The sequence below is a fragment of the Nicrophorus vespilloides genome, unplaced genomic scaffold, assembly GCF_001412225.1.
Source record: "Nicrophorus vespilloides isolate i.1.1-1 unplaced genomic scaffold, Nicve_v1.0, whole genome shotgun sequence".
Lineage (NCBI taxonomy): Eukaryota > Metazoa > Arthropoda > Insecta > Coleoptera > Silphidae > Nicrophorus > Nicrophorus vespilloides.
In genome coordinates, this window is record NW_017098772.1 from 42,942 (window position 1) to 114,152 (window position 71,211).

Here is a 71,211-nt window from a genome sequence, read left to right on the forward strand (position 1 = left end):
TTCATTCTTCATTTCCTTTTATTTATTTTCTATTCAATTATAATTGTATGCATTCCATGCGCTCGGACGTACAACGTAACGAACAATATGAAATAAAAGGTAATAAGGCGACGCTTATGGTTCTTGTAAAGAAAAAAAATGCATGGAAAATATGAACAAATCATGGCGAGAATACCAAGAAAAGTAATTGGTTTTTTATAAGATAATACTTTAAAATATACATTTCATACAAATTCTAGATATTTTATTTATGATTAAATTTATACAAAATGAATATAGTTTGTTTTATATAATTTATTTATAATCTATTGCTAAGATGATACTGAGCTTAAATATTTACCTTTTCTAGTTAATATTTCATTGTTTTGATTAATAATTTAATAATTATTGTTAAGTAGCAAAATGAAATTTGCTGCATTTTGACAAGTAAATAATGAATATAGGTAATTATTCATAAAATTGTGTACTGTAAATTAACAACCTTAATTAATATTACTGATATTAAGAGTTTCATATTTAAACTAAGTTTTTATTTATATTTTCTTTGAATCATATCAGGAAAACATTTTTTTACTAAAACTTCGCTATTTCGTACAGTAATAACTTGGTTAACATTACCTCCGATAACGTAACTTCGAAGAAAATAACATCAAAACAAATAGAATTGAAATTATCGAGAATGCTCAAATCAATAGGTTTTAGAAATTTATTGAATGCAGAAAATGATGGTTTCTCAGTGGAAGATTTAGAAAATATTGTTATCAAAGAAGACAAAAAAAATTAAGACACTATTAAAGAAAAAATGTAAACAATCAATGATGTTTATTAATGTTAGCTTAGATATATCATATATATATATTTATTTTCTTAAATTGCTTATTTTTGTCTACCAATTATTAATGATTATATGAAACGTTATAATTTTCTATGTGTAATAAAACTACATATAGTGTAAATCCACATATCTATTTACAAGATTCAATAAATTTCATGATTGTTATAATTAACTAGTTTCATAGTGGATTTTAACATATACAGATTTTGAAGTATTAATATTTTAGAATTTAAAAAAAATGGGTAAAAAGTAAGATTTTTAAATGTGTTAATATAATATTTCTATTGTAAAGCAGAACATTAAAGATTTGTAGCCTTAATTTCCTGTTATTTGTCCATTTTATTTTATAATTAGAACTTCTCTCTTATTTATGTTGCAAAATTTTTTCATATTCTCATAAGAAGCCTTCAAAATTAGGTTTTTTTAATAGTAATATTATTATATGTACGTTTCTTTCTTTATTTGTTTTTCTTCGATTTTTAAGCAAAGTTTATAGCAAAAGTATAGTCATACATTAATTAAACTATATTAAACTGTAAAACTTGAAACGTTAATGAAAAAGCAAACATATTAAGGAAAATGACCATCGAAATCAATATTGTACATACATATAATGCACATTTTCCATTAGTATACATAAATTATAAGATGCAAACATTCTAAAGTACGGTTACCATTGTATGCTGCAGGTATCACGTAGCATAAATACGCCGCAATCTTCAATAGCAACCCACCCACCTTCATTTGGTATAATTTCCCGTGTTACTTGCAGAAAGTTTATGTGCTTTGGTTGATTAAATGGTAGACACACGGCAGTCGATGAGAATTTCGTTTTTCCTTAAGAATATTTGAATACTGTCACAGACTGTTACGTTTCTTTTTTTTTTCGGTCGTCTTCGTTTTATTTCTTTTTTGTTCTTGCCGATCCTTGGCATATTTGAGCATATTTTGTAGTGAGTCTGGTAAGAAAGACCACGTGTTTGGTAAGTTAATCATCCCGCCATCGGACGCTTTATATTTAACGCGAGGCGGAGCGAACTCTTCGTCGGCTTAATTTATACGAGCAGCGGCTAATGAGCATGTTCGAATTTTTAATTAGTAAGCCGTTCGCCGTTCACTCATTTGCATGCGTGGCATTCGGACATACCACCTCTATGTATATATACCTAACATTATCTATCTACCAGTGGCGCACATCATCTTAAGTTTTTTTTACAACTGTTTAAATATCTTTAGAATTTGAGATCTTTTTGTTGAAATCATAAAAATATAAAGCAAAGTGATTTAATTGCGATAAAGTTGTATATGACAAATTTATAGATAAGAAGAGCAGCAAAGTTCAGAAATATTTAGTTTTTTAAAGTTCAATGAGTAATTTATTTACATAATTTACTAACTGCCATAAAATGATAGCTGCAATCTTCTGTCAAAGCTTCAAAAAAAATATGTTATTAACACGAATGTCACACTATATCAATGGTTATAAAAGGTGTCCCAAGAACAGTGGAAAATCTAAATTTTAATTAAAAAACTGCTTTTTTTTTGAGAAAATATCGAAATTTTGATATAGATATGTGGAATTTATGTATCTTGCATCGATACTTTACGCCATCGATTGTTTCTGCATTCTAAAGAGCGTCTTCGAAGAAAACTGGTACAATGATGCTACCAGACCAAAATCCACACCAGACACTTTGGTTTGCATTTTCTTCTCATGATTACCCAGTTTTATGAGCCTCAGATGGATGGTAGCATAGGGCTATTTGTCACATATCACGTGAAACATTGGCATTATTACTCATGACATTCATTGTTGGTTATGTAATCTCCCAGGCGACTAATAGCCGAATGGTTAAGTCACCCTACCCTACGATTCCGTGGACGTCGGTTCGAATCCTGGTCAAGCCAGGCCATTTGTGAGCCCTCTTGGTGCTTGCAGCAATAAAGCCATCGTTCATCACAAATGGACAGTCAAATGAAAGAGGTTCAATATATGGACCTTTAGCCAAGTCGATGGACTTGGATAACAGTGTTAAGGATAGCATTAGATATACAGACAAAGGTTAACCTACAAGAAGGCAGCCAACCAACAAATTACAGAAAAATATAATGGTAAAAATTTCCATTGGGAAGATTACCAAAAATCAAATGGTTACCACCATTAGATTTAATTAATTATTCGCAGGAATAAAATTGTAAATTAAATATACTGTAACATAATAAAAAATATATATAATCTCCCGATTTAACACCTTTGGACTTCTTTCTCTGGGGTTTATTAAAGTCAATATGTATCTTTGAAATCCAGCCCCAGTTATGAAATTATGTCATCAAAGGAGGGCATTTATCAGATGTGTGGTTTCACAGATAATTCATACGTGTCTACTTTACTATTAAAAATTTCGGTATTTTCTCAAAAAAAATGTATTTCATTTAAAATTTACATTTTGTACTCTTGTTGGGACACCCTTAAGAATGGTATACACAATGGTAATCGAAAATCACTATTATTCATTTAATTAATATACCAACAGTAGGGTATAGCGATTTGAAGTGGATGTAGATAATTAATTGAAATAATATGAAAAAAAAAATTAAATTTGAAAACGCCCGGGGAAAATGTAATAATATCCCATTCATAGAAAATGTAGTCTGGATTATCAGTGTTTGAGTGGACCAAGGTCAAAAATAGGCAATAAGCAACGAGGAATAGTTTTCTATTTTGAACCATTTTGTAACTATGGTAAAATAAGCATACTATAAAGTAATCTTTCTGTAAGATAACTTTTGATTCCTTGAAAATTCTTTGTATGTTAGTATCCAATAAATGTTACTTAAAAAAGATATTAAATAAAATAAAAGTCAAAATTATCTAAATATAGGTTTTATTATTTTTTTTTTTGCTAATTTCAGTTTTTATATTTTAATAATTCTAAAAATATGAAAAATACTAAGAAATATTATTGCATCATTTTAACATTAATAAACTCAAAAAACAGAATGAAACATTGAGTTTCAACATATAAAAAGTATAAAAGGTATTAGATTAGCACCAAAAGTTGGACCTCTTTATGTCAACCTCTTTATGTTCTGATCCAAATTTATATATTTAACAATAAAATGTTTAAATAAGATGAAAAGAGACATAATAATAATAAATGAAGTAAATATTTCAAAAATTAAATTCTTCGAGTTACATACAAAGTCTTTGAAATATAATCAACGTTGTTTATTAATTAGTTTCTTATTCAAAGCTATATTTCTTGATCCGCCACTGCAAACTTACCTTTGTGACCATTGTGTGTTTTGCCGACTCCCACACACATTATTTAACGTTTCGCAACAGGTGCAGGATGTTCGTTTCGATCAAACTTTCCTACGATCGAAACGATAAGATCGGATTGCGATGTGTGAGGAGGACTCGAGGACATTTTCTAATTACTTGGCAGTTAACAAATACTGTCCGAATAACTCAACTCTGGTTACGAGGCAACTCTGCAGCGAAGCGTCTGATTCCATTAGCTGCGAAGCCAAATTGCCTTCAGCTCCGACTCCCTTCATGAAATCTACAAAATAAATTAACGCACATTAAATGGGCCTTAACGCGTCCGCGACATACAATTATTTTAACGGACCTCCTCCCATCTCTACTAAATGTACCACTATATCATCCCGAACCGCATTCTCCTCATATTTTAATATACATACTTCCTTCAACATCATCACGGAACCATATGAAACGTTTAAACTCACTAAACATAACTCTTTCAGATGAATTATTATATATGTATATTGGTACACTGGAACTTTGGTACTTAACTACTGAAGGCTGTTCAAAAACCGAATTTCTGTAAAAAAAAAACTAAAACTGTATAAAGTATCGAATTTTCAGTTTGTCTGATATTTATTGTTACGATATTTCCTAACAAAACGCTTTATGCAAAGAATTTTTGACGAAAAATGATGAAAATTGATTGCAAAATTGATAAAATCGATTTTTTCGGAAAATAATTTGCACATCTTTAAGTAGTAAAATCGTTTTTTCTAAAAATTGTTTCTTAATATTGGATGCATCTTATTCGAGAAATGCGGTACAATAATGATAATATCTCGCATTGTGCGGTTTCGTTCAGTGCGGATTGACTATAGTACAGTTTAAAAATTTAAATTTTGATTGAACAAAATTAAAATAAATCCTTAAAAATATTTATTGTTAGGATATTGAATTTCCTAAATTTTTTTTTTTATAAAAGAATCAATGAATTTTTGACAAAAAAATTAACAAAGTAAATAAAAATTTTCAGAAAATAATTCGCACATCTTTAAGTAGCGAAATCCATGCATTTTATTAGCAAAATGCAGAACTAATACCTTGTGCGGATTCACTGTAGTACGGTTTGAATTGAGCGGTTGCTGTTTATTTTAAAATGGGTTTGATTAGTCCGCTTTGAAACAGTGCTGGATATTGGTGAAACTGATCATTCGCACAATACAAATTATCTTACACTTTTATTAGTATTAAAGATTACAACAATTTTTTGACACTACAAAATAACATTTTCATAATATTAATTTGTATTATTCCAAAAATTATGGAATTGCTTTGTGACAGATTTGGGCAGAATTTTTCCTATATAAATAAGAAATATTCAACTAATTAATGGATCTACTAAATGGAACGTATGGAACAATATATTACGTATAAATATAAGTAATAAATTTCAGTCGGTCAATCAAAATTCCAGCATATCCAAATTTTTATAAATTATTTATTATTATTCATTTGCTAATACGATTTCGCATGAAATGTATATGGATTTGGCATAAATCCGAGACGATTGCTAATTTGAATTTGAAATGAGCTGATGGAGTCGAATGGCAGAAAAATGAAACAATGGAATAAAATAAATTAAATAATTTGGAGATGCCACTTTTTAATTTATTCCACATAAATGAAATACAATAAAAAAAAAATAATCGAAACTCATGAAAATGTTAATGCGAATTTATAAGGGGCGCCCCCATCGCATTTTTGTGTTTATTATGAGTGACTTGATTATAATAATATTTGAATGGGAAGAGAAATGGATGAGGATGCGGAGGCGGCTGCAATATTCGGCTCGTTCCACCCTCGCTCGATCTCCTCCTTCCATCCCTCTAATGAATGGAATTAAAGCGCAATCTGTAATTCAAATAGAGCTGCTGCGTAGGCTCGGTGACTTTGGTGACGGCGCCGGACTTTTGCGAGGGGGTGGTTTTCGGTTTGGCGGTCGAGGGGTTGGTTTCCGTCGACGCCGACGGCAGGCCCCGATGGGACAGTGAGGGCAGGGGCAGGGCTTGCCACACTTAATTGCGGCCACAATGCAATGCTGATGAGTACACAGAAAATCGCTTAACCGCAAGCCTCGCGCCGACACGACCACCGCTCGCCACCCCCTCATCAACAACAACACCCCACCACGGCAACCAACAGCCAACATTCTAAATTACAAATCAAAATAATAAAATCCACTGTATAGATTATATACAGAGAAAAAAATTGTATATGCATAGAATATTTAATGAAATTAATTTACCTTAATCAATCAATTACGATTTACTAATTACTGTTTCATATAACAAATACGCTCATTTCTATTGATTTTACTTTGTATAAACACACAAATATTTTCTTTGTCTAGTTTAGTAATATATAGGAATTATGTATGATTTCTTTTAATGAAAATATATAAAATTTCCTTGATTCCTTAGATAAACTATTATTTTTAAAACTCTTAACTCTACACACAATGTGCCAACTTTTTAATTATATCTTAATTTTCTAAAAAATGAACGAAAGAAAAATTACATCTAATCAGCAAATTCCATAAAGCAGGCATCAATTTTTATTGTTATAATTAAATCATTAATTTATAAAAATGGTAATTTCAGTATTTAATATCTCTTTCTGTCAAACCAGGAAAGGGAAAGTTTTAATTATATACACTTTTAGTTTAACAGGTATAATACTACACAAATAAATAAATTAACAGATGGTTTGACTATATATATTTCAGTGCAATAGATATATCTTTAAGAACCATTGAGCACCTCTTATGACCTGAAGCCATAATTTTGGGCGGTTTATGGTTTTGTCATATAACAGCATTTCATGCCGAAAGCACTTGAGCAAAACTATTATTTCCAATGACAATTATTATTTATGTACTAATTTACTTATGACAATAAAAAAATCATGCTATGAGATTCAGGAACACTCATATTTAAAGTAAAGTTATTAATATAAAATTGTACTTAGAAAATTAAGTTAAGTTAAAACAAAACATATAATATTATAACCAAGTATTTTATTTGATTGTTAAGAGTATTATGTATATGTTACATAGGGGGCATAAGAATTTTAGAAAGGCACAAAAATGGTTGAAAACCACTGATATAACCGCTTCTTAAATTGGTATTTGGTTGACAAAAAATTCACCTAGCGAAAATCGTCTTTGAATGGATTAGGTTCGGTAATCAATACATTAATTATTAAAAAAAAATATATAATATCTGAAAGTGTTTGTTAACTAATCAGAACTAATTATAATAAAATATATAATAACTGGAAAGTGTTCAAATATAATTGATGTATTAAATATTATTAAAGTAAAATAATGGAATTTAAAATTGTTGCTATAAATATATTATAAATTACAGCAAAAAAAATAGTCAAGAATTGAATAAAAAAATATCCGATTCGAAGTTTAGCTTTAGCAAATAATGTATTTTTCCATACTGGGGGAGAGTGTCTTTCACATACGTTACATACCTTTTTTGCCTTTTATGGGGTGATTGAATTTAAGGGTTGAATTAGTCAAAGTGCGCATTTCATTATATAAGTTTATTTAATTTAAGGAATTAAATAAATAGCATTTTAATTGTTTCTTTGACAAAGTCATATATTACAGTAAATAAATAAAACATATAAATATTATATGATAACAAAGCAACATGACTTTTTCTTATTATTGAAATACTCCTTGACTGATTGGAACCTAATCGAGAAATTAAATACAGTGGAACCTCGCTTAACGAGTTTAATCCGTTCCAAAATATCCAGATTTTTACTCGTATAGTGAAATACTCCTATAGTGAAACATATACATACTATGTGCAATTCGGGACTTCTCTTCTCATCATCACTCGTTATTCGAAACGTCGCTCGTTAAGCGAGTCAGGTGCTCGTTAAGTGAGGTTCCACTGTACATAAATAAATTGTTCTGAAGATACTGGACTCTATAAAGAGAGAAACTGATCATTCATGTATAAAATATATAATTTTGTATCTTTAGAAATTTTCAAACCGTACTATAATTTATCGGAATGATCAAACCGCACAATGCGAGGTATCAATTTTTAAATAAATATTATTTTTTTAGTACTATGAATAGAAGTATTATTGAAATAACAAAAATACTCAAATTGAAACAATTATTTGCCTCCCCCAGTCGAGAGAACTGACTTCTGAAAAAAAAAGTCACATCTATTTTTTTTTGTCTTGGTTCTATGTCTGCTTTTTATGGGGTGGTCGAATCGAAGGGTTGAAATTGTCGGCGTGCGCGCATTATTGTTACATGAAAGTTGACGCGACTGAAAATGGTTGGGGGGGTGCGAATGGACGGGGGGTTGGCGTTTTTCGAGGGGTGAGGAGGTGGTATTGCCCATTTACAAAATGCACACATTAATATCTTTAATTTTTGGCCAACAGAGTGTTACTAAATGGTGCTTTTTGTAAGTGCTGCTACGCTCCGGGCCCGATGATTGACAGGTCGCAACAATGGGGCCTGTCAGTGAGCGGGACAAACCAACAATGGCCATGGCTAATGCCGCCATCGGACCGGCACTCATTGCATTAGCGGAATATATCATTGCTCGCCCTACTGTAATTGTTATTCAATTTCATTATTTTATCATGCTAATTTGTCGCTTAAAACTATTGTTAATTCTAACTGCAACAGCAACAACAACAACAAAAACAAGGCCGAAAGTGTATGAGAACTCTCCAAGAGATTATGACATTCTGATCTTTATCAATATCACTTTGTAATCGCAACATTTCGTAAACGATTTAACACAATTGAATTAATTCAGTAAGAACAATTGAAACTAAAATTGTCCATTTCATCTATTAAAAAGAATCTATTGTAATAATATGCTGCAGCAGTTAATTAATTGCAGCGAGTCTAGTGTACATTATTAAAATTAATAAATTCCTTTTAAAAAAACATATGCGGACATCGTATGTAAAAAGAGTTATAAAACTTGAAAGTTTCTTAATTAAATTTGGATAATACTATTAATTCTTCGTTTAAATATTACAGAACATACTTTACAGTTGAAAACAAAAATGAATACAATAGCTAAAAATGAAAGAAAAGAAAGGCTGAAATGCAAATTTTGAATTTATATATATATATTAAATAGAAGTAAAATGAACTTGTTTTATTACAAATTCTTACAGAATAATGAAATAATAAACGAAATTATTACTATGTAGAAATAATAAATTATTTGTATAAATTAATAAATATAATCGCAATTTTTTAAGAAAAAGAAATATAAAAAGTGTCTCAGCTTGGGTATAAAAATTCACGATTTGCTATAGTAAATAATCTTTAAACAAAACAATACATAGTAAATACTTAATTAATATAAAACTAATTAACTCAGCTATACAGGTAGTGCATTCTTTATAGCTGTGATCATTTTGTGGAATTTAGCAGTTTAAGTTATGTGCAAGTATTTCCATAAGATTAATTATGACTCATTAAAGAAATCGATTTGTAGAGTATTATACAGTGGAACCTCGCTTAACGAGCATTTCGCTTAATGAGCAAAATTAATTGTAAGAAAAATGACTGGCTTAACGAGCGACGTTTCGCATAACGAGTGACTATGAGAAGAGAAGTCCCGGATTCCGCGCCTGCTACATCATTTTTAAAACTTGTGTACACATATTATGTGTATTTTTGAATATGTTTCACTATACGAGTAAAAATCCGGAAATTTTGGAACGGATTAAGCGAGGTTACACTGTATATATTTGAGAATAAATAGATGATTATTTATTTATTTGCTTTGTGTGAATGAAAAAATGACATGAAACCAAATTACTGTTCAAATATTATAAAGATATGTTACACATTTAGAAGATCTAATCAATTTGCTTTACTAATTACCAGTGCAATTGCAAATTTGCGCCCCTTCCTCAAGAAAGATACTAAATATTTCATTTGTGCACCATTAAGAAAACACTATTACCTGTGGCCGTCGCCCCAACTTTTGCTGCGGCGCTACTAATTACATAGTAAATTATATATTTTATTGTAAAACCTGGATTATTCAAATATTGTATTTGATTCTCGTTGATATATTTTTTTCTAACCACCACAGAATTTTACAAATATTGAAATCACACCAAAGGAAGTATAAAACATTACTTTCTCGGAATTATTTGAAATTGTCGTAAAACATAATTTTCATTCGATAAATTCTTCACAAGACTGTGATAAAGATCCGAGAATAATATCTGTTTACCATCGACATATTCCTATTCAATGCACACAGGCATATATCTCGTTAAAAATCTATTTACGAGGTTACGGTTTATTGGAAATCATGTTTAATTTATCCATCGTTCTAATATTCTTCTGCATCTATAGTTGATTTTCGAATTTAGTTTACACAGTTCATAACTTAATAGCTAAATTATATTAATATGCATATTAACAATATTTATTATATAATTTATGGCAATAGCTTTGATCATCATAGATGTACTTAATAGTTTTTGAAAAGAGATTTGTACGTTGTAATATTAATAATATTTAGTGCAATAGTTATATAAAAGTATAAATAAACAAAATACAGTTTGCTGAGTCTTTGTCAATCTTGACACTAATAAAAGATAACTAATAATTTTTCATTAGTTATTCCACAATCAAGATGAGAAAAACAATCGTGGATTTGTATCTAAATGATGATGTGAAAAGTTTTAGAAATTTGCTATTAAATAAGCATCTTAGTTTATTGTAACTTGATTAATATCAGTAGTAGGTTTGCAACGCCTGTAGAATTAATGAGCGAAGACAAAGCAAAATGTATATAGAGATGTAAACGTGATCCTATATGAATGATTATTACAGAGTTTTCCGGAGCGTGGGAATCGCGTGTAGTGCGAATAAATTTTGAATAATGTATGTTTCCTTAATGTAAAACTAGAGGAACAAAGTTAACATTTCAGAGCAGCAGCAAATAAATGACATGTAAATATAATAATAGCATTATAATAAGGAATTGTAATTGTAAATTTGCGTTTGCAGTAATATCAGAAGAAGGAATATGAACAGGATAAAAAAAGAGTAGAAAACGGCAAATCGGCGAAAACGGGGTGAACCATTAAAACATCGGACGGAATTTACTTAATCTGTCAGAAATTTGTTGCGGACGCTGCATATTATTATGAAGGTGTAGGAGTATGTATATACGTTGACTGCAGGAAAGTGTGAACTCCTGAAATATGCATGATTGTACAACTATATGTAAAACGGCTCAAATGGGCTGTTTTACATAGAACAGGAAATTGCTGGGGACCTCGAGTCTGAATGCCGAAAACGTGTTTCCTCGCTTTCATCTCTTCCTTCTTCTTTTTCCTCATCCTGCTCCCTTTTTACGTGTGTGGCAAACTCGATGGGACTACTTTTTATGTTTAATGGTCGCTGCTAAGATTTGTCACATTTTCGCGTGAGCGCTCTCCGAGGCGGCTCCCACAAAGTGTGTCCGGTGTTCAACCGTGAAAGACATCGTCGTCTACCATGGAACACATGTGCACACTAACAACCCTGATTTATATGCATGCAGCTACACTTACAAATGAGCCCATTTAAGATCGAGCCGACTACTATTTTCAAATTACAAATTAACACTCCGCACATTGCTTCGCTCTTCAGGCGAAACACCGGCTCACACTTCAACACCCAACAAAGAAATTTACATTTTCTGGGTTTCCTGCATCCTCAGTACTGCAGTATATTACCTTATATTTCATTCTAACCCAGGACTACATAAAGGAAACCGCTGTTTAATGTCACAAAACACAACCACATAAACTAATCAAATTTATCCTCTTGAATATATAAAAATAATTGTTTTATAATTAATTATTTTGAGATATTTATGGAACTAAAAAAGATTATTCAAAAATCAATTTACAATTACTTCTAATTAAATGTTATTTTTAATTACCTTAACATTAGAAATCGATTGAGGTGCGTCCTCAATACCAAGATAGGTTAATTCTGGTACATTTTTGCTGTTTCAATCATAAAGTTTGATAATAAAAAATAATAGTTTTGATGAGTCACCCATCCAACTAAAGACTTTGCTTAACTTACAAAAGTTATCAGAAGACAACCGCCATATTTGCATTAATATTATGTAAGAAATATCCATTTTTTAAATATGTAATGAAAAAAATATATTTATGTACTATTTTATTATTTGAAATATGTTTTATTGCAATATAAAAATGTTCAATATATAAACTATTCTATACTCTTACTATATTATTAAACCGAAATATTCTTACAAACTATATAACTTTCTATAATACAATAACACTTTATTGGTTATATATGGAAATTGTCCACAACTAGAAACTAAATACTAATTAGTAGCATAGAAAATAAATAATATTAACATTAACATCACAATTATACGAAATAGATCTCTATTTTAAATTTCAGTAAACTCTTTAATTACACTTTGTTGTTTTTCGTCATTTCCCTTAACAAAATCATGAGAGTCTCGAATCGCTGTTTGATTTGAGCGATGCTTCGATTCTGCAAGACGTTCGCAATTCTTTGGAATGCCACATCCTTGTCGGTCTCCTTCTGGAACATCTCCAATATAATCTTATCCTCCTCCCTCGCCCATTGTATTTCCGGAAAAGTCGGCGAATTAGGCTCAGATTCTGAACCCATACTATCAGAATTATTATCTTGAGATGTCTCCTCGCAAAAGTCGCTCTCTGATTCTGCGCTCATCTTCAACTCGATTGACTCTATAGATGTGTTACAATCCCACTCGACATTCTCCTCGACAGGTATTTTTATTTCATTTATACTAGAATCGCTAGTATTGCCATTCATTTGTTCCACCTGCGGAACCTCTGCTTGCACATCTTTCTCTTCAACAACTTCCTTTTCTTCTAACACTTGCTTCGAGCATCCCGCTTCGACTTTTGGTGTAATCTTCTTAGGTTTCCTTTTCTTTGGCGTTTTCAGCACTCGTTTCTTATCAGGCTCATCGTCAGAACTGCACTGACTGTCTTTTCCAGGAGATATCTGCTTTACTGGACTCTCCCTTCTTTTCGTTTTTACTTTACAAGCCAAACGAGCTGAATGATCCACATTGTTATCTTCAAATATAACTTTCGCTAATCTAAGACCTCTACTTGTTTGTACATAAACTCTGCCTTGCATAAATTTCGTACCACAAGGTACACAATGCTTTGATCGGGACTTAAATATTTGATCTTCCACGTTATGGCATTGGCAGATGCAAGTTGGACCTCCATACGGATCTTCAACGTCAGGTATCGTGATCATCTCATAATGATCATCATTTGTCATCTCCATCTTTTCCCATGAACCTCTCATTAATCTTTCTGGAGGTTTTTCTGTAGGGAATATTTGCAAGAACCAATCAATTAATAAATTGTTTCCTTTCAACAATGGTAAAATTGTGCTCTTAACATGATCCATTGAAACGTTCTGCATTGCAACCAATTCTGTTAAACATCTATAAATCTTCCTAACTTGTGATGGCTGATCTTTGAAAATCATCTCAAGTTTGTGCAGAAACAAAGCCATATTATTCATTACCAAGTGTGGTATTAATTTTCCAATGCTTTTCGCCTGCAAACTTGTGAAAAACGTAAGGAATTCATCCAGAATATCAGGATGTTTATCGCTAATAATATTTTCAATTTTATTATAAAGATCGGTAACGGAATCATACATTTCATCAAAGTTATTCAATACCTCCATGAATCTATGATATTCGTGCAAATCTAATCTTTCCCGCACTTTATCATAAAAAGCTTGCACAAATCCTAAAATGAGAAAAATAATTATTAGAGAATATTTACACAAATTTAATTAAAAAATATTACTCTCAGTTTTTTCAGCTACAACATCTTCCTCTTCAGGTATTAACATACGTAAGGTTGCATTATAATCTCTTCTTAATTTGGCCCTCTTCTTCTCAGCCCCTGTTGGCTTTCGTCGACCTTCACTAGATTTTATAGTTGTACTTGCCACCATCAATGCATTAATATCATCCAAATTGTCCTACAAATAAATAAATTATTATTATACAAATTAAGGGCAATCCAGAATATGCATACTTTTACTGGTTCCTCCACCTCCACCACTTTCTTATCAGAATCCTGTACATCTTCTTTCAACATAATCTCCAATTTCATATCATTTAACTTTGCATTTTGGAATGAAACTTTGTCATCCAATTTTTCAGAAAACAATTCAGTGAAGACACCTTCATTTTCATCAACAGGCATGATTTTTATAAGTATTGAGCATTTAAATACAACTTCAAGCAAATCACAAGCTAAATAAACATGCTTTATTGATGTATAAACCAATTTGTTGGCACTAGCTTTTTCCATTAACTTGCTTGTATTTAAATTCACATTATTTTTTAGCACGTTTTTAGTAATGCTAAATGAGAATATTGTTGTTGAAAACTTGGCCTTCTCTACTGGTTCCAAAGACGATATCAACACCTCAGATTGTACATAACTATTTTCATCTGTCCGTTTCCTTTTTTGAGGGGATATTAAAGTACTATTTTCAATTTTCCGCTTCTTAAAAAAGTCTTTCGTCGATGGTTCAGGTGATGTAACGAATAGCGGTGAAATAATAAGCTGAAAATAAACAATAATTGTAGATCCCAAAAACTGTAAACAACTGTCACTGTCAAATTACAGGAAAACTTTATATAATTGTTTGAATGTTGGCAACATGATAAATTGGACGCGGCGTATTCAAATAGGATAATACTCACAGCTTTCGTGTGCTTGGATATTTTCGAATGCGGATACAAAAATTCCCTCCACTGATGTGGTAATTGCTCCATACTCCTTTGACATGGCGGTAGAATCATAAATTGATCCAAAGGCGCCACATAATGTAGCGGCGGAGTAGATCTGTTCTTTTCAAAGAATTGCTTTATTGGATTCTTGAATTTACTTTTCTTGTGCACTAATATGTACCGATATATTTTTCGTGCAGATAAGTGAGGCATTAGATATTTGGAAATGTAGTTGCTCGCATCTATCAAACGCACTTCACCTTTCGAATTCAAGTGATTCTTCTGGAATTTCATAAATGGCAAAAACTGTTCCAAGCCATGTGCAATCAGTTCAGCCTCTGATTCTATAATAAATAATCTTCGTCCGAATGTATTCGAAGGTTTGAAAGGTATTCTCGGTAGAAGCATTGGATATAAGAACACATCGCTATTGCATACTGTTTGCAATAAATATCTTGGAAACGTCGGTATGTAAGTAATACCAGATTTCTTAGCTTGCCTCCTAAAATATAACTATAAAGCTAAAGTAAATATGAATAGTTAATCATACATTACGTTTCACAAATGATCCTCATCACATGACTAAAACAAAGATAATTACTTCATCTTAATTATTATTAATAGTCACTCACTCTTTGTACTGAACAACCTCAGCATCATTAGTTTCAAATTTGGCTTCCCATTGTTTAATTAAAGATAGAGCACTTAACAAATTCGTAGAGTTAAAAAACGATTTGTCATTTCCATTACTTGCTTGCAGTAATTCATTCTAAAAACAAATTTAATTAATTGACAATGTTTTACCGTTTACGAAATAAACAAACCAAAGATTCAGTGCAATTGGAAGAAAGTGTATTGAACTCAGGATGTTCATAAGTCAATAGAAAACACTGAGTAAGCATTTGTACATGTTGTCGCATTTGTTGTTGTAAGAGCGGATATTGGTGGTCATCAAAAGCTTCAAAATTTTCAGGTAGAATAGTAACTTTAGCATTAACCAATTCGTCGTTTAAAGACTATAAACAAAGTAATTTAATAACGCGAATAATGTTGATTAGAATAATTCATTTACCGGCCGAACCATAACGATACTCTCCGATTCTGAAATAGAAAGATTTGCAGACTGTTCAATGTACTGCTGTTTACGCTGCTGTTCGATCTCATAGTTATAGGCATAATCGCCGAGTTCGGCAAGTTCGGAAATTAAAGCGTTTAACTCTTTCTTTGAAACCTTCACTCCTTTATCAGCTCTTAACTCTTCTTTATCCACTATAAAAATATCATTCACATTATTATTACAACAATAATTTGCACTGATATTATAATACCTTTATCAATTTCTTCATCTGCCAATACATTATATTCAGGATCATGATCTTCATCTTCTATTTTACTAACTTCATCCAATGGCTTAGTAAATTCTGTCAAAAATTGCGCCCAATATTCATCATCACAATCAACAGGAAGCCAATCTGGTGGTATGTCAGGTGGTACAAATGATTCTGCTAAAAATTCTAACGATTTATCACTTAAAGATAATTTAGATCTTGTTCTCCTAGCAATATTGGCTTCTTCCTCAATTTCTTCTGCTGTCTTCTTATGAGGTACTTTAAAAATACCATCTTCTGACCAAGCTGTTTTAATGCACTTGTTTTTTGGAGAACCAACATCATTACTAGCAACTGAACTTTCCCTATCATCTTCACTCTAAAAAAACATTAGTACATATAACATTTATAAACATGTATCAAACAATACCTCATAAGTTGGAATGTATTCATCCCCAGATGAATCTTCATTTAGTTCTTCGCTTATCAGAACCTGAGTTTCAGAATTTTTAGAGCTCCATACATTTACTGGTTGTGTTTTAAACAGTTTCCTAATGAAAATACATGTTTTAATAGAAATGACCAATTATTTAGATTTAACATACTTTGCAGTTGATCTTGTAAGTTTAGGTTCAAATTGTAATGGTATATTCTCATCCGGATTGTTAGCTTTTCTCACTAATGCTATGACATGCTCATTTGTCACAACATCTTTCAGAATCCTCTTCACATTGAATGTAGTCAATTTATTTTTCTCAGCTTTCTCCTGCAACTTCTCCTCAAATTCAGTTTCAAATTTGGAAAGAATTTCCTTATCCTGTGGGGTAATTTCGTGATGTTGTTTTTTCTTCGGACTATCCTCAACTATTTTTAATGATATATCAGACTTTTCATCATCTGATTGTTCACTTTCCATTGCTACTTTATCCTCATTATCCATGATTTTTAAATCCTATTAGTTCTTCACATATTTAAAATATGAGTAAACAATCACATTTATAGGTTATATAAGTTATATACAAACAATGCGCACTCCTGCGGAAACATTAATAACTAAATTTATTTGCCAATATATATTCGGTTATAATCGTAAGCATTCGTGGAACATTACTAGATAATAAAAATTTAACAACTAAAAGATTACGCTTACAACAATGGTAAGTGAACATTTTATTACATTTCTCAATATAATCGCTGCATTCATTTTCAGATGAAATGGAATGTTTCGAGAGTCTGCAGAAAATTACCGACATTAATTTGTATACCTGTGACTGCGATTTTTAAGAAAAATGTGATAAGTAGGTTCATTACTTTAATTACTATATGTTCCCTCCTATACCTTTCTTCGCTACTGGTTCATTTTCTTTAATAGTTATAACTTTAGTTACAATATATCTAAGCCCATTGATATTTCGTCAAACATAAATATGCAAAATGTCTATTCTTTTTATAATTCTTGTGTCTTTCCTGTTCGAAATTCTCCAAAGATTTCTATGATTGAACCAGTTTCAATGCCTCCACCTAAAAGCCTATCCAATTCCTTTGAGCCAGTTGTCAGTTGTATCATATCAGAGCGCTTTTTTAAAACATGTGATGCAGTGTTGAAGCCCATAGGAATCAACTTTGTTGCAGTGCTGATGATCTTCTCAGCCTTTGCCTCTGATATTCCATTGATAGATACCAAATGTTTTTTGGTCACATATGCAACAGATTCAACAGTGTAAAATCCAGCATCATTTAGTTTTTTAATATCTCCTGCAGTTATGCCAGTTACCTAAAAATTTTATTAACATTAAATATATCTTAAATATATTTATTTTTATTATATAAAAAAACACATGAAGTGTAAATATAGGACACCGAATAATATTCTTCCGTCCAGGATTCAATTTATGATAGGTGAAATCGGAGGAATAACCATAGTATCGGGCTACATCCCCCGAACACTTTAATGTTGAAGGCGCATTGGTCGGATATTCTGACCAAGATTCAATCTCCATTTATCAACATGGGAGTCTTCAACGGACACCACCTGCTATCATAGATCATAGACCGACACAATCTAATTATCATGAATAATGGTAGACCTACCCACTTCACTCACACGAACCCAATATTCTAGATTTATTCATCGCCTCCCCTAGCATTGCTTCAAACTGTGCATCCAAAACCTTAAGCGACAACCTGGGCAGTGACCACTTCCCAATTTTAACGATCATAACTACGGGAAACCCACATGCTACCTCCATGAGAATATGGTCGGCTAAAATAAATCATAAGAAAACCAACTGGAAAAGATATACGGATATTTTGGAATCTAATAACGTTCGAAATCCCGACAATATCAAAATATCGACATCCATAATCCCGACTGTATCAGAATCTCGACAACCATAATCCCGACTATAGCAAAATCTCAACTATAGCAAAATCTCAACCGTATCAAAATCCCGACTATATCGAAAATTTCATTAATAACATTTTTAAAATATTTCGGAGTTGTAATACGATGGAAAAGCTCCATCCAAAAATATATATGCAAGCTAATGGCCAACGCTCCTCCTTCTATTTTGGATCGAGACCTAAAGGTATTCCACACCTAATCAAATTTATATATAATATATAAATATATAAAATTTGATCATATCTTGACGAGATTTTTCAATTTGCTACTGCAAGCCCGCTGGAGGAGACCCGAAAGAAATTACATCAATAAAAAGTACAATTATGTCCCTCTGCACTAACTGCACCAGAATTTCCTATATTTTAAACTAAATCGGTGGGAACACCATATTAAAATCTATACGGAAGAGTCATATGGGTTGTATGTGGAGGATTTAAATGTTGAGAGCGGCCGCCTGGTGAACTTGGCTTCTGTATATTCAGCGGAGCTTTATGCGATATACAGAGCTGAATGTCTGACAGAGGAGTACTATTGGCCCAGAGTATTAATATTATCAGACTCTAAGAGATCGTTGGATGCAATTAGCGTTATATTAAACACCCACAAAGTAAACATCCTCATTTCACAAATTAAAATGATCTTAGATCGGCTCAGATAGAGGAACATAAAGATGGCTTTCAGCTGGATACCAGGTAACTCCAGGTCACTCTGGGCAACTCTGACTCTGGGATTCCAGATAACGTGTGGGCAGACTCCTTGGCAAATCATGGCCATCAAAAAGAACCAAGTGTAACAAGGGAAATAGTTGTGGACCAAGCGAACAGATGGCAGAGGCTCACTTTGAATCTTCTCTGTTTATTTATTCTATTGTATGATATTTATTTGATATTATTTTATATAGCAACCATGGATATATTTGGCTTGACTGACTGCATTACGCAAGGTGCGAGCTAAGTTCCTTACCACCACTATGTGAGTGGAGAGTTTTATATAAAAAGAAGACAAAATATAAAAGTTATCCTGCCTCTAATTTAGAAAGTGGCATTGGTCCACATTGTTCTTGGTCATCTCCATCAATTATTGATGATGTGAAAGCACCTGATACCAATTCACTCATCTTACATAGGAACCATGAAAAATTAAATTCGCACCAATTCACGCTGTTTACCAAAAATCAATTTATGGTGAAGATAGACTACTTTACATACTTGAAAATGATATACTTTCATGTTACAAATATATTAGTATCATACTATATAATATACTATTTCCTCAATAGTTTTAATATGCATTAAGCAATAATATTTGGATGTACAAGAAGCTGCAAAAATAATGAACACAAGACTTTATATACATTTTTTTCCATTTCTTTCAATTTTATCTTTGATCATATTTGAAAATCTGCTAATTTCTTAAATTATGCATTCCTAAATCAAAATTTAATCTCTCTTAGAAAGAACAAATACTTTTTTTCCTAAAACAGTTTTGATGTTATATAATATTATATATTTTAAAGAACGTTCACACAAGGTATAAAAAGGAAACAATTTTTTATTTTATTTATAACAATATATTGTTTACAATACGTATTTTCAATAGTAATATTAAATAAAAGTCGTTTATTCTGCAATGCTTAGAATGTGGCAAATACGAATAAACGAAAACACAAGTGTGAATTTCCATTTTTCCAGCGAACTTATATATCTTTAATAAATTCGGAGGGAACATATAGTAATGAAAGTAATGAACTGACTTATCACATTTTTCTTAAAAATCCCAGTCACAGGAATACAAATCAATGTCGGTAATTTTCTGCAGACTCTCGAAACATTCCATTTCATCTGCAAATGAATTCAGGGATTATATTGAGAAATGACATAAAATGTTCACTTACCATTGTTGTAAGCGACTTTATCGCTTAAAGGTAGAGCAGGTTTAAGTAATTCGCATAGTTGTAAAGTACGTCGACTCAATTTATAGAACGGATGGGTTAGCAAATAATTCGTTGTAGGTCTTTCATAAGGATTCCGCTGTAAGCACAGCATACTAAGTTCGTGCAAATAATCACTAAATTGACGACGAGCCTGCCGATGGTAAGACAATTTCAATCCAGAATCTCCTGAAAGATGAATATTGATAATTTTAACGTTATTTACACTATTGTTTAAATATATACCATGCATTTCACTTTCATCTGGTAGAGTTGTGCAATCAAGTAAAGGTGGTATACAACCTCTTACTTTCTCTGTTAGCATTAATGTAGATGATGTATTTGAGTATGGTTCAGATCCATTTGCCAATTCACATATAAGCATACCAAAACTGTAAATGTCAGATCTTTCATTGTATCCTTAAATAAAGATTATGAGAGTAATTTGTGAGTATATTTTGTGACCTTTTAGTACCTTCTAAATTTTGTTCTAAAACTTCCGGACTGAGCCAATTCAAATTTCTTGCTGTGCTTGCTGGAAATGAGTGGATCTGCTTTTGCCACCTTCCATTATTCACAATTGGACAAGAGTACCTAAACCCTGATAAACAAGTAAGGCCACTTGCTGAGATCAATATATGACTAGCTCTAATTGCTCTAAAATAACAGCATTAAGTATAATGATGGAGAGCAAATGAAAATAACCTGTGAATTATCCCTCGTTTATGTATGTAGTCTAGGGCATCTAAAACGCTCCTTGTAATGAGTGCAATTGCATTCTCGGGCAATCCTAAAATCACAACAATCTTTATGGTAATAATTGTGTATTTGCATGTGACTTACCATCATTAAAATGTGTGTTTATTAAATCTCGACAAGACCCATATCCCATGAGTGGACTAATGACACAAACCTCTGGCCCACTAACAAAGGCAATGTGGTATTTGATTATATTAAGATGTTTCAGTTGTCTAGTCAAAATGATCTCTTGCTAGAATTAATTTAAAAAAATAACATATAATGAAATTGCGTAATACGGATTAGATGCGTACCTCAATTAAATTAATTTCATCCTTTGCTTTATCCATGTTAAATTTCTTGATTGCAACCATTTGGCCACTGGATAAATGCTTAGCTAAATGCACTGTTCCAATACCTTGACAACATTGTGACAAAATGGATATGGTCTTGTAATTTTCATTGTTTGCGTCGTAGTCGTTCAACATTTTTCTTTTCAAAACTAAACAACAAATTCAAAACAAAAAAATTAACTTCCTAAACTAAATAAAAACGTAATCTGTACATTGTGACATTTCCCCCTCACATAACCTACAAATGTCAAACCCTTACATTTTGACACAGGGCAACATCATGATATAATTGTATCATAGGGCAACATAGGGTTAGCAACACATATTGACTAATTTGTAACAATTACATTTTAATTAATTTAAAAAAATCTACAGTATTTGTGTACAATTTACAAAACAAATGTTTGTAGAGTATTATATATAAATATAATAAATGTTATGAATTTGCTTATGTTCATATCAATCAAAAGGTTTATAATTCATCATTAATATAATCTTCAGTTGGCAATGTTTTTGAGCAGTATTTAGTTTCCATTGTGCATATCCTAATATCAATGTTGTCCAAAGCTTCAGCAAAACTCTTAATTATGGCATCTTCATGTTCCTCAACCAGACCTTCACACTGAAATATAAATTTAATTAAAACCAACATCATGAATCAATTAGCTGCAAGACATACATAATATTTCAAACTCTTATTCAAGTCAGAATCCTGTATGATATCCACTTTACTCATATCTTTGCTCATGTTTCCACTTGGATCCATCAACTTAAGTAAAGTGAGTTTACCACTGGTCTTCCAGGTTGCCCTCACATAATCATCCATCTTTTCACATATCTACAACAGATTACCATATTTATTATCATTAAAAACAAACTATTTCCAAAAGAACACCAACCTTGTCCAAGATTTCTGATAGATGAAGCTCAGACCTGGTTTGAGGAACTGTTTTCTTATTAAGATTACCACTGGCATCCAATCTGTAACCACCTGCATCTACATGGATACTTGGATCCAACTTGTTTACAATGTTCTCAACTTCCTCAATTGTTTTCTCACAAACTGCAAAATAATAATGAGTATAATAAGATACTTTTTAGTCACAATTTAGATAATAGATACCTAAGCATTTCAATTCCTGAGGATTTATCTTTGTTTGAGCAAAGATTGTTTGAAATGAGTATAGAACCAGGAGTAAGACAATGGACTTCATTGTTAGGACCAGTTCTGAAACTGCACTAACTTTGCTTTTTCGGAATTCAACTGGTTTTTGACGTTAAAGACACGTGTCTATAAGGGGATTGGTTGAAATCCATTTAATTTGTTTTATTGGTTGCATATAACAAACGCTATTATTTAGTCTCATATTTAATGTATACCTGTTGCTTATTATCGATTACTAATTCCAGATTATTCACCTAAGACTAATTTGTGATCAAAGTCCTTGTGACTTAGAAATAAGATAAAGAGATAAGCATTTGATTCATTATAATACAATTAAAATGCAATCATTTTAGACACATCTAATTTTCGTTTAGTTAATCGATATTGGAAATAGAAAAATAGTAGAAAAATAAAACAATTTTTATAATTACATTATTAACAAAAAAGAACGTCGCTTAAAATTATTATCACATAAATTACGCATAACGTCTAATTAGAAAACTCTTAACAGATATAAAACTTATAAAAACATCTATATATTAGATAATCGTATACAAAGAAAACTAAGTGCGTTTTATTTGTATACATTGATAAATGTAATGATATAGATGTTTGAAATGTAAAATATTTATTTTATTCTAGTTTCTATCTTTAGACTCATACTTTTAAGAATATCTAATAGAAGACAATAATAAAGAAAATGTGGATACATGCAAATTATTTTTCAAAAACAATCTTTAAAATAAAATAGATTTTTTAATAATAATAAAATATATGGTTAGGAATATGTTTAATATAATAATTTAAAAACGGGTCAATAACCCTTTGTAACAGTTAATATTCTGTTTTACTATAATTGTTATTGTGATTGAAAGTGTTTTTGATTGTTACAAATAATGAAAACTTTAGAAACAGAACTAAACTGACGAACAAAAATCTCATAGAAATAATAATAAATACTAATTCAAAGATTTTGTTCTTTTTTTTAAATACCTCCCTATATAACAAATTGGAATTAAAAAAAATATATATAAAATAATTACTGAGAATTTTGTATTATGATCACTTTGTATTAGTTAAAAAAAAAAACTAACAAAAATAACATAACAAAATTTATAATTATTGCAAAAAGATATTATAAGAATAATTTTATTAAGTTAACTTTTAATTATTAATATTTACGTTTAGAATTTGTTAAAGAACACACATAAAAATGATTCTAGTTAGTTTATAATAAAATTCGTAAACAATTTCAATTGTTTATATATATATTTTATTGAATTATATAAAAAAAACAACTTGGATAAGCTTTGTTTATTGATTAAAATTAAGATAAAACTAGTAATCATTTTATTTATTTTATATTAAAAAAAATTGTTCTATTTAATTTTAATTTTCCAATATAAATTATTTTTGTATTGACCTTATATTTATTTATAAATTAGCTAAGTTTATACTGTGATTGAGTGAATATTTTGTATATGATTTTTAATGAGTTGATTGTGATGATACATTTCCATCAGTATCAATTAAATTGTTTGTTTAGTCAATAGTATTTTTTGTAATTGTTTTTTTTTTATTAATATTTTGATACTATTGAATATGCTGAATAGGGTTGTGAATATGAATAGTTTATATTTGAATTAGGAAGAGTTGGTGATGGAGTAATTTGAGAGTGCTAAGACACATGTATCATTGCAAATCAATTCGAAGGTCTGTTTACATTATTTTAAATTCGCGGTACAATTTAAAACTCGAGCGCCGGCAGCGCCCACTGGCGGCCAGCTCAACGGACGTCGGACGAACCTAGAGGACGAGTCTATTTCGCATCGAGTGTGTGGTCGGTCATAATTTAAATTTCAATTCTTGAAATTTCGATGAAATTTGACGAAATCATCATGAGTAGAGATGTCTTTGTGTATTTTCCGCCCATATGGAGTTGATATGAATGGTATTGGATGAACGAAAGGGTGGATTCGGTGAAAGCGAGGATGGCGCGTTGGACCGTTCCGTCGAAATGGAATCGCCCAAACAAGCTTCTGAAATGTTTAAGCGGCCAGTCGCTAATCGGTCATTGTTGGGAGAGGTTGTCAACAGGATGTGTCAGAATTTCACTTTGATGCATTTCGGTGTTTATTCGTGTTTCCGCAGTGCAAAGTTGCTTCATCCGTGTGGCCGCGTCGCGGGATCATCGCGGGCGATCGAAATCCGTGCCGCTTCGTCGCTGCAGGCTCCTGTTAGGTGAGTGACATATTTTCTGAGCATTGGCGTCTTAGGTAATGCTTATATCACTGGTGATAGAGGCGTCCCCCGGGGACGAATGGGGGCCATACGGGGACCGCAAGATATCGGCCGTTATTTCGGTGGGGCCCTTTGCTCCGGCCGCGGAACTACGGGAATCGTGCGGGTTGTTCCAAAATTAGATGCGTTGTCCAAGTGGGAGGCGCAAAGGGGTAACACGGGCATGTGTGTATGTATGTGCCGCATTTCGGGATTCTATTTTTATTTGACAAAAATCCTAATTGAAGCGCTCCGCACGCTCATTATTCCCACCGTTCGTTCGTTTTTTTTTTCGTATTTTTTTTTAATGCCAATTTTGGCATTGTTTGTTGTAATCGCAACGTTGCGGATATTTCGACCTGGCAACCGTGCGCAGCGTGTTATAAAAGATAGCATGATTTTGTATTATGAACACTTGGCAACTGGGTTAACGAAGTTGCCTCTCTCAACGATCTTCGTTCTTTTTTTTTTTGCTTTGCTCTCGTCTTTCGTTGATTTTTTGTTGTTCTCTGTTCCGGTGATTTTCTAAATTTCTGCGATGGAATTTAGAAGTTTTTTTTTCGTGTCACTGGGACAAGTTTTGCAAAATCGATTGCGCGGGGGGGCGCTGCACCTAGCCGAATCACCAATTTTCCCCGTCATTATGTAAGCTTACAAGATTCCCCCCCATAACACATGTTAAATGGCCAACGTCGTGAACGGAGAGAAAAAAAAGTTGGAAACTCATAACCTACCAAAAAAAACGTAAACAATTTTCCTTTATGGGATTCTTATAGGAATCGTCCAATGTCATCCTGTTTTTTTTTTGTTGGCTAGTCCTTTTGGATTATATATTTTTCTCGCGTGGATGTGCAGTGCGGTTCCTGTTGTATTTGTTTACGGAGAGCGAAGGCAAGCGATTTTGATCCTAACGGTCTGCACGATCTGACAACCTCGCCTGCACCTCGGTATGCGTCCTTTTCCCTCCCAGCCGTTCTTTCAATCGATTCAGTTCACAGCCAATCGCGAGCCAAGTACGCGATCGCGGGAGCCTACCAGAAACGCACGGTTGCCGCCTCGCGCATTTCCCGCCCGATGACAAATTCTTTTCCCTGCCTTCTCCAGCGTACACCTCTTTTTTTATAAACTCGTAGTACTACATCCAAAATACACACACCAACAAAAATAAACAACAAACAAATACAGATCATTCAAAGCAATACTTATGTATTTTATATATGATGCACAATCATCGCGGATCTCTTCTAGTGGGATACCAAAAATATTCTTCGAATGACGCAACACGTTAATTTAGTACTGTTATTTTGCGTCTTCATATTATATACGTTACTTTCTAACCTAACTTTTGCAATAAATCATTGCCGCCAGTGGTGCTAAGAATTTCCAGATTCTATAAATAATTAACGTGAAGGAAAAGAAACTTCAAAATCGTCCACTCTGGTAATATTCAACGAGAATCCAACTAATATTTATAGATTTGCTTTGTCCGTTTCTTCACTATTTCTGTAACAGGAATTTCATTCTTTTACTACTTCATCAGCTGATATTCATGCTCCCTTTAAACCACCTCCCTCTCTCAGTAATCAGAGGGGTGGCTCCCCTCGAAGCTACATGTAATATGATTTCAAAAACTGGAATATTTACATTTTGCCGGATTCCTATAAGAAAGTTTCTTTTGTATGTAAGATTATATCCTACCAAGGGAAAAATTTTAATTTTGTATAAGGCCAGTGAACCAGGAATTCCATTCCAGTAACTAATTGCATTTAGTACAATCCAAAAAATTAATTGCAAATGATAAATAACAATTCATAACGAGTTTACCACTACTATGCTGTATAAATATTGTGAAATATTACTTAAAGATGATTTAATAGTTTGCGTAAAAATTATTGAATATTAAAATTATTGATTTTATTGATAATAAAATTATACAATGAAATATTTAATAATTATTTTTATTAAAGTTTTGCTTCTTAGAGATACCAATTGTTGTATATTGTTTGTGTAGATTCGTGTAACTTTCATGTCTAGTCATAAAAATCTGGAATTTTCGTTACAGTAATTTGGTCTGGCTTTAAGTGAATCATCATACGTGTGATGTTGAATATAAAATTAAACCTGTCTTTACAAGTTTATAGTTCTTTATTTAATTTTATAAACTATCACTTTGAAATTGAATTTTAAAAATTCAGGGATAATATATCTAGTTATTTTTCCTTAATAAAGATTTTTTTAAATAAATATATATTTGTATTTCCTTCAGTTCAATTTCGGGAGGTTTTTTCATCTTTAGTACTGTTTACTATTATTGTAATTGGTATAATTAATCTTGTTAATCTATCAATTATATTGATATTATTTAATATTAGATTTTATTTGTATGTAAATATTTCAAACCTTTGTCTTCAATTTAAATCGTTTAAATTTAAATACAATACATTTTCAGTTTCATCCGGCGCCTACCACAATTCAGACCTATAAGATCCCACAGTAAATATACTTTATTGTTGTTACGTTATGAATTATTTTTCATATACAGATTCATTGTTTAAACAACTGTATCATGTTTTTTCTAACATTCAATTATTATTAAAATATACCTGTGTACATGCTATAAAATAGTGGCACGAAGTCTGGAAAATCCAGACTCGCATCTTTGGTTCACTGAGTTTTGCAGCTGGCCTTTCCTTAATGTATGTTTGTTCATTTTATACCTTATTTTACTGAGTGCCTACATATTATATATATTTTTACGTTGTATCAATTATAACTATTGTTGATTGTTTGCTTTCCTAAGTTTACCGAATGTTTGCACAATCCGACAATAAAACTGCAACGTCCTGTTAAATATTTGATTGCAAGTCGGGATTCGACGGCTTCCGAGTTATGTAAGAGAGAATTCAATAACATTTGTATCTGCTTGATTTACAAATTCGTATTTTTATTATTACATCTACCTACTACTACGTTATTGGTATATAGAAGAGTTCTCAGAAGTTGCCTTTTATGCAACCAAATGTTATAGGAATTTATTTCCGAAATAAAAGACGTAGTAAGTTTAATCTGATTCATTTATAGCACATGAATTATAAAATTATTTGAACGGTCACTACCAGTTTTTTTAATTTACTTAGTCTAAAAATAACTACAAAGTTATTTTTAGCCTTTGAATGAATTTAACGTATACTATTACTTTTTTTGATCAGAGAAAGCTAGTAAAAGTTGCTGTAATGGGATTTGGGATCTGCATACTATTTTTCCTCTACTTTTTTTTGTTCACTTGCATGAATGGCTTTGAACTGTTCCTACCTGTTTTTTTTTCTTTTCACATTGTAGTACAAATCAATATTCCATGAAATATGCTGCGGGGTTCCAATGGAGTTTCTATTGAATTTCAACAAGGAAAACACAAAAAAGCATTGCCTATATTTCTATAAATACTCGCTTCTGCACTTTAATTCACAATCATCGGTAATCTAAATACTTTATATTGTTATCTAAGGTAACACAAAAACTGAAATTACTCGGATATACTGAATTATATCAAATTATTGTACAAAGTATTGTAGGGGTGTACTCAATTGGGAAGTAGATAATAATAATCTTTTAGATAATCTTTTATTTCAGATATTAAATATTTATAAAATTTCTTGTTATGGATATTTAAATGTAAATAACAAATGTTTGTAAATGCAAGTCAACAAAAATAATTGTCAAGAATAATGAATGAATTGTAATTATCATGAATGCAAATTATTTTCAATTTGTTAGAATTAAATCGATTTAAAATATACCAAATTTTATTATATAATTTCTTCATTTTAATGCTATTGTTCAAATTCAAGATAAACTTGATATACATTTTATTTCTAATCTAATCATTTATACAAAACTAATATGAATTTCCATGAGATAAGTAAGTTTGTTATCAGTTTATTGACAAATTTACATCCGGAAAATCATTGCGGAAGGTTACTATATATGGAATAAGGTACTAAAATATTAAACACTCGTGTTTATTCAATTGTCCAAAGGCTACAAAATATAACACTACGTTTATAATAAAATGTATTCTTAGTTTGTGGATCAAAGGTATCGCACCCTTTATTGGTATGAAAATAGCCAGGGTATGGTAAAGTGTGTTACAAGTACCGAATGTTGTTTACGTAAAAATCCTTGAATTTATACCAATTTGGAAGTAGTAAATACAATTTTCAAAAAGATTATTTTCTACGTGTGTCTACAAGAAATGAAAATAAACATTTACATTTTATTAAGGAGAATTTATTTCCTTCAATCAATTATATTATGAAGTGTGATAACTTGATACTTTAGCAAATTGTCTCCATTCATCTAGTGCGCCATTCTCTTTAAGACCAGTTGGCAAAGGTTATGCAGTTGTTTCTAATATATATTTTAGTAGGTTTTCAATTTAATGTATCAAATCATCATCATTAGTATCTTTATATTTGTGAAATATCAGTTTACTCCATGGACACCAACCGGCGTGCAAGTTATTATTATTTTTATTACAAAAATAATTTTACTGCGAGAGCTTCCGATAATAATTATCCGAGGAGTGAGTATTAAACGTACAGTAAGCCGGATTTACTCCAAAGTCAACAGCCTGTTGGGTTACTCAATTAGCCATTAATTATTTTAATTATTTAGCTTGGTAGCACGGCATGCAGCTGGAATTAATGCCCACAACATAGAAGTTCCGAGCAACTTTATTGGTTCGTTCTATCGTTTAAAAAGTATAACCAAATACTGTAGTTGTTGGTGCGTGCGTTTGAGTGACAGTTATTTGCTATTTTTAAGCGTAGCTCAAAGGAGTTTTCGCCGCAAGCTTCAAAAGACTAGTCATATGATTATCGAACAACAAATTTAATAAATTATTAAATTCCACACTTATAACAACAACAAATATATTTTACGTCTGTTGCAGTGTTTTTCACAAGAATTTCCTTTAGGTTCTTGCGAAGTCCTCGACCTTTTCTCCGTTGTGCGAGTTGGAAAGCGCACTTGGGGAAGAACGTATTATAAATCGGAATTTGTTGGAGGACAAATGTTTCCATTCTAATTGGCACTTCAATCCGTGTATCAATAAAAATGCTTCCACTCATCAAAACCTGCTGCTAATAAGTACAATCCATCCCTTCGTCTACTGCTCAAAGACGACCTTCCACGCTTTTGTTCTTTCACTACTGAGCATGAAATAGACTTCAGATTGCAATTACCGACGCTGCCTCGGTTCAGGTCATTAAGCTAGCTCTTTGTCGATGGTCGGTAAGTTTATTTATAGTTTTTGCCAATTTAGATCTTTTGACGTTCATGCGTTTGCGACGAGTCTAATGCTCTTCCTTCTTATTTGATCAATCGAATGGCAGTTCCGTTTTTAGGCGGATGCCGATACCGTGAATCCCAGTTGCAGTGCGAAATGACATCCTCTCGGTAATTGCATTCTTCCCTTCTTGTAATAAGAAATTACAATGTGCGGCGATGAATCAGAAAAGCCGCCGTTGCGTGAAATCCTAATCGATCGGGGAAGGATATTGTTTTATAATCGATTTCTAAAATCCGTGGAATTGCGAGAGATTGAATTGTTCAAACATTGCATTTATATAGGTATGAAGGCAAAAATGTACAAACAATTAAGATAATTCTTAAAATAACTTTCATATTTTTAACGTTCCATGTCGAATGGATTAGATGCAGTTCTAATTCATAATAATATAAATCTTTTCATTTCACCAATAAATACATTCTTACAAAAGATAAGCAACATATGGAAGGGATCCTTAACATATTATAACAATAAATAACATAACAATATTAAAATTATTTTTTAAACTTAGAAAAGTAAGTTTTAGCTACAAAGAACGTCTGTCGGTCATTCAAAGAAATGTAGGAGTAAGGAAGTTAAAGTTTGATAAGTTACAATAGTTAAATGAATTTCACAGTGATTATTATCAACTCTAGATGTGTAAAATGGCAATATAAGAATATAGACGAGTAATGAGTCTTTATACTACACGTAAATATTGTAACATATGATGATCAATTGACAATTGTTATGGAAAATGGTTACTTCTATAGATCTTGACCTTTAATCGCACATTACACAAAGTTGAAGGCCATTCGCGTTTCAAGTTTTTTAACCTGTCTGAGATAATGTTTAATTTTTATTAAAGAGCTGTTGGTGTTATCTCGTTGAGAATTTTGGATTAATATTTTTTATACGTAGTGGCATATAAAATATAATAGAAAATGTAATCCGAGAATTGGAAGTTGCAATTAGAATGTTAATGCTAAATCATAGAATGTATACTTAAATCATACAGGTTAAGACCGCCTTCGCGCGAAAAAGTAACACAGGAAGTGTTACATAATGCGATTCATATGCATGAGTTTTAGGTGAAACCAGGTAATTTCATGACCATGCTTTAGCATCGTGCGTACGTTACTTACTAATGTCGGTTATTACGGTATATTTTGTTTTCATTGTACCCACTTCCCTGTGGCTATATAGCAGAGCTTATGATTAGGAACTGTATTTGGGAAAGGCGAGTGTGAGTAAGAGAGAGAGAGATCGAGGCCATAACACGGTACATTGTACCAGAAAGGTGGTGGTATACAATCTTCTATCTGGATGGATATTGTAATCGGTGCTGGCCAAAATAACCGGTGTTGTTTGGATATAGTATGGAAGGTTTGGCGGTTAAAGTTCTAAAGATAAAAGTGTGATAAACGAAGGGGAAGTTGCGCGGGATTCGCCGTGCGGTGGTGGGAAAATGTCGCAACAGCGCCGTAGTCGTCGCCGCCGTTGTTGGGGGAGGCGGGGCCGGTCCTGGTCTGTGGAGGGCAGGCGGCGACGTTGCCGTTCGCCTACTCTTTGGCTCCCATGCGTTGTGTGCGAGGTATTCTAACCGGTCTGGCACCGACCGGGTTCACCACATAGAGAGTGCTGCTAGTAGGCAGATATGGCATCTCATTGGTATTGCGCCATTAAATATTTGTGTCGCGGATTGTTTGTTGCGCTCCTCGCAGCTAGCTATCACTTGCCGGATACATGATGCTGTCGCAAGAGGAGGCCGTATGTAAGTTTTGATCTCCCCGTATCCTTTTTTTTAGGCAGTAACGATCCGAGGGATATTTCTCCATCCATAGTTGCTCCAGGGGACGACTCTTCACACAGGCACAAACTAGTAGATAGCACCCAGCCATACTCGCACACATACACATATGTCTAACTAAACCTGTTCGGTCGTGGAGAGAGAATGTTTCGGACCAGTTTACAACAACACACGTTTCTCTCGCCGATTTCCACCTGCGCAGCCCAACAACACAATGCCCAACTTTGTAGGCGCGTAACGAGATCTGAGCGCCGCCCAAGAAAGAGGGACCATCATCGCAATGAAAATCTGGACAGGCCTATTTCCGTCCTCTGAACGGACAAAAAGTCGCGGGGCATTCTAAAAATACCGGGGCGGCCGCAATTGCCCATCATAACCAGCTGATCATTTAGAAATCGCGGTATTGTTGTTAACGCTTCTTCTAATTGCGTTGTTGTTAAAGGAGACGACGCGACGTTGCCCGATCTGCAGAGATCAGCCTTTCTCTCTTTACCTCCGCCGCCGGTTTGTTTACGTCTGAAAAAACGTGGGCGTGTCGGATCAGCTGAAGCAGACACACACACCGCACGGCAAGCTCTTCTTTTTTATTGCGCGCCTCCCGGTATCCTTGTTGGATAGATAGGTGGATGGTCACATCCCGCCCCCGCCACCACGCCTCCTCTTCCCGAAAACCGGTGTGGAAAGAGGTGCTCTGGCTGCTGCTTCCACTTCTCGCGACTGCATGTTGCGTAAAAATAAGCTAACTGGATCGATAAATAACTCTTTTGTGTATTTGTGCGAGCGCAACTCGACGAGTACTCTTTACCATTTAAACCTCTCGCATACCTACGATGACATTTTTTACGTTTTCAAAAATTATTTTCTGATCAGCAGCATCTCCGCGGTTTCGGACGCGTGGGCAAATTTTCAATGCGTCAATGGCAATGACTCATCTTGCTCATTGCCTTTCACTCGATTTGCAAGAAGTCTTACAATACTGCCAACGCAATTTGCAAATCGGAAGTTGCTACTTGTTTTCGTTCTTCAATTATTTCTTTCTGCTTAACTAAATAAATTATCTTTATTAGCGACAAATGTGTTCTTTCTAACTATTTTTTTGCTCTTACATAAATTTAAAAAATCTTGTTATAATATATAACTTATTATATGAACTAGATTCTTATTGGACTGCTGAATTTTCAGTTTTATCTTCATGGGCATTATTTTTAAGATTGATATAATAATTACAAATATTCTGTCATAATTCCAAAATCATACCAGAATATTCACTTATAAATTACTATAGTAAGTACGAATGTACAATCAAATTTCAACTTAAAGTAATTCAAACAAAGATAGTACATGATTCAATTATTTTCGAATTTCTAATACGTGCTCTTTTGGCTAATCTCCAGTTATTGCTTTCTTTTTTTATTATGTACTTTGTACCTTCAACTTCTAATATTAATTAAATGAATTTTGTTTTATAGTTGATGTTGTACTTTGTACATATAACTTCATTTTTATGAAAGTATTGTTAAAGTTAATTTTCAATTATTTAAAAAGTGAATATGATCTTCAATTGCTTCACGGTATGTAATATAAAGTTAATTGCAATTGGTTTTATAGTTACTGGTAATTTTAATAGAATTTCCATAACTTCCGCATTAGCTTTATTGTGCTATGATGAAATGAATTCACATATTGGTTTTTTTTATTTTTTTCTATCATTTTTATAAAGTTATTGTCAGGATTCAAATTTCTTGAAAATTAAAATTGAATGCCTGCTAATTAATGGCTTTAATTAAGTTACAACATGTAATGTGAATTAATGCGGTAATTTTTAGTATAAAATTAGTTCTAGTTTTGATGATATTAGGTTAGTAATGAGTTGTTTTTCTTTTTGTTTTTAGCCGTTCAAATGTGATTTGAAATGAAACGTTTGCGTGACGAGACAGTAAAGGAAGGAAGCGGACCTCCAAGTAGCCTGTATCGTTCATCATTGCCAAATACGACGGGGTCATCGGGGCTCTCGTTCACGAGTGCAGGGACAGTGAAGGTAGTGGCGGAGGGAATGCAGTCGGGCATCTATTCATCAACACCGACCGTTAATTACGGGGCGATGCCAGCCGTCGCGGCGCCCCACGCGGGCAAACCCCAGGCTATGCAGCCCTTGGCGATGGGCGGCCACTCGCAGGTCAGGTCTAAGGGCGCTTCGCCTCCCACTGCCCCACCGCAGGGCCCTCAGCAACAGCAGTCTCCCGGCAACAGTTTTCAACGTCTCAAAGTCGAAGACGCGTTATCTTATTTAGACATGGTGAAATTTAAATTCAACGACAAGCCCCAAGTGTACAATGACTTTCTGGACATTATGAAAGAGTTTAAAAGCCAATCGATTGACACGCCCGGCGTGATCCAAAGGGTGTCCAACCTGTTCAAAGGTTACCCGGAGCTGATTGTTGGTTTCAATACCTTCTTACCCCCGGGCTACAAGATCGAAGTGCAGAGGAACGAGCGTGGATATGACTATCAGGTGTCTGTGAGTGTTCCCAGTCCAACTGGTACTTTGATGTCAGATCCCCAGCACCAAAAGCCGTCCATGATACTGAGCGGTTCTGGAACGATAATACATAGTAGTAACATGAGTAGCAGCATCAGCAGTATGAGCCAATCTCCCATTACTCCCACTCAGCAACCCCAGCAACAACAGCAACAACCACCACCTCAGCCACCACCGCAGCAGCAGCAGCCGCAACAACAACAGCCCCTTATAATATCGTCCCACGTTACCACCACGGTGCCGCCCCAAGCACCTACTAACACTCCCGTTATGCATTCGTCCTCCGGATACAATGCTACCTCAAACATTCACAACAATTCGACAGCAGCCCACAACGCACTAACACTTTCTGCCGCCCAAGCTGCCGTCACACAAGCCCTTCAAGGCGGTCACGTGGAGACCCCGCAAAATCAGCCGGTCGAGTTCAACCATGCCATAAACTACGTCAACAAAATAAAGGTAAAGATCCATTGAACTCTATTCAAATGTGCGCGCTCCTATATGAATATAATAACTCGATTGAATACACTGCTATTTGCATTTGAAGAATGTATGGTTTGTGAAAAGTTTTGTGAAAGAATTGCTTGTTATTCTTTCCTGAGGTTCATAGAAAAAAAAACTAGCATTGTGTATATGTGTGTGCATCTCCACATGATGAGCATACAAATAGGCTAAATCAGTAGTTGTCCAAACTGAAGCCACTGTTTGAAATAACAATGAACAAGTTATTTGCTTTTCGATTGAAATTCAACAATACCATTCAATACTTTCCAAACTACTACACCTAAATTTACTTTAAACTACAGCAGCACTCTATTTTTAATTTCATACCAAAATAAAATTCATCTAATATTATAATTAATTTATTTATAATTATAAATTAAAGTTTATGAATTATTAGATCAATTTATCTGCAGATTCTTAATATTCATAAAATAATAATACTAAAATTGAATATAATGGCTATTGACTTCAGTTTTTGCTCCAACTGAAAATGATAATATTCAAGTACGTGTCAATAATGGACAAAACAAATGATTTAGAATTCGATAAAATTGTTATCTATGTATTAATAGTATATATTTAGACCAATCAAATATATTTTGACTGACCTAAACAAATGATTACATAATCTAATAATATTATTGAAGTAGAACATAGTTTAAAATGATTTAAATTATAATCACTATATGGTATTACTTTTGACTACTATAATACAATAATGTTAAATGATACTGATAATTAAATAATCAGCAATCGAATACAAAGTCGTGATTCATAATAAAATGAATTCTACTGCGAATTCTACTTTTATTTCCCATCGACTTAATTTTCTCTATATTAGTTAGCCAAATGTAAGTAAGTTTATACGCAGATCACGCATAAATGGAAAGTTAACCTCTAGGATCGGCTAGTGCGAGATTAAACAGACGTTATTACGTTGTTCGTCATGTTCTTTATTTCTTCAACAGTTATGTATTTCTGTAAGTAAAATGATATAAAACTTATACTTAAAAATAAGAGTATAAGTTCAGCACATTTGAATAATGTATGACGAAAGTGCTTTCCATCGTTCTGCAAGTGGGAAACAAGTAGAATCACGATACGGAGCTGTAATGCAAATGAGACGAGCTATAAATATACAATGATCTTCAGAAAAAAGTTACTCAATATGGATATGCTTTTATTGAATATAAATATATAAAACATGATATGTATTGAAATATCAATTTTTAATGAATAATTGTTGCGCAAAAATTAAAAATACTTGGAGAAAACTATTTCAAGGTTTTTAAAACACGTTTTGACAATGTTTGTGAATGGCAGTTTGTTGCTTTCTAAGTTACGTTTTATTTTAAGAATATTATTAGTACGCGTTACGTTTGGAAGGAACTGCAAATAGAAATGTAATTTCATCGTAAACAGTATTTTACTATTAATAATATAATGAATTGCAAATATAACGGCTGTATATTACTGACATTCGTTATGTAATATGTGAACGACTTTTTTTTACAAATGTAAACAAAGATTTAAAGATTTGTAGTGTGTTTTCGTAGCGAGATGCTTGCAATTTATCTTTAGGAATGTCATAGGTTACGTTTATAATTATAAAGTTTGTTTATACAGTATTTAACTTTAATTAGTCTATTATGTCGTTCGAAATATACTAAACATTTACCGAAAATTACGAATTATATAATGTCAAGGATGGATTTATCATCTATGGATAATTAATTATAATTTAATTTGAATATTATTGTGATTATAATTATCTAGCTAGGTTCCATATAATTAATTGGACGTAATTAGTATTTGGGTTACATCGGAAATGTATTTATTGATTTGTATCTAATAAAAACAATTGGTTAATCAAGGAAATCGCCTATATGTTTGCGTGAATATGTGCCAGACAAATGTAATAGGAGTTAGTCATTCGTTTCGAAACAAATCCACGTTGTTGATTTTTTTGTACTTACTGTTCTGCTTATCTTGTGTCAACACAATGGTATCAACATATTGGAAACACTGTTATAAGTAGTGCTTTAATTTCGCGCGCAAACATTGAACAATATTTATTTTTCTTTCACAGAACCGCTTCCAATCACAGCCAGAAAAGTACAAGCGGTTTCTGGAGATTCTTCACACGTACCAAAAGGAACAGCGAACCCTAAAGGAAACATCCCAGAGCTCAAGCGGAGGAGGCAAACATCTCACCGAGCAAGAAGTTTATAGCCAAGTGGCGAAGTTATTTGAGAATCAGAGTGACCTTTTGGCCGAGTTTGGGCAATTTTTGCCGGACGCGACTAGTCACATTACACCAGCGCCGCTTTCTGATCATATGCCAAGCTCCAATGTTAAAAAGACTCTGCAAACAAGTAAATCGTACAGAGATCACATTCCGGAGAGGCATCTGTCCCATAAGCCTGGTCATATGTCTGTGCAGGTAAAAAGATCGCCGCCTTACCCGAGCACCATAAGGGAGGCCCCGCCTCCAAAGAAGCATAAAATGTCTTCGTGCCGGGACGTCACATTAGCAGAAGCAGGAAAATATGGTACATTGAATGAATATGCTTTCTTCGACAAGGTAAATTCTTTAATAGACTTTCGTTTGAAACATATTATTAACTATTGTATCCATTGTTTCACAGGTGAGGAAGGCGCTTCGATCTCAAGACGTTTACAACAATTTTTTAAGGCTGCTAACTTTATTCAATAACGAGATCGTATCTAAAAGCGAACTGGTGCAATTAGTAATGCCCTTTTTGAGTAAGTTCCCGGAATTAATGCGTTGGTTTCGTGAATTTGTCGGTCAGCATGACGTTGAGCCCGTATCTTTTAACAGCAACGCAAGACCTGACCGGCCTCTGGGCGCGGAACATGTCCATGACGTTGATTACTCGACGGCTGAACGTTTTGGCGCCAGCTACTGTGTAATTCCTCCATCGCAAAAGGGTCTTACGTTTTCTGGATGGACGGATTTGTGCCATGATGTTCTTAACAATGAGTTGGTCTCGTTTCCGACATGGTCGGAGGATAGTTCGTTCGTTGGTTCACGAAAGAATCAATACGAAGAATACATGTACAGGTGCGAAGACGAGCGATTTGAATTAGACGTGGTTATCGAAACAAATGCGTCGACCATCCGAGTTTTGGAAGGCGTTGCTAAAAAGCTGAACAGAATGAATGCTGAGGACGTGGCCAAATATCGCCTGGATGATTGTCTTGGCGGGTCTTCGCCGATTCTCCACCAGAAAGCTCTCCGGCGAATCTATGGAGAGAAAGCTCAAGATATCATAGATGGTTTAAAAAGAAATCCAGCAGTTGCCGTACCAGTGGTGCTGCGACGGCTCAAAGCCAAGGAAGAAGAGTGGCGAGAAGCGCAGAAGGGTTTCAATAAGATCTGGCGAGAGCAAAATGAAAAGCACTATTTGAAAAGTCTTGATTATCAGGGCATTAATTTTAAACAAAATGACACAAAGGCTTTTCGCTCAAAGAGCCTCTTTCAAGAAATAGAAACGATTTTTGAAGAAGTAAGTTAAAAATGTTTTTATCTTTAGTATGCACGGTAATAATTATTTGCTTCTTTTCAGAGAAATGAACAAAATGATGAAGGTCAAATCGATCCCATAGTTGGCCCGCATTTAGTGTGTGTCTACCGTGATCGCTCCATTCTTGATGATGCTGCCAATCTTCTCATCCATCATGTTAAGAGGCAGACAGGAGTTCAAAAGGGCGAAAAACGTAGGATTAAGCATATTCTGCGACAATTCGTACCCGACCTCTTTTTCTATCCGCGTCAGCAACTTAGCGACGACGAAAGAGAAGATGATGGTAAGACATTATCCTATTTTCTTTTTTATTACTATACTTTAGTAACACCTATTCTAATGAATTATTATTTTTTTTTTCAATTAGATGACAAGGAAGAAGGAAACGAAAGTCCCAATTCGAGTTCGTCTAGCAAAGAAGAAGTGAAGAAGAAAGGAAATTCAAGTCCTGGTAAATCACCTGTCCGAGCTAGCGGCGGTGATACTTCGGACACTGTTGATATTAAACCCGAGGAGCTGATCGATATCAAGGAAGAGGACATTAAAGTTCCACTGCACGCCCAAACAACTGACCCCGTAAGTGTAATCATGTTTCTTAAGTAGAACCTAAAAGCAACGTTGCAACGTTCATTCGTTATGTGCCGCAGTAAAATAATATAGTTTAATGAAGCGTGGAGGTTTGCATCTAAAACAAAGGACTGTTTATGGTGTTGTAACTTATCGTCGAGACGTCAACGTAATTTATTGCTTTAAGATTATGCGATGTATTTATTGAGAAGTCATTGTCTGCTGTGTATCTATATAAATACATTTTATAAAAAAATAATATAAACTATCAAAGTATTTAATTTAATATTTTTTAAAATATATATTAATATTTATTTATTTGTAGGATGAATCTTATACAGTCTTCATGGCGAGCAATAGTTGGTATCTGTTTCTTCGACTACATGCGATTCTGTGCGAACGTTTGGCAAAAATCTACGACCGAGCGGTGAAGTTAGCCGAAGAGGAGCGGAAGCAAAAGACCAGCAGGAGAGAGAGTACAGCAGTTGCCCTTCGCCTGAAGCCAAAACCTCAAATAGAAGTCGAGTCATACTACCCAGCATTTTTAGATATGGTTAAAAATTTGCTCGACGGCAACATGGAATCCAACTCCTACGAAGACACCTTACGGGAGATGTTCGGAATTCATGCCTACATCGCTTTCACATTGGACAAGGTTGTGTCGAATGGTGTGCGGCAGCTGCAGCATTGCGTGTCGGAGAGGATAGCCATCACGTGTATGGAGGTCTTCCAGAAGGAACAAAAGCGGGGCTCATGCGGAGGAGCGTGTGCGACGGCACACCGACGATTGCATCAGGAACTCATGTATCAACACACAATAGAGAGGGCAGTTCAAGATGAGAACTGCTTCAAATTGTATATTTATAAGCGTGACGGTCGAATGACAATCGAAATGATCGACACCGACACTGAGGAGCTCAAGAAATTCGAGGAGACTAAGAAATGGAGCACCTATAAAGAAAACTACGCGGACTGTACGAACGTAGAGTCAAAGCCATCTTTGCCTTTGTACCTCAGCAGGAACATGAGAAAATATAATAAGAAGAACAGTGGCAAACGGCGAAACAGTGTCGCGTGTAACGATAAAAACGGTTCAGGTAGTGTTGGTGGAAGTGGTGTTGGTGAGGACGACAATAACGGCGGGGATAAGAGGCTGAACTCTCTCGAGGAAGAGCTAGAGCGTAAACTCAATCAGAGGGCGCCTCCGGAGCGCGACCAAACCGAACACCGCGACTACGATGTATCCGACGAGACCCAGTGCAGATTTAATGCTGCCGATTCCAAAATTGTATATGTAGCTAATAAAGACAGTTTTCTGTATAAACGAAGTGCCTTGACCAGAGCCAAACAAGTAAGTTAATTTTAATACTTTTTTTTTACTTTTATTTCTTTAATAATGATTTCAATACTTCTTGATTTAACTAACAACAAAGCATTTATTAATACATCACAAACAAGAGAAAGAAAAATAGCTATTTTCCTGATTAAGATTATGCAAGATTGTTTCTTAATTAATATGAAAGTACGTTCATGACGTGCATTTGCATGCGTCAATGCTCGATGATGTCTACTTGTTCGGTAATTGTCTTCGTAGAATTGAAAATGTTTTTACTTGTAATTTTAATCGTTGCAATAACGTGAACAATAGATTTCGCAATAATTACTGTTGTAATCAATTAAAATTTTATAGAACTGTTTTAATTTGAAAAGAAAAACGATATTCGTTATACTTTAAAGAACAATACAAATTTGTTGGCAATTGAATGAATCTCGTTAGAAGCTAGGATATAACTAATTTTGTCAAAAGGTTAAACATTAACCTTTCAGATTATTGGTAAACTCGTCTCGTATTTCATTTGTTAATTATAGATTTACTGCATATAATGATATTACGAAGACAAAAATAATAAGTCTTGTAATAATAGTAATTATTGAAATAATGAATCTACTGTAAAATGTAAGTTATAAGTTTACACGTCTTGCATAATGTTAATAATGTCCAAGTACTACTAATCAACTAATCACATTCAATAATAACAACGAGCAAATGACCTTGTGATCTAAGTAGACCGTTTAATTATGAATTCTGTTATTTTTGAGAATTCACATAAGTTATAAAACATTTATTATTAATTGACCGCTTTTAACGCAATCGAACAATCAGTATTTCAGTTCATTGTTGGCATGGCAAACTCCAATCCAATGTTCATGAACCGTTTTTCTTTCTCTGTTTTCATTTATACGATATGAAAAAAAAATGAACAAAGTTCGATGTTTATTTGCAGACTTAATTTCGCTTCCATTTGATGAGTTACATTTTCTATACATGCTGTTGTGTATTATTATTATTCATTATACTTTCCTCCTCATTCTAGAAACTTATTTTATTTTAATTTTATGAACCATCTTTATTTACGAAACGAAAAGCAATTAATATGAATTCCAACAACTTTTGTGTTCATGAGATAGTCACGATCTCGCGTTTAGGCTGCCTTTTGATAATATGATTATATAAACAAACAAAAGAAAAAGGAAAGGAAAAATATATGCTATATATTTGTATTTGTATTATTTTTTTCTCTTTTGTGCTTAAATATGAAACGATATGTAATATATATATATAATTTTAATTTTATTTAACCATTATTCTGTCTTTATGTTTAGTGCAATATTTTTATTTTCTTTGATTTAAATGTATAATATATATATATATATTTTTTATAGTAGCCAAGGGTGGGTTATGAAACATTTTTATAGGCTAAATTTTGTACTTCATGAGATCGAGTTTCTTAGGCTAAATTTTTTTTTTTAAATATTTAAAAGATTTATTTAAACTTTTTTTAACGAAACAATTGTGTATATATAAAATAGTTTGTTTTGTTGTGAGATTTTTTTGGTTGTGGAAGAGTATGTGAAAGATTGAGAGATTATTACAAACAAAAATGTTATTTATATATGAAATGATGAAAAGAGAATAAAAATAAAAAAAAGTGAAGATGAATTTACAAAAAAAAAAACAAGAAGAAAACAAACAAGTATCTTTTTCCTTGTAAATATGATTATAATTAATAAAAAGAATATAAAAGTTGTACTTTTCTAATTACAATTACCTTTTTTATATTTGCTTAGATTATATTATTGATTATTTTTTGTTATGTTCAGTTATTATACTTATGGTTTTGTTTTCCTTTTAACGCTTCTCAACATTACGTCACATCATCCAAACATTTTTCTTTTTTTTCTTTAAAACTTCATCTGTTATTTTGTTTTGTTTATTGTGTTGTATTTGTTTTTTTTTATTTGCGTTTTTTTTTTATTATTTTCAATTTTCAGTTCGCTGACAAAAATATGAACAAGTGTGAAGTGTGTTTTTGACTTCTGATGTTCACTATTTGAAGCGAACCCCCAAAAACTTGACCTCGTTACTCGTTACTTTTTTTTTTGTTTTTGGGAATTTTGATTTTTTATTTCTTTTTTCTTTTTGTTTCAGAGTCATCCCTCGGTAACGAAATTTAAAGCGAACCGTTTTCGCAGTTGGTGTAAAAAGTGGGTGTCAGTTAACGTGAGTGAATCGCAGAGCAAACAGTGCACGGATTGGCTGATGGGGCGTGGTGAAGATGTAGTGCAAAATAGGACACGTGTCTTAACGAATAACGACCTGAACAGAACGCCCTACGCCGTTTACAACCGATACAAAGTTGACCGGTTGGAGAGTTTGGACTCGTGAAAATCCAACCTCAACTAATTATTTTGTTGTTTCACCTTCTATACTATTTTTTTTATTATTATTTTTTGTTTAAAGTTGTAAACATCTTTCTTTTTTTGTTTGCGGGATACGTTCAGTTCCTTGGCGATTTTTCTTTGTTTCTAAGTTGAAAGCCCAAATTTCTTGAGATCTCTCTCACTCGCCCCCTCTCCCTCAGTCTCTGTTTACCGTATTAACTATAGCTGCTATATCCGTGCAGTATGTGTTTCAAACAAGTTTTCTGTGTTAACTAAGCCCCTCTACGGCTTCTTTATACAAAAAGGTTTGCATATGTACATGTTCTGGTGTTTAAATCTCATTTTTCATTGCAGCAATTCACAACTATCTTTCGTTTGCACAAATCTCTATAAGTTCTTCTATTTGTTATTTATTTGATACATATATAATTTTCGTTTTTTTATATACATATATATAATGAAGTGATATCAACTTAACTGTAAGAACCAATCCAATAGGTGTACTTGTTTTTTTTAATGTTGTGAAATTGAAGATTCCACGCCCTTCGACGTCGATGTTGACTGCAGCAAATTAAAGTTTTTCATTTTCTTGTTAAGCATTTTGTCGTACTTGAAATTTTGGATTAGTTGTGTTTTCCCACCTTTACTTTTTATTTATTTATAGTACAAAAAGGTTATTTTTGAACGAAAAGAGAAATGAAATTGCCAAAAAAATTACTAGTTAAGTAAACTTAATGTTGACATATCCCAGAAAAAAATATGAAGAAGAGAAGCTCCTCGCCACTATTATTAATTTCTTATTTTAGTTTTGTTCTTATTTATTAGTTTATTTTCTTTTTCCTTGCTGTCTCCTTTGTTCTCTCTTATTATATTCGTTGTCATTTACAAATTGTGCTTCCAAAAACATGAACTTCTAAAACTTGTGTGTAAATATTACAATAATGAAACATTGCAATATATTTTATACCTCAAGGCACTTATCGTAACTAAGTACAAAGAATGATATACATATAATTATATTTTTTATAATATATCTAGATGCGCGATAATGTGAGGAAAATCTGTAGAAACGTAGTAGAAAGAAAACAAATAGGCAACATTGACCACCATGGAATTCAAGAAAAAAAAAATTGTACATACGATATGTCAGCATTTTTTTGCCCACTTTTGTAAATATATTACCTGTAAAGAAAAGCGGACGACTAGAGAGCTATGGTGAAAACAGTCTCACAGAAATAATAATACAGCATGAAATATATGCATTCCAATTTTTGATTTAAGAATTATTGCCAAAAAAAAAATATATATATCAACAATAATGAAAATTAAGACCTTGTTTTCACGAGAGCTCCCCAGTAACAGTTGGAAAAAATAGAAAAGAAAAAAAAAACTTGTACACTGTAAATACCATTATAAATACTTTATGAAGTTTTCCTTATTTCATTTTTATTCAGTTTTGTGCTTATTTACTTTACATTTATGATTTCAGGCGGATATCAAGAAGGTAATGTTAATATTTCATGACCGTCTTCGGTTATGAGAATCGTGTGCTCGAATTGGGCAGTCCGTGCATTATCGACCGTCACCGCCGTCCAATCGTCTTCCTGTATCTCGATTTCCCTGCGGCCTTGCGTCAGGATCGGCTCTACCGTGAACGTCATCCCGGATAACATGACGCCCTTAAAGTCATTCGCTGCAAAAGCATGATTAGAATATTGTGCTTTGTGGGTAACCAACTGTTTGCTTATTCACTGAAATGGTAAATGTCGGGGGGTCCGTGGAAATAGCTCCCGATGCCGTGGCCGGCGAAGCAGGGCACTATATTGAAGCCCAGCTCGTACGCCCTTTGTTCTATGAAACAGCCCAACGTGTTGAACTTTGTGCCGGGCCTGCAAAGCTTTATGGACTCATCCAGGCATATTTCGGAAGCGCGCACTAGATCCCGCCCTGCCTTGTCAACGTTGCCCACTAGATACGTTTTCGAGCAATCCCCATGGTAACCATTATAGAGTACCTTTGATTCATCACCGAGAAGTATATGTGTATATATAGTAGTATAGTAGTAATTTGGATCATTAGCGAAACTGCCTTACAGTAATATCGACATTAATTATGTCACCATCCTCTAAAGGCCTGTCGTCTGGAATTCCATGGCAGGCCACATTATTGACCGATGTGCATACGGATTTTGGGAAATTCCTGTAATTCAACGTGGACGGATACGCATTGTTCTCAATTGCCAATTTATGAACCAAACAATCAATGTCATCAGTTGTTTGGCCTACCTTTAAAAAGTGCATTACAAAAATATACAGTTGCAGTTCACCTAACGTACATCTTCACACCGAATTACGCGACGTAATTTCATGATTTATATTATGAGCATCATTGGTATATCAACAGTTAATTTTCTGTTTATACCATATAAGTTAAGTACACATACCATAATACAGTGCCAGCGTTCATTTAACGTACACAAATTTATGTACGATATATTTTTAAATTTTGGTGATATTACATATTTATTATTATGTTGTCATAATGAACAACAATATTTTTTTAAATCACTTATACCTGCGTCTTATTTCCTAAAGAGTTTTAGAAAAAAAAATAGTTCAGTTTGAAGATTTGATTAAATGTCAAATACAGTAGAACCTCGCTTAACGAGCATCTTGCATAAAGAGCATTTCGAGCAAAGTGAATTGTAAGGAAATGACTCTCATAACGTGCGATGTTTCGCGTAACGATGAGACGATGAGAAGAGAAATTCCGGATTTCGCGCCTTCTACATCATTTTTTGGAACGGATTAAACTCGTTAAGCAAGTACTTAACTTGAATACGCCATACCTGTCCCTAGTGACATTGTACGTTCGTACGAATAATTGTGCGTTATTTCGGTCAAACGGCTGTAAAGAGCTAAATCAGAGGTTCCCAAACTTTTTTGTGTCGTAGACCCCTTGCCATGGTTTTCGGTTTTGGGTAGACCCCTACTTACCTGATATTGATTTTTTGTAAATTTATTATTTATATTGGGACATCTTTATAATTATTAAGATATTTGCTCTGAGACTGCGCGTATGCTTGTAAAAAGATGATACTGGTATATCATTATGTGCAGGTTTTTACAAGTTCAAAATGTATTGCGACCACAAAGCGAAAAGCGAAAGCCTACATCCTACAACTTACGCAATTTTATAAACATATACATATTATATGTTTATAAATACATATACATATTTTTTACTTCAAAGGTACTTTTATAAATAATACATATGTCTTTATATTGTAAGATAGTATAATGTAAGTAAATACATACATTTTCATTTCATGGACCCCCAAAATTTTTTTTCGCTGACGTATACCCCTTGCAGCTTGTCATAGACCGCTGGTGGTCGATATAGACCACTTTGGGAATCACTGAGCTAAATAATTATATACGTATCAAGCTTACGTTAAATGAGCGCTGTCTGCATATGCTAATTAAATACAATTAATTCTAGATATAAACGATTTTTTTAAAATTGTGATACTAAATTAAATTTCATACCCAACAAAAATATGCTCGTATGATTCAGTTTAGGTCGCTTATAAAAAAAACGTCAATGTATAAAATTTATCAATTTAAATGATTGCGGCAATTTATCAGTTGCGTGTGAATTAATTCAAGAACAATATTTTAAAGTGGAAATTGCCGAGTTGAAGATATAAATAATGAACCCGTTGACTGCTTAATTACCTTGATGGAATCGCCGACCGTCTTCAAAATGTTAGCGGCCAGTTTACAGCTATCTCTCATGCGGCTGACTTGTTTTTCAGTTTTGATTTCAGGCTCTGCCGGCCCCGGCGTTGGTTCGCCGGACACATAGTAAGCCGGTTTTACGATGGTTTCCGGTACCGGTTTAAATGGCGACACGTTTCCTGGTTCGACTAACGCATACCTTCCAAAATCGAGTCTTGACGGGGGACCGCCCGGAATGCAAGACAATTCATGAAACAACCACGGAAGTGTCAGAGATGGATGAATAAGAAAATCAAATCTATAGGTAAACTCACTTCTTTTGGGTCCAGAAGTTACGCAAACCTCTACAGCCTAAAAGCTGTTTTGCATAGTTCATTGTTACGGTCTGAAATTATCGATATTAGAATATTTTGGCCAATTTGAAAGAATCTTGTTTTAATCAGGATTGTATAATGTGGGTTCAATTAACCGGAAGTGTATGAGGTACTGGTTCAAAATGGGTTTCATGCGTAAAACTGCAGTGCTTTGCGGCAGATTTAGACAAGTTATGTTAGTGTACTCAGCACAATATAATACATAAATTAGTAACAGGAAATATAATATTAAGAGAGTTTCATGCAAATTTCATACTTATTAATGTCACACACTTAAATGCTATAGGCTATTGACCGAGTTCTTCTTGCTCGGGAAATTAATTCATATTTTTCAGTCATTAAATATAAAAATCAAGCGAACAAATATATGAACTTAAAAATAATAATAATGTTTATTGCATCAGTCGTACAAAAACATATGCAGAAATAAATAGAACAAAATAAATATATATACTTTCAAAAAAGTCAACTGATACAAAGGACTATTGACCATAGGGTCTTTCTGCCCGAATTAAAAATAATTTTGAACTTTTAATTTTTATAATAGTTGTTCAGATTAATATTGTCGTGGCCGAACATTTTATTATCATCTATTGTATAATTAATATGTATATTTGTGAGGGCTACCACTTTCCTCTTAATTATTACATCTATTTCACGTATCCATCAAATATACAAAGGGATACTTGTTCGTGATTATTTACAATAACTTCTATAATATTCAGAAGAACAGTTACACATTAAATCGTATAGTTGACTCTATTTTATCAACACTCAACAGCCTTCTTCCTCCCTTAAATATTTCGGGAGGATTATAAAACTTAGATAATACACCCTTTTTGAAATGAATACATTTTTGTATTATATAATTTAGTCTTTGTTAGAGGGCCGAGAAAAGAACATAGCTTAGTTGGAGGGTCGAAGACAGAAGATAGTCTTACTTGGTGAGTCCAGGGAAGAATACTTCCTAATCCCGGGACAAAACAATGTTATACGTCAATTATTAAGTGCATATTTCAACATAAAAAGTATATTCCACGGATAGTGGATTGAGGCCTGGTTAACAGCTTCATTGAACTTTTCAAAAAAATGCGGGTCGGACGGGTTGTTATGAATTTAAAAATACAATATACTCATTTTATAAATTAAATTTTACCATCGAATATATTTATACAAACAATCATTATTATCAGATGTAAGTAAAAATTTAAAAGTTTCTAGTTCTATAGTAATATATACTGAAGGTTAAATATCTGCAAACCAGTAATGTGTTAAAAAAAGTTAACACTTTCATATATTGATTTATATTTACATATAAAGTAATCAAGTTCAATTTTCTTAAACAATTACTATTAAATTTTAATACATTGTTTATCAGTTTATAATATTTCTATAAATACGGAAATGGAAAACTTTACAATATTATATAATAATAATGTTCATTGCAATATTTTACTTACAAAAGCAAGGTATTAATATTAAATTTGAGTGAACATTTAAGTTGTGAATAGAATTGGGTAAAATAATTGAATAGATTTTGTTTTGTTTTTATTTGAGAGAAGGGTGGCTTTAAGGTTATTGCTTAAATGAATAGTAAACAACCTTGTTACTAAAAAGGTAAAGTGTAAATAAGTCTTGTACGTTGTTTTATTCTGCAAATTTAAAAGCGTTGCAAAAAAAAATGGATAAGTAATCCTGGTTGCATAATTAATCATTCTTGTTAAACGTTCAGCAGATGCGGAACTGGTGCGGTCGCAGCATAAAAGTGCAAATAGTTTAATGCTTAAAAGTAGCAGGCTGTGGAAGCCAATAAGGAGTTGGAAATGCGGCGCTTAAGTTCATAGAACTTGAACTTGCTCGCCGTACCTGTCGGTAATAATGATAGTAATCAGTGGAGGAATTCCTGCACGGAGCAGGTCTTAGCTCGGTCCATTCGGATCGGCCAGTAGTTCACCGAGATTATCTTGCGACCGATCGAAGGATCACCGCACCGAAGACCGAAAAAAGTAATGTAGGAAACCTAACGTAATCCTTACCTTCTCGTATACTAATTCTCGTCGCAGACGAAACCGGAACTTGATATTCAATTCGACTCTGCGATTCACAAAATGGCGGACGACAGCTGTCCGAAGAATGCGCAGACGGACGTCCCATTATCTTTAATCGTTTCTTCCTCGTGCATTGGGTTGAAAACATTTGAAATTTGATAGTATTGAAAAGGTTTGGGTGTAATGGTTTTAAAGTAGTTTGGCTGCTTGGGTGGGTCGGTTGGTTGCTGCAAGTGGGGTTTAGGTTTTTTTTGTTGTTGTTGAGTGGAAGGAAGGTAGAGAGGAGGCGCCTAAGGCAGGCTGTGGCGCCTCGGCTGTCAAAACGGTCGGTCACGTGACCGTTGCTTTGAAAGGCGGCGACTGGGCCGCGATTGTTGTGATCAGGCAGCAGAAGTAGCAGTGCGAGTGTGTGCGAAGAAATGAAACGGGAAGAAGTCGTAGTAACATAAATATAAATACTGGAAGATCAGAAGCTTCTTGGTTCGCACCAGTTGCGAGGTGTGCATGGTTTGGTTCACAAGTGGTGCACTGTGATACACATCGAGGGATAGATACGACGTCTCCTCCTCGATCTGCTCTGAACGTTCGGTAATGCAGCATACATAATTATTATTGTTCCAAGCGTGACAGCAATTAAATGGGGGGAGAAATGATGAAACGGGCAATACCAGACATTTCTGTTTCGCTTACATTATTATTTTTTGCAACATGTTTATAGATGTTTCTATGATAGTTGTCGTTGCTCTAATTATACATCGTTTCAGTCTTTATTAAATCGATAACAAAAGCCTTGTTTACAGTGGACCAACTTTCGTTCATGTGTGTGTCTGTTTTTTTTTGTAGCCAGCACTCTCTTGTTATTTGCTTTGTCTTTTGTTATACATATTAATGTATTTTCCATTTTTCATGCGCAAATCCATATTTCTCCGTCTCTCTCGCTCAGTATTATTCACAATAACATGTGTTGTAATTGTATAATGTGTCAGTTATCTGTCTCTTATCAACCTTTTTCTGTTTGCTCTTTATACATCATTTCGTTACGTCTCTTCAGTAGCTTTATTTATACAGCTTATAGATTAGATGCCTATAGAATATGCAGATAATTTAACCAATATGGATAAATTTACCAATTTGATGCAATAATTTCAACATCCACAATTTGGAGAAACTCATGCACAAATCAAATTAATTGATAACTATGTTTTTATTTAAACACTTTTGTATATAATTGCTTTAATAAAATAAAAATATATTTTTTCAAATTCAATTCAATTTGTTTATTGAAATAATCATCAAAATAAGAAAGTAAACACAAATAAATTAAATTATTAATTTACTATTGTTTATGGGTCTTTTTATCCACTTAATATTATTTGTATATAATTTATTTATTCAATATTCCTAATGCACTTCCTCTAACCTTCAACTGCAACATTGTTATTACATATTAATTTAATAACAATAGATTCAATTAATAATTTTAGTATTGCTTAAAAAATATAATTATGTTAGTTATCATAAATCATGCTTAAAGTATGACTTCAGTACTAAATTTAGTATGTTGTTTAAAATACACTACCATGTGATATAAAAAGTATCAGGTTTAGTTAAATACTCAATATGACGTTTGTATAAGAATATTTGTAGACTTAATAAATGCAACACTTAAAATGAAATTTATGTTTTTATAATAATTGTTATTATCTTTTATAATTGTATATGATAATTTTTCGATATAGAAATCACAGAAAAACTTGAAATTTGAATGTAAAGACGATGATGAAACTGAGTGGCTTATTGTATAAGACATATTGGTACTTATAAAATATAATACTGAAAGGCAAGAACTGGATGTATGCACGCAACGCTAATTAACACAACATCAATGTTAACGAGCAAAAGGAATAATATAACACCTACAGCAAATTTCATATATGTGTCAATGTTATTGATCTCGAGGCTCTAGCTGATTTAAATGCAATGAAAATACAGAAAATTATCCTGTTTTACTATATTCATGTAGAAAATTTATTTTTAATTGCCTTAATTTCAGTCATTTTTGTTACTTTTGTAGTCTTATTTTTATAAATTAATTTATTGTTAAAGGCGATTATTCTGTATACTTAAAATATCTGCATTTTTTTAAATTTATAATAAATATTAATTATTGTATACTTATTTAGATAATATTTGATCATACTAAGTATATTATAATAAATTTAATTGAATGATCTCTATAAATTTGTCAAATTTATCTTAAGACAAAAAACAAAACAGGCTGTATATTTAAATCCGATGCGTTCACTGAACGTATTTTGTTTGACAAAAAGTAAGCACTCACATTTTACTCTCATTAAATCATCAGAAATATTTGAAAGATAGAGCAGCAATTAATCATTAAAAAAAATATAATTGAATGCGCGTTGCAATTAAATCTAATTGAAAGCACTTAAGTATCTATGTGCAGCAGTCGACGGAATTCGCCTATGGATTATTTTCAGTGTCATTAACGGTTAAACTAAATATTTTAAATTTAAAAGTGAAACTCTGCATAATATTCAACATGTTATTATTAAAATTCGATTGAGATTCTGAAATTCTGTGTTCACGCTTACTGCACTAGTTAAAAATATGTTAATGTATTTAGAGAGCTTCGCAAAAATATTGCACTTGCTTTAGTTCAGCAAAAACAAACAATTTAAAGTTTCCTAGAATTCATCTCTTATAAACGCCAAACTGTTAATTGTTTTTTTCAATCTTTAACATTGTTTTATTAAATAGTCGGATGTTATTCCGTAGTTTATATAAACATTAATTAATTATTAGTATTGTTTGTTTCAGATAATAAGGATGTAAATGGGATCGAATATTATTATTTAAAATGGTGCTGGGAGGAACGTTCGTGCTGCTGCTGAGTTTGGTATGCGTACAAGGATTAGTTGATGTCAGCCTGCAGAAGAATGCTAAATCGGATGGGACAAGGATATGCGCTAAGCATATTGGAGTGATCGATGCCGAGGAAGGATCTCACGATACAGTCGATACCATTGGCGAAACAACATGCGAGGAAAGCAGCCATTGCTACGCATTTTGGCAAGAGGATCCTGTCAACAGGACAATTGTTATCTTCGGACAAGGTACTATTGATTACGTTTGAATCCAAAGTACCTACAGCGATTATTGCTATGCGGGTATATCGCGAGTAGCACTTCCTTAAGTGATCATTTGATATAATTAAGTATCTTCTATGTTTCAAATATAATTTAGTAAGGAGCGGTGGGGGATTACTAGTGTATTATATATCGAACTAGCAGGGAAATATAGATGTTATTGGTTTATAGGCGCACCTATATTTGAAGGAATTCCGCTGCACGCCAACATCTTACAAAAAAAAATCTTGCTTTTCCATACGTCACAACAGATTTTCTTCGATGTAAAAGAACGTGTATTCTATCAAAGTGATCATTAACTGAAAGTTCATTCCCTTTCAGCAAGAGACATTCTAGAGTATTAACATTCAAGTAGCATCCACTTGACGTATATGTCGTTTTGTTGATGTTTTTATTTGCTTTTTTTACGATCCATTCGTATCACCAGAAGTGGCCACTTGACATCGTTTCGTGGTTTTTAATTGCGATCCGTTTTAATTTTTTCCTTTAAAGTGTATTGCGTGATTGTTGACTGGTGGAACTGCATTAAAAGATCATCTTCTTTTAGGTTGCTGGGTGTCGGGGAATGCTCAAGATTGCGAGAGGCAAGATTGCCTCTCTGATAAGAAACCCTCTGGGACATGGAACAATACGAAGTTTTGCTGTTGCACCGGTGATATGTGCAATTTAAATTTCACAGACATATATGTGCCTGTCGAGGAGACCTCATCACCGGCTACAACGGAGGCTTTGCCCAAGTCTACTATAAATCCGTTTATTATAATTGGTTGTATTGTGGCAATCATAATGTGCGCAATGCTTTTGATTCTGTTCAATATTAAACCTAAGAAGACTGATATCGAGATGGGTCAACCGCCGTTACCACCTCCTCCTGATTACAGTCTGAATAAACTGAAGTTAATCAATATTATAGGTAAGAATTGGGTAAATATTAATTTGCGCATTTTAATCCATGTTAATGTTTGTAGGTCAAGGACGGTATGGTTCGGTTTGGAAAGGCATTGTTGATGATCAAGACGTGGCTGTGAAAGTGTTTCCGCCACATCACCGTAATTACTTCTTGAACGAACACGATTTATATAAAGAAGCTGGCGAAAATGTTGCGTTGTTGAAATGCTTGGGTGGCGGGGAGCGGTGCATCAATCCGGGTGGTCCCGCCAACTGCCTTTTAATACTCAGTTTGGAACAGGAATGCTTGCAAGAGTATTTGAAGAATCATACTTTGGATTTGGTGACTTTAAGTAAAATGAGCTTAGGGGTGGCCAGAGGACTGGCACATTTGCACAGCGATCTTGGTAAACCGTGCATTGCCCACAGGGATATAAACACCAGAAATATTTTGGTGAAATCTGATTTGTCTTGCTGCATTTGCGACCTTGGTCTAGCTGTTATACCGAGGCGCACCGAAAATCGGTCTTTAAGCGAGGCTGGTACTTTGCGTTATATGGCCCCAGAAGTGCTTGAAGGTGCTGTAAATCTTAGAGATTGCGAAAGTGCACTTAAGCAAATCGACGTTTACTCGTTGGGATTAGTCCTGTGGGAATTGGGAGCAAGATGTACAGATATGCAGGTTACAGAACCGCAACCATATGCACCTCCTTTCCATAAGGAGGCAGGCACCAATCCTTCGTTGGAACAAATGCAAAACCTCGTCAGTCGACATAAGGCTAGACCACTTTGGCCGTCTACATGGAAAGATACGGCCGCTGCCAGGTTGCTTTGCGAGACTGCAGAGGATTGTTGGGATCAGGTAATATTAAATCAAACTTTTATTTATACCAATATTCTAAATTGCTGTGTTTTCGCAGGACGCCGAAGCACGATTGACTTCCTTGTGCGTCGAAGAGAGGCTCTTGGAATTACCGACGCTGAAAGGAAGAGCGTTACACCCGATGCATCCACCATCCAGTCCAACCCCTTTGATAAACAACAATCATCTTCATGATCATAATATAGATGCGTCAGTTGGAACCATTGTAACGCTTCTATCGCCGTCTGAGGAGAACTGCAAGAATTCAAATCAGTTGCAACCATGTATAATTCCACTACAGCCTTACCAGGGAAGGAACCCCTGTAAGGAGCGAAATCTTCTAACGAATTCCAGTGACAGTCTGTTAATAGACAAATCTTCGAAACACTGCACCAGTTCAGAGTCGCAGAACCTTGTAACGAGTGATTACCTCAACTTCCATGTAGCCCAGAGGGCTTTGCCTATACCCTATGTACAAAACGCCGTGCACTCGGTGTCCGGACCCAAGCAGCTTAACAATCCTCAAACCAATAGTAAGCGAGGTAAATTTCCATGGACTATGTTAAGGAAGATGTTTAATGGGAAGAAGAGCACTTCTAATATACGAAAGGATACCCAAGTACGAATTGTACCAGGCAAAATGATTAACGGCCAAGGTGTGGCGACGTCACTTTTAAATGAAAAGCGACCTTCGACGTTACCTCTCATCAAGACCAACGACACGACTAATACCAAATCCGGCGTAAGCCAGCTAATGGGTCGTGGTGACAGCCTAAACAGACAACGATCTTTAGAACAATTCTCTGAAGTATTCTCATCAACTAGTGATTTATCGCGACTGAAAGATCCTTCACTAAGGATTAAAACCCCCGGAGATGTACCTCCATCGGTAAGAAGGACAAGAGGTAAAGCTGCGAAGGACTCTGCTGCTAGATTCTCGCTCTATGATGATAGAATGATGAGCCAATGGGGCAGTGCCCCAGATCTAGAGCCTAGCGTAGTTCCTCTTAAACCACAACAAATAAACGATTTACAAGATAGGGACAGCGTGAGTAGCTTTTAAGTTAATAACTTATATTCAGTTTATTTTCATTTTCAAAGTTGAAAACAAATATAAGTGACCTAACTAAAAAATAAATGTAATACACATTTAATTTAAAAAAAAAGAAAAGTTGTTTCACGTGAATTTATCAACTAAATACCTTAATATAATAATTTGAAAGTTATATTTCTTTTAGATATTACTAATAAAATAAAATGCAATACAAAATGTTGTAGTGAAAACAAATATAATTTTCAAATTAATGAGGGACTTACTAATATTTTATTCTTCTAATCTAAGAAAGACAGACATGTAGTTATATATATATATTTTATTTTTGAATTCGCTATTTGATATATTGAAAAGTGAACATAAATTTACGGTTTTCGAATCATCTCATTAATGTATTTTCGCTTTTTGTTACATATCATTTTTGTAGTAGTAGATCATTATTACGAGTTAATAAGAGTTATCAAATGATATGAACAATATTTTGCTTTCGACTCACAAAATGCATTAGTGATTATGATGTAATGAAAATCCTAAAGACAAATAATGTAAACGTTCAGCCTACAAATGAGAATTTTTCCTGAAATAGTTAGAATGAAGTGAAAATAAAATATAAAGAAATTATTTTGTCGATATGAAAGATTTAAAGAAAAATGACAAAAGTTATTTAAAGCTCAATATTAATATTAATATTTACACTGACGTAAACAGAAAAATAAAAACAATTAGATATGTAAATATATTTCCTGTTATAAACAAAGTAAATTGTCAATCGAAGCAGTGAGAATATGAATTTAGAAGTATCTTGTTAATTGATGCTCCGGTTGCACATTTGTAGACCTTTATTTTTCTTTGTAGATTAATGTTAAGAGAGTGGAACGTATTTGTTTTAATTTCCTTTCTGTGATTTTTTTATTTTAACAAAAAAATAATAATATAATATTGTCAAAACAATATTTTTAAAAAAAATATTAATCTTTTTCGAAATATATTGAACCACAAGTTTCCATATTTATTTGGGAAATTTTGCAAGTTTGAAAATATTTTTCGTTAAATGAATAATGTTTTTTTGTTGTTGTAATTTTTGGAAAAAGACATTGTGATTGTGTTGTAATTGTACTGAAACTAAATTCTTAGGGGCTGTGCAAGATTTATACACTTATTTTGTTTGTAAAGACTACACATTTTGAGTTTCCTTTCATATACAGATTTTGTCACTAAAGTATTCAATCTGACAACATTGTAGATTTCTAATCAATATATTATATCCAATATTTTCAGATTCACATTAGTGGGAAATTCTGTGAATAAACGATCTGTTCATCATTTGAGAATAGTAATTAAAACTAAAGATTATAATTTCGTAGCACGTTAATATTGGTGCAATTTTCATTTTCGGATGGATCATTTGTAAATATTTTCGGAGGAAAAATTATGACACAACATGAAAAGAAAATTATTATACACCGATATTGAATAATCTCTAGATTATAAATTTAAAAAAAAAGAACAAGAATACTCAAGTTTTTACCTCTAAGTTATATAACCGATCATTCCTTTAAACTTACTCGTTTCGTTCGATCAACGCGTTTTATTTTTGTTGTTATGTAAAATCGGAATGGTTTAAAGTGAAAAGGAAGAGATCAAAGAAAAAAAAACATACGAGCAGATAGAAAGTGGAATTTTGTTTTAAAAGTTCTGTAATAAATTTACTTTTTATAGTATTTTAGTTTGGAAAAGTATTTGAAATTATAAGTTATTTATTCCTTAAAAACTCGATCCTATTAATGCCATTTGATGTACTCATCGAATCTCTCGATCTCGCGTAACGGCACCGTGGGTTTGACTTCGTTCGTGGATTCCAAGAGATCTTCCAATGTTGCGTCTCTTGCTCTAACCGACTTATCGGGCAGTTCTTCCAAGTTACAGAAGCGCAAATGTTCACCGAACTCCTCCACCGATACTTTACTCACGGGAATATAGTGAGTATCGTCAACGAGTTTCCAAATTTTTATATCGTTAAGCTCATTCACTGGACGTAGCAAGGCATTCCTTACTAGATCATTCAAATCTGAACAGGAATAACCCTCTGTTATGTTGAGGAGATCTTCCCAGAAAGGAAACGTGTTGTAGAGCACTGTGTCTTTCGTATACAGCCGAAGCAATTCCACCCTTTCGAAACGATTCGGTAAAGGTACGTATATACGATTATTGAAACGTCTCAGAAAAGCCGTATCCAAATCCCAAGGGCAATTAGTGGCACATATTAAGAACGATTGAGGATTCTCATCGAAATTCGATAGTTGACACATAAATTCTGTTTTTAGCCTGAAATCTAATTGTTAAACCTGATCTAAATATGATGAAATATTACCTTCTATTATGATCTTGTTCAGATCCATGCCGTTTCCTGCAAAGCCCGTCGATTTCATCTAAAAATAAAATAGATATTCTGGGTACATGTTTCATCACTTTGAACATTATTTCAACCATCCTGAAAATGTAAAACTGATAGAAAGTGAAGAGTTTTATGAACATTAATTTACTTTTCAGTTTCCCCAATGTACGCAGACATAATGGTGCTAGCAGTTAAAGAATAAATATCGGCGTTAGTTTCAGCAGCTAGTGCATGTACCAGTTGCGTTTTGCCAGTTCCCGGAGGTCCGAAGAGCAACAACGTTTTCTGCGATTGCCTATTTAAGTACAACTGCGGTTGCTTCAGTGGCAAAACGAACAAAGTCTTTATTTGCTTCTTCACATCCTCGTAACCAGCTATATCCTTCAACCCGCTTAACTTTGGCTTTATTTTATTGTCTTCCACGGTTTTATAAAATCGTTTTACGTTGTTCCTTGTACGCCGTTTGGGACTACTCTCCATATCTTCCATGAGTGTTTTAAGATTAGTTAAAGTTGCATGCATTTGATACAGCAACAACTGAAATCAACAATCAAATTTGATTTAATTTAGTTATAGTATATCTTCATCTTCCCATACAGTTGTAGGGTGATATAAATATTTTGTCAACATGAGCCTAAAACTGGAATGGAAGAAGCTTAGGTTGAACGATAGTTACAGAATGAGAATCTTCATTTTCCAACTGAATAATAGTATTTATATATTGCTTTGCGTTCTCCAACATCTCCAAGATGTTTTTGTTGTTTACGGATCCTTGCTCACCATTGAACGTTTTATCGAAGTGTTCAAACCTGAAAATAATACTTTTAATTAATTAAAATATTAACATTACGACGTTTACCATTGGATTGCTAAATTATAGCAATCCATTAATTGTGATGATTGATTGCTCGCTGCCATCGTTATACGGTTTAAACAAAGTTTGAAAAACTTCGAAATATAACTTATAGTTTGCAGGTTAGCCAATTATATTTTGTAAATTACATCTGGAATTTACCAATGTACCAAGTATAAGTTATATTTTAATTACTGATTTATTTCTAAAATATAAACAGTTCATAAATAAACCAAAATTTAAAGAAATATCAATTATAACAAGCAGTTAACTCTTGTATATTCTTGTATAACAGTTGGCCAAACTGGTTTCGATGTCAATTGGAGTGATGTCAAAGGTTTTTGAATTTCAACATGTCCGCTTTATGTTTTTGACGTGTGGGTTGTGCGCTGTGTGAAACAAAATTTTTGTTAAAGGATTAAAAGTGGGTCAGGTTCTTCTGGTTATTCATGCATTTGCGAAGTGCCGCAATCCAATAAGAACGATCCTTCTTCGAATTTCGGTAAGTGCTTACCAAAATTAATTCATTCTTAAGTGCAGCTCTCCTTAAGGGAAAACAGCACACTTCTTCCATAACAGTGCTCTGTGATTCATGCCCCATCATGGTATATAGACGAAAAGGATCTGTTGCAGATTTGCATGTACCTTCACACACTTGTATCTTTTTTTATATTGCACTCTCATGCATTGCCTTTACACATGTTCTTATTCTTTTTTTTTCTGTTGCTTATTAAGACCTGCACTGAAAAAAACATGCACATTATTTTTTTATGTTTTCTTCTTTGTAAACTGTATTTATCTTCATTTGTTTATTCATTTGGCCTTTAAATTAAAACTCCTAGATTGCATTTACTTTGCAATTGACTTTGTTAAAATAATTACAATAACTAATTATATTTAATAACTTTTATAATATGTTATTATAAATTGTCTTTTAGACTTTTTATAATCAAAACAACAACAAAAAAATCAATAAATAAATATGCATATAATTCATTTCGTATTTCTCGTTTTTGGTGAAGCCATGGTTCAGACGCCTACTGACCAACGTATAATTATAGTTCCTGCATCTTGTTTATTTTGTAACATGAAATATTTATTGTAAGACATATTCGGAGAACAGGTTCCATGGGCACTGTGACCAAAAAAAATATATATTATACGAAATCACTTTCCACTTTAGCCATAACTGCGTGAAACCACAATGTGCCAATATATTCTGCAAACAACTGCACTCAGCAATGTCGTGTTTTCAATCAGCATTTGTTTTTCCAATTAGAAAACGTTGTTTTTCAAGAGCCAGCGTAAAAGTACGCGAGGGTCGTAGATGCAAATCGAATCTATTCATGTAATTGAGCAAACACTTCGAAGGTACTTGGGTTAACGTTTTACGAGCAGTTATTCTCAAGTGAACACTTCTTTGGCTCTCGTGAATTTTTGAGTCACTCACACCACGCGTGATTTAGAGGACATAAATCTGCAATCTTCTCCATAATTTATGGCTTGCAAAGATGACGAGACAATGGAATATTGTTCATTTAATGAATGGGAAAATGGAAGAGTTGAAATTCAAACTTTTGTTGCACAATGCTGATACCATTATTTGTGTAAAAAATGTTATCTCGGTTAGGTTAACCCATATGAGGCGAAATTTCTATGTTGATTGTATGGTGAAATTAGTTGAGAAGCTTTATGATTAATTGACTGGTAGTAGGTGGTATTTAGAAATTGCTATTATATAAACCTTTGTTTATCTATTGCTGTGGTTTACAACAGATGGGAGCTTACCAGTTGTTTGTTACATAAGATGATTCATCTAAATTACATATTAATAATATGATTCGCAACGTTTGTACTAAAAAAAACATGTAAATATGAAATGGGTGACAAAATAGATTAAGAGTATCTATAGACATGTTGTTGAAATCCATAAGAAGAGAGATTTGAGTACTTAAATTGGTATACATTGTAAAATTAAATGTATTTTCACAAGTGGTTGGCTATTATATACACCTTTATTGTTAAATGTATTTTGAGAGCTACTTCGCAACTCGCATATTGGATATTTTCACATGAACGATCATGATTCCAATGTACTTACTGATCACTAATATGTTCAATGTGAAATAGGTCAAAAGTTATATCAAATGTAATTGCCCATATAAACTGCATTATTTTATCATCAATAAAATTTTGTTTTATATATTTTTTTAGTTGAATTACGAACTATTCCTTTAAATCGATCAAAATGAGTAATATAATATAAAAGAAGAAATCTTATAGCTCATAATAGAAGAAAAAGCGTTTTCTTTTAATTTTACTATTTTTAACCAAAGAGATAAAATTGGTTATCATTCTTGGATGAATACATGCAATTTGATTAAGAAATTACTCAGAATTAAGTTATATAATTTTGAAACCACTATCATTCTAAATAATCAAAACTTTATAATGATTTATATTATGAAATTTATCGAATTTTATTTGTAATTTGTTTGGTTTTTTAATATTAATTGTATAAAAAGTAAGTTGCAATTAATTTAATGATTACTTTATTTAGTATTATCATATGGATTATATATGTTTGCAAGGTAAACATGAAAATGGAATTAGTAATCATTGTATGAATTCAGTTAAATATTATTATAGTTAATATATAGTTCGTTCTTGTTTCATTTATTGTTTAATGAAAGGTTTTAGAAAATAAGGAATTGAATGTTATTCTTTGTTAACTTAATTGAAGAGAAGACATGTTACTTTAATGTAGAAAGTTGTCAATAAATATAATTAATATTTTATATAAAATTGTGTTTCTGAGAGAAACGTGAATGATGACAATTCTATTAATTCTTTGTCAATTAATGAACAATGTTATAAGTTTTCATTGCTTTTACCGTATTTCTTTATTGTTTATTATTTCTGAACTGTTCGTTGTAAAAACAAATTAAATTTAATTAAGTACTATACCGACGTTTACAATTACTAATTTCCTACTTTAATCAACATTTTCAGAAATTCTTTACGTTCCCAGAAATTTTATTTTACCGAGAAAATTACTTTCATTTCTATGATGATTTGCATGACTACACGTTTCAGTCAATATCAGAATTTAAAGAATGTTATAGAAAATATCTCCGTCTTTCTTCTCCCTTGTTTGAACTCGCGGCATTTTCTTTGGCGATCGAAAGCAGTATAAAAATAAAAATAAGGAGATACATCGAATCGATTCGTACAAGTTTTCTTTTCTTCTTTTCTCGGTATGCATTTCTCCTTGCATAACACGCCCATCTTCGAGACTCTTCGACTTCAATCGTTTTCCATCAGAAGTTTTCAATTTTTCACCTTCATTTCTTTATTTTTATATAAAATGATTACGGGGAAATGTTAAATTAGTAATAATATTTCAGATTTGAAGCAATTTCATGCAGGATTTAGTAAATCGGATCTGAATATCCCTCTTCGTGGGATTGGAACTTTCTCTATTTTAGGTCTGAAAAGCACATACAAATCGCAATTGAAATTAGCTCGTGCATAACTAATGAACAACCCGGTAGACCTGGATTGCAGTACATACTATAGCGGAGATTCAGAGATAGCCTGGTAATTTAGCTGATGGAAAGGTGTAGTGAGTGTGGTATTAACGTAGGACGAAAAGCGTTTCTTCGGATTCGTTTTGCTGCATAAAATTAGTCGACAGGTAGAGTAATTTACATGTATCAAGTGACGCAAGGATGTGCGCGCCATCCCTAAACAGCTGATCACGCTACGACCTTAGTATGTATCGAAGCGTAGACGCGAACGCTTGATTCCTTTTTCAAATATCATTTACAAATTGCAATAAACGGTAACGAAGTGCCACTGTTGAGTTAAAAACAAAGCAAACAATATATTTACATTCGCCGTAAGTCCACATTCTTTCTACTTATATAATAATTTTATTGAATTATTCAAACTCGAATGGATTGCAAATGTTATTTTAGTTGTTAATTAAAAAAATACATACAACCGATATGTATTTTTTTTGCTCCTTTTGTATAATCAAATATTGATTCATCGTATCTATTTTTTTTTGGATAAGCAAATATTGGTCTTAACTATGTGTATTTATTGGAATTCATGTCTGCAAGTTTGAGTTCATCATACCATAGTGAGGTTTAATAATGGTTTGAAATATTTTTCCACGTAAAGGCGTATAGTCTTTTGAAATGATTTTTTTAGTTCACACTTTGTTATTAATTATGTAATTGTTGCAATTATTAATATTTTGTTGTTTTCTATCTTATTTTTATGATAATCGTATAAAATTAGATTAATTGGCGAAGAAATAATGAATCAAGTTGTATGCTTTCATTATTTTTTTTAACAGAATTGGGTTATCATTTATATTGATAGCATTCTTGTGCATGCTCTACATTGAACTGATGCGTGTCTTTTGCAACAATTCGAACATTTTCTGAATGAATCTATTTCAATATTACCATTTATACTTTAATTAAAAATAATTATACTTGTTAATTGAAAGTTAATTAAAATATGATAACAGTAACCGGCGTTACTTTAATGATGTATGAGAGTAATTTTGTCTACCTAGAGCAAATAAATAGAGAAATAAGTCTATAGAAATGGACAAAGAGAGTTCTTAATAATTGGTGTTTATTTCTAACTTCAGAAATAAATATTAGTTGTGTGTCAGTCAATTTGTTATGTCTTTATTTTAGAATATGGTCTTTTTTAAGTAGAAAAATGAATTATTATAGAAATCCTACAAATGCAGACACTACATTCATTCATATATATTATGAGATTCAGTTTATATGGCATTAATAATTCATCAATTGATGTGTTCATTTTTAACCTTCATAGAAATAAATAATGTTTTATATCCATAGCAGGTTATTACGTCTTTCTTGAGTTAAATCAATGTTTCATAACTTATCTAATCTTCATAGAAAAAAGGCAGTTCTATATTAAATTAAAATGTCTTTTCAAATCTATATTTTACAATCAGTTTAAATGCATTGTTAATATGTTTATTGCGCGTGATTGCAATAAGAAATTTATTTTTGGTTTATTATTAGTATATAAATTATGAAATTTTATGATTAATTTGTAAATTATGTCACCGTTATACTTGTGAATGAATAAATGTAAATCAGACTGAAATGTTTATAGCAAATCGCATTTTTTCAGCGGTGATTACAATAAGCGTCTTGCCGTAATAAAACGCACGGAATGACCTTTTACGATGATCCAACGGAAATTGACACCATCTCTTATTATAGAACTGTGATTGCGGAACTCCATAAAAAGAAGTTTGCTGCAAGCTGAATTCAGCTTCATTCCATTTTATTTCGCGCAGTTTTATTTATTTTGTGGTCGGTTCGGTTATTATTATTGCTTCTGCTGTAAAATTGAGCATTTAATATGCTGGTGTTGTTGAGGTCGAGCGAAATTCACTTCGGCCCACGCAAATGAATTTAATAAGCGCCCCGACGCACGAGCGGAATTACATTTTTAACGAGACCAATTGCCGAAATTAATTCTATTAGTGGATTAAAGAGGGAAATTATTGTAATTAGTTCTGGTATATTTTGTTTTTTCTCTTCATATTCTCTCTCTAATTTCCTACGTGAATGCAAACTTTGACCTCATTCAGGTGAATGTTACTAGAGTGCCAGTGCGGTGTTACGAAAAGAAGGTAGTAGACAGGTAGACTCTGTGCGGTGTGGATCAGTTTGTACTTTTCGTTGTTTGTTAATTCGAATGACTTTTACGTGCAGCTCTTTCTAATCAGTTTTATTGTTTGTTATGGTATGTTTTTCACTTCTGATATTTCATATTTTCCTGTGATTTTGTGGGCGGTTTTCATTGATTATAATAAGCGTATCTGGTTTACGTTGTTTTTAATTTCATGTTAGATAACTGTTGTATAGATTAATATATGATTATACCAGTACATGTAATTTGAATTGATGTATGCATTATTTTAAATACAGTAATACATCGTAGTGTGCGACTTCGATTTGTCCGGATTCACTAGACCTATTTAAATTTTTAAAAAGTTCTTAAAAGAATAGTACATAAAATTATTGTGTTATACATAAATAATAGTTTTTTCGTTATTTAAAGTTCTCGATTTGTCCGTTTTCAAACAATTGTAGAACCATTTACCTGCAGTATACAAGTTATTTCTATTTATACAATTTCTATAAAGTTTTACATACAATTATTGTATTTGATGGACGTCGGCTTTTAACGGAACATTAAGTACATTTTATTGCGGTTGACATTAATTGGATAAACTTTCTCGGTGGATGATTATTAACAGTATAAATATGAAAATTTTAGAAATTAAATGTTTAATATCTCATTAAAACCTACATAATAAATCGAAGCTTTTAAAACCATTAAACCTTTCTTATATCAAACATTTATCCTAGCGAAAATAGTCCTACTTAATTTTTTACTACTAAACTTTCTTAAGTATCAACAAAAAGATTCTTATAGGAAATAAATCACTATTCTTTCAATGATTTTTCAAATTTTTTCTTTATTTCTTGTTTTTACTTTACTCCAAATTTTCTATTTTAAAATATTCTTGAAGATTATTTAAAATTTCTTGCAGATTTTGTAGATGTTATGTAATCACCGGTAGCCAAAATGTGTGTGTTCTAATATGGAAATCATTAAGATTATCTTTTCGAGATTTCGGGTCTAAATTTTGGAACTTTTGTGTTTGATCTACTGATAATACAATACAAAAATAGATATTTCCCATTAAGCTTTATTTAAAAGAAATACATAGTTATATAAATTATAGTAAAGTTAAGAATGTTTAAAATGATTATTTATTTATTATTTCCTATTTATAAAAAAAACTGCAACTGTAAAAAGGAATTAAATAAATAGCTATTTTTTCTAAGCTCAATTTCCCACGCATGATATTTCCCAACAAAATTATGTAAATGCAATATGGATGTAGATCTTGCAACATATGATTATAATAAAATACATATGATGTATGGAACACTTTTGATTTCATAACGTAATCTGAATGTTACGTTTCATAAATGTAATAATACAAAATATAAGAACATCAAAACCATAAATAATATAATAAAAGACAATGAAATAAATCAGATCAGCATATTGAGTAGTTCTACTAGAGTATTAACAGAGTTTTTAGAAAGGTTTAACGTATACGTGACTGATGCTTTCTAAAGAAATACAATGTACCTAAGTATACTGGATTTGTGGCACAAAGACGATAAGCTGTTTCCAAACAACACACTACTATAAAAGCACTTACAATGTAAAAAACCTGGAGTAATTGTATTTGAAGATATTTTTTATAGAACTATTGAACTCAAGTAATCATTTAAATAACTAGTAAAAAATAAGGTTAACAACGTAGTAATTTATTTTGTGTAAAATGGATGTATTTTTGTTTACTGTTAAAATTATAAAGAAACAATCTTCATGTTTTATTATAAAAGTAATATACAAATGTATATATTATGAAATTTGGTAAATATTTTTTTAAATAAGGTAAAATGTGTAATTTATGGATAATTCTTTTGTATTTTGGATCAATAAATTCAGTGTTGTGCATTTTGTTGGTTCATTAAAATGATATGAGCGAATTGTACATTTATTACGATCAGTTTAATTGTCCGAGCCACCATGATTTAATCATAGCGATGATTAATCCACGTCTATCTAGTTTATTGGATTTGATTCGTAATACTTTTGATTTTAAAACTGAATGAAAGAAAATTGAAATACTAATTGTATAAATTTAAGGCGATGCTGGTCGAGTAGTTGGTTTTGACAGATGCTTCGACCGTGCGTGGAATTCCGCTAAGCGGTCGGACTAGTAGAAGAATGCGTGTGCAGGATCTGAGAGGAGGCCGCGTTTTCGAGAAATCCAGTCCGCACGTGGATAATAACTTGTTGTATGGTGATGATAATGATGATGATACAGTTTTCTGGCCGTTGGCATTTGCATGCGAATGTTCAGCCACTTTCGATCTATCCTCATGGATTTGATTAATGCTGCAGATAGCAGTTAATTGCATCCGTGTGGGTTTTCAGTTCGGTCGGTGGACTGAAGAGAGCGCGAGCCGAATATTTTCAGTTGGTTAGGCTAGGGCGTCTAAAAATATCTGGCGAAAAGGGAATTCCTAGCGTCTAGCTTCGTTCTAATTTAGATTTCGGTGAGTGAGCGAAAGTGACTTCCACTTTACAATAACTCCTGTCCTGCGACGCATCTCACTTCAAAAGCCAGCAGTGTTTCACGTCTGAAAACAAAACAATCTGCGAAGGCGGAAGTAGCAGAAAGGTATTGCTGTTACTACTACTAGAACTACTACGAAGCTATGGGGAAGAAGAAGCGGTTGAATAGGTTCATCAGTAAATGGATCAAAAGGTTAGCCCAAACTCACTAATCAATAATTTTTTCGTTTTGTTTTTTGTATGGTCTTTGTCTTATAACCAAATGGAATGGCTTTCGCTTCGAGCCGCTTCCTAACAAATTCCAACTAATAACATGGAAGAGATTCCGAACAACGTTCGTGGATCTTCTTCATCGCAATTACTGTCGTGATTACGGTTTTCCTCTCTTCTAAATAAACTGGATCGAATCTCGGTTCTGTTTGTTAGTGTTATTACGTGTGCTCTTTCGCTCCAGTATAAATAAATAAAACGCTATTCGGAGTCGTCCGTAAATAAACAAAATTCTAATACGCGTCTCCCCGCGCGCTTTCGGATTACTGAACTGGGTGAGGAAGACAAAGGTAAAAGACACCGTCGGAATTTCTATTGGAAATGGAACTAATAATAACGATGGCCACGTAATCGCGCGGACATGAAACGGTGACGGCTTTGATGATCATGGCGTATCCCATTCCAACATGAGATTATACCTGAGAAAAACAAAAACAAGAGTCACTTCAATTGGGTGTTATAAATACGTCTTCGGGTGAGCAGGAAGTGTGGAATGATAACGAACCGCCGCTTTCCTGGTGATCGCTTGCTCACAGCATCGCGTTTACAAATATTTACGCAAATCTTATGGGAATCGAATGTTTGTAATAGTAGCACATACAATGTAAACTGTGTGAGAAAATGTGTGTTAATTTCTGTCGAAGCTCTGAGTTTCATTTATAAATACAGCAATACCTCGCACAGTGCGGGCAATTGGTTTCTCCAATATCCGTTACTGTTTTAAATCGAACTAATCGATGAACTAATTACATACAAAAATAATAAATTGTGTATTCATTTTTTAATTTAATTTTGTTTTGAATTTTTCAAAGCGCAATATATTGAAACCGGATTGATCGAAGCCGCACTATGCGAGGCATTGCTCTATCTACAATATTTATAATAAAGTAATTTTGTTTATAATCTTTAACAAATCATGAGAAATCATCTTACATCATAAATATTTTGGGAAAAAACAATTGAAATGTGTAAAATTTATTGATAAAAATATGACAATTTTATCATATTTTTATCAATAATTTTAAATATATGTTTGATGATTTCAATGATAATTGAAGTATTTATATAAAAATGTAGATAAATTAAACACGAAAATGAAATGGAAACAAACAAATCTGTTAATCTTTCATTCTATACATAACACAACAGACTGATCATTCGAAATTAGACAAATGTTTATTTTTTTTCTACATAAAATGGAGCGATTAAATTACGGTATATTTAAAACAGAACTGTACATATTTATATAAGTAAAATTTATTTATTTTTTCTGTTAGTCCTAATATATAACATTGTTGCCTGTAAGTTAATAACATATCATTTTCTGATTTTATATAACAGATGAAAAGAATTCGTTGTGTGATTATTAACAGTTGTTACAAAACTGGTTGCCGACAAAGGCTTATAAAGATGAAAGAAGCAAGTACTCATTTTTTTAGTGATCCGCACGTGTGGAACTATTGTATAAATATGTCATTATGCTGTCTATCTCACCATGATCATTGAATACTTTTCTGTGAAGTTGTTTTACTACAAACTTATAATGTGCGTTTTGTAAGTGATACAAAAAATTTATAAAAAGGAAAATTTCATAGTCAAACTCAAAAAATAATACAAATATTCATTACAGATCAGTAATAAGTAATCATTCAGAATTTAACATGGTAATTTGATCTTTTTATAAGTAGTGTAAAGTAATGTTTTTTTTACAATTGTATTTTAGAAATTTGTTCACTTATTTCTTAGCAATATAGCAAATGTAAAAAAAAGGAAAATTTAGCAAGTGTTGTCTAAAAATAGAGAACTATAAAAAAAGTGTATGTAGTAATACTTCGACAAATATTTTGTTAGTACGTTGTCTGTGTATATTTTGAAGTATAATCGAAATAGGTTTTTGGTATTGGCCTTGACATTTGGTGCAAATATCAGGGCCCGCACCTTAGACTTTGTCGCTTCCACCAAAGTGTGCGGCGTGGCGTGCAACTCCGACTCCACAAAATGCTCGAAGAGGTCCACGAAAGCAACCCCAAACTCTCCAAAGAATGTGGATCCAGCAATTTTATTGCAACGATTAAAAAGGCGCGTCGTGGACAAGTATAATGTCGATACGCAATCTGTTTCTTAGGAAATCATGCGTACATCTTGATGTTTGATTTGGACAACCCCAAACTGGAATCACCTATGAGTTTCACCCAGGAAGCTGCAAGATCATTTGAGGTTGTTGGGTAGTTTGTCATTACATATATTGTTTTGTCGTTTACACTTACATATTTTCAAAGAAAAAAAAAATTCAAGGAAATATGTTTAAATATGTAGGTTTTCGACTATGAGAAACATTTTCCATTTTCAAAAGTTAGATGTTGATTTTAAATCATCTACCTAAAAATAGGAATGGTTCAATTTTGTTCATTAGTCAGAAGTTTATTATGGAATTATTTGAATAAAAGATATAAGTAGAGATGGTTTATCTTTTGACGTATCATATTATATCTGTGACTACAACAATATTACAAAAGTGTAATTAAAAACTTGTTACAATTTATTATTTAAATTTGTTAATGGTTTATTTAATTAAACTTAATATTGGTAAATTTAATTAACTATATGTAAGTCTAGAATATTATAATTTTAAAGTTTTTGTTGGATTTACTAGTGTAATTATAAATATATAATACTGCATTAAAAATAAACCAAACATGTTGTAAATCTGGTATTTCTTGTTTTATCATTGGAATCTCGGTAGTAAGAGAAATATTTGTTAGTGTGAAAAGATGTTGAATACTTATAATTTATCTCCTAACAAATACAGATGTTACAACTAGTCGTGTAAAACATAATAATTCTATAACTAAACAATGCATCTCGATCAGCCTTCGTTAGTAATTACCATAAAATCGTGCTTGATAATTGTTTATTGCGTAAAGAACTTTACGTCAGGTGAAATTATCGCTACTGAACCTAAGAGAATAAATATAATGCGTACAGAAAAAAAATCGTGTTTATAAATCAAGTCCACACACGCGAACACCGGCCGACTGGCCAGTCTCTGCAATAATACGTAACGCTAAAGAAAACGATTATGTTTGGAGAAACCGCAAGAAAATCCGTTCCGATTATAAATTATTATTGCGAGCGGATTAATTATGCCGGCCGCTTTATAATTAACGTTGTAAATATGAACAAAAAAAAATATGAAAGAAAGAAGAAGTAGGAAAAAGAACAGAGTGGGAACGTGTAAGTATTATAATTCTCATTAATTCTATGAGCCGTTAGGCAATGCCGTGGAATTGAAAAAAAAACACAACGCAGACCGTGGCTACATGCTTTACTAAAAATTATATACAAAAAAAAAGGAGCGAGTGAGAAGTGAATGAAATTTATGTAAATGGCTCATTTCGAATTGATTGTTTTCGTTTCAATCCTGTCCGATAAATAAACGTTGATTTATTCGCGGTGTTATTCTTTATGGGCGCCTTAAGCGGCCTCCCATAAAAATGCTCAGATGTATAATGAGTTGTTATTACTATAAAGATATATCATATGATATACATACGAGAATATAATTTTTTTAAACTAAAGCTTTAATGATAAATAATTTACTAGCATAATATTATGTTGATGGGCTTTAATGTTCAATTATTTGAATTATTATCATTTGATTCTCCTATCAAGTTTATGTCTACAATCAATGTCTTCTTTCTGGTTATATTTGCAATAGTTTATTTTCCAATCCAAGTAAAAATATGAAAAAGAAAAGGAAAATATTTTGTCGATGTTATGATGCGAATCTTCACCAATTATGAAAGGTGTCTCAAAATTTGCGCAAGAATTTATTTTGAGGTTTTTAATTGTAAATTGTAATTTTTGTAGTGGTACATAACGTATACAATATAGGGTTATCTTGCGTGAAATTTGGGACACTAATATCAATATATAATTGATGAAGATTTGCATAAGATCTTCACCAATTATGTATTGCGGTGGGCAACCCGGAACTAAAAATTTGATATTCTTTCCCCATCATCAACTAAATACAATTGAATGGGGCTGTAGCCCGTAAAGACCATGTCTAAACAAGCCCTTGTATGTAGGTAATAATTGAGCTCTTTATTAAA

The 71,211-nt window shown here is 32.7% G+C and overlaps 8 protein-coding genes across 11 annotated transcripts in view; 3 read left to right on the top strand and 5 right to left on the bottom strand.

The window, feature by feature from the left end:
- Positions 1 to 12,462: 12,462 nt before the first annotated feature.
- LOC108563156 lies at positions 12,463 to 17,372 on the bottom strand. Its single transcript, XM_017921755.1, has 11 exons — positions 16,923 to 17,372; positions 16,748 to 16,868; positions 16,318 to 16,696; positions 16,062 to 16,258; positions 15,814 to 16,005; positions 15,622 to 15,758; positions 15,545 to 15,571; positions 14,963 to 15,491; positions 14,286 to 14,822; positions 14,052 to 14,229; positions 12,463 to 13,991 (listed from the first exon to the last, which is right to left on the bottom strand). The coding sequence occupies exons 1-11, from the start codon at positions 17,255 to 17,257 to the stop codon at positions 12,634 to 12,636; spliced, it is 3,990 nt and encodes a 1,329-aa protein (XP_017777244.1). The 5' UTR covers positions 17,258 to 17,372; the 3' UTR covers positions 12,463 to 12,633.
- Positions 17,373 to 20,325: 2,953 nt separating this feature from the next.
- On the bottom strand, positions 20,326 to 22,009 carry LOC108563148 (STE20-related kinase adapter protein alpha). 2 transcript variants are annotated; one of them, XM_017921744.1, is made up of 8 exons: positions 21,955 to 22,009; positions 21,704 to 21,891; positions 21,495 to 21,642; positions 21,357 to 21,441; positions 21,127 to 21,308; positions 20,898 to 21,071; positions 20,616 to 20,837; positions 20,326 to 20,562 (listed from the first exon to the last, which is right to left on the bottom strand). In XM_017921744.1, exons 1-8 carry the CDS (start codon positions 21,962 to 21,964, stop codon positions 20,489 to 20,491), a joined length of 1,083 nt encoding a protein of 360 aa, XP_017777233.1. In that variant the 5' UTR covers positions 21,965 to 22,009; the 3' UTR covers positions 20,326 to 20,488. The 2 variants fall into 2 exon arrangements, with proteins under 2 accessions (XP_017777233.1, XP_017777232.1); XM_017921743.1 differs by having other exon boundaries at positions 20,327 to 20,562; positions 20,616 to 20,840.
- Positions 22,010 to 22,119: 110 nt separating this feature from the next.
- Positions 22,120 to 23,016, bottom strand: LOC108563149 (protein canopy homolog 2). Its single transcript, XM_017921746.1, has 4 exons — positions 22,866 to 23,016; positions 22,642 to 22,805; positions 22,422 to 22,580; positions 22,120 to 22,364 (listed from the first exon to the last, which is right to left on the bottom strand). The coding sequence occupies exons 1-4, from the start codon at positions 22,954 to 22,956 to the stop codon at positions 22,215 to 22,217; spliced, it is 564 nt and encodes a 187-aa protein (XP_017777235.1). The 5' UTR covers positions 22,957 to 23,016; the 3' UTR covers positions 22,120 to 22,214.
- Positions 23,017 to 24,525: 1,509 nt separating this feature from the next.
- On the top strand, positions 24,526 to 44,226 carry LOC108563151 (paired amphipathic helix protein Sin3b). 2 transcript variants are annotated; one of them, XM_017921748.1, is made up of 8 exons: positions 24,526 to 25,148; positions 34,219 to 35,324; positions 37,459 to 37,953; positions 38,018 to 38,899; positions 38,960 to 39,200; positions 39,285 to 39,493; positions 39,810 to 40,835; positions 42,975 to 44,226. In XM_017921748.1, exons 2-8 carry the CDS (start codon positions 34,239 to 34,241, stop codon positions 43,209 to 43,211), a joined length of 4,176 nt encoding a protein of 1,391 aa, XP_017777237.1. In that variant the 5' UTR covers positions 24,526 to 25,148; positions 34,219 to 34,238; the 3' UTR covers positions 43,212 to 44,226. The 2 variants fall into 2 exon arrangements, with proteins under 2 accessions (XP_017777237.1, XP_017777238.1); XM_017921749.1 differs by lacking the exon at positions 24,526 to 25,148 and adding an exon at positions 31,372 to 32,290.
- LOC108563154 (methionine aminopeptidase 1D, mitochondrial) lies at positions 44,119 to 49,464 on the bottom strand. The gene is made up of 6 exons (XM_017921752.1): positions 49,358 to 49,464; positions 47,262 to 47,332; positions 46,945 to 47,161; positions 45,301 to 45,492; positions 44,960 to 45,221; positions 44,119 to 44,900 (listed from the first exon to the last, which is right to left on the bottom strand). The coding sequence occupies exons 2-6, from the start codon at positions 47,321 to 47,323 to the stop codon at positions 44,704 to 44,706; spliced, it is 930 nt and encodes a 309-aa protein (XP_017777241.1). The 5' UTR covers positions 47,324 to 47,332; positions 49,358 to 49,464; the 3' UTR covers positions 44,119 to 44,703.
- Positions 48,874 to 55,477, top strand: LOC108563153 (activin receptor type-2A). Of its 2 annotated transcripts, none has more exons than XM_017921751.1 (5): positions 48,874 to 49,327; positions 52,211 to 52,506; positions 53,087 to 53,452; positions 53,508 to 54,289; positions 54,348 to 55,477. In XM_017921751.1, exons 2-5 carry the CDS (start codon positions 52,251 to 52,253, stop codon positions 55,350 to 55,352), a joined length of 2,409 nt encoding a protein of 802 aa, XP_017777240.1. In that variant the 5' UTR covers positions 48,874 to 49,327; positions 52,211 to 52,250; the 3' UTR covers positions 55,353 to 55,477. The 2 variants fall into 2 exon arrangements, with proteins under 2 accessions (XP_017777240.1, XP_017777239.1); XM_017921750.1 differs by lacking the exon at positions 48,874 to 49,327 and adding an exon at positions 49,708 to 49,957.
- A 1,647-nt stretch (positions 55,478 to 57,124) lies between these two features.
- Positions 57,125 to 58,355, bottom strand: LOC108563147 (suppressor protein of bem1/bed5 double mutants-like). The gene is made up of 3 exons (XM_017921742.1): positions 57,887 to 58,355; positions 57,715 to 57,834; positions 57,125 to 57,668 (listed from the first exon to the last, which is right to left on the bottom strand). Exons 1-3 carry the CDS (start codon positions 58,258 to 58,260, stop codon positions 57,125 to 57,127), a joined length of 1,038 nt encoding a protein of 345 aa, XP_017777231.1. The 5' UTR covers positions 58,261 to 58,355.
- Positions 58,356 to 66,806: 8,451 nt separating this feature from the next.
- The window catches only part of LOC108563155, a 13,505-nt gene continuing 9,100 nt past the window's right edge, over positions 66,807 to 71,211 (top strand). Inside the window, exon 1 of the mRNA XM_017921754.1 lies at positions 66,807 to 67,019. Within this exon, the coding sequence (XP_017777243.1) occupies positions 66,970 to 67,019 (50 nt within the window). The 5' untranslated portion in view covers positions 66,807 to 66,969. The remainder of the gene's footprint in view (positions 67,020 to 71,211) is intronic.

Excerpts from the sequence above, each read along its gene's own strand:
- LOC108563156 (XM_017921755.1), bottom strand. The coding sequence starts at position 17,257 with ATGGATAATGAGGATAAAGTAGCAATGGAAAGTGAACAATCAGATGAT. Across the intron at positions 16,697-16,747 it reads AATACATTCCAACTTATGAG|AGTGAAGATGATAGGGAAAG; the intron begins GTATTGTTTGAT and ends ATGTTTTTTTAG. Across the intron at positions 16,259-16,317 it reads AGATGAAGAAATTGATAAAG|TGGATAAAGAAGAGTTAAGA; the intron begins GTATTATAATAT and ends ATATTTTTATAG.
- LOC108563148 (XM_017921743.1), bottom strand. Across the intron at positions 21,643-21,703 it reads ATGAAATTAATTTAATTGAG|CAAGAGATCATTTTGACTAG; the intron begins GTACGCATCTAA and ends AATTAATTCTAG. Across the intron at positions 20,841-20,897 it reads AGATGAAAGTGAAATGCATG|GAGATTCTGGATTGAAATTG; the intron begins GTATATATTTAA and ends TTCATCTTTCAG.
- LOC108563149 (XM_017921746.1), bottom strand. The coding sequence starts at position 22,956 with ATGAAGTCCATTGTCTTACTCCTGGTTCTATACTCATTTCAAACAATC. Across the intron at positions 22,806-22,865 it reads TCAGGAATTGAAATGCTTAG|TTTGTGAGAAAACAATTGAG; the intron begins GTATCTATTATC and ends ATTATTTTGCAG. Across the intron at positions 22,581-22,641 it reads TATCAGAAATCTTGGACAAG|ATATGTGAAAAGATGGATGA; the intron begins GTTGGTGTTCTT and ends AATCTGTTGTAG.
- LOC108563151 (XM_017921748.1), top strand. The coding sequence starts at position 34,239 with ATGAAACGTTTGCGTGACGAGACAGTAAAGGAAGGAAGCGGACCTCCA. Across the intron at positions 37,954-38,017 it reads AATATGCTTTCTTCGACAAG|GTGAGGAAGGCGCTTCGATC; the intron begins GTAAATTCTTTA and ends ATTGTTTCACAG. Across the intron at positions 39,201-39,284 it reads CGACGAAAGAGAAGATGATG|ATGACAAGGAAGAAGGAAAC; the intron begins GTAAGACATTAT and ends TTTTTCAATTAG.
- LOC108563154 (XM_017921752.1), bottom strand. The coding sequence starts at position 47,323 with ATGAACTATGCAAAACAGCTTTTAGGCTGTAGAGGTTTGCGTAACTTC. Across the intron at positions 47,162-47,261 it reads AACTTCTGGACCCAAAAGAA|ACTCGATTTTGGAAGGTATG; the intron begins GTGAGTTTACCT and ends TCCCCCGTCAAG. Across the intron at positions 45,493-46,944 it reads CGGTCGGCGATTCCATCAAG|GTAGGCCAAACAACTGATGA; the intron begins GTAATTAAGCAG and ends CACTTTTTAAAG.
- LOC108563153 (XM_017921751.1), top strand. The coding sequence starts at position 52,251 with ATGGTGCTGGGAGGAACGTTCGTGCTGCTGCTGAGTTTGGTATGCGTA. Across the intron at positions 53,453-53,507 it reads GAAGTTAATCAATATTATAG|GTCAAGGACGGTATGGTTCG; the intron begins GTAAGAATTGGG and ends TAATGTTTGTAG. Across the intron at positions 54,290-54,347 it reads CAGAGGATTGTTGGGATCAG|GACGCCGAAGCACGATTGAC; the intron begins GTAATATTAAAT and ends GTGTTTTCGCAG.
- LOC108563147 (XM_017921742.1), bottom strand. The coding sequence starts at position 58,260 with ATGCATGCAACTTTAACTAATCTTAAAACACTCATGGAAGATATGGAG. Across the intron at positions 57,835-57,886 it reads TACATTGGGGAAACTGAAAA|GATGGTTGAAATAATGTTCA; the intron begins GTAAATTAATGT and ends TTACATTTTCAG. Across the intron at positions 57,669-57,714 it reads GAACAAGATCATAATAGAAG|GCTAAAAACAGAATTTATGT; the intron begins GTAATATTTCAT and ends ATTAGATTTCAG.